At 40.3% G+C, this 71707-nt stretch overlaps 2 protein-coding genes and 1 long non-coding RNA gene across 3 annotated transcripts; 2 read left to right on the top strand and 1 right to left on the bottom strand.

The window, feature by feature from the left end:
* Positions 1–13959: 13959 nt before the first annotated feature.
* LOC120718200 lies at positions 13960–15323 on the top strand. Its single transcript, XR_005692409.1, has 3 exons — positions 13960–14276; positions 14524–14730; positions 14860–15323. It is a non-coding gene; the product is annotated as an uncharacterized LOC120718200 (long non-coding RNA).
* A 10967-nt stretch (positions 15324–26290) lies between these two features.
* Positions 26291–42741, bottom strand: LOC120718190 (polymeric immunoglobulin receptor-like). The gene is made up of 5 exons (XM_040006614.1): positions 42610–42741; positions 41360–41674; positions 33397–33614; positions 28799–28895; positions 26291–28302 (listed from the first exon to the last, which is right to left on the bottom strand). Exons 1-5 carry the CDS (start codon positions 42689–42691, stop codon positions 28184–28186), a joined length of 831 nt encoding a protein of 276 aa, XP_039862548.1. The 5' UTR covers positions 42692–42741; the 3' UTR covers positions 26291–28183.
* A 23741-nt stretch (positions 42742–66482) lies between these two features.
* On the top strand, positions 66483–70018 carry LOC120718186 (fibrous sheath CABYR-binding protein-like). The gene is made up of 2 exons (XM_040006609.1): positions 66483–66832; positions 67874–70018. The coding sequence occupies exon 2, from the start codon at positions 67958–67960 to the stop codon at positions 70016–70018; it is 2061 nt and encodes a 686-aa protein (XP_039862543.1). The 5' UTR covers positions 66483–66832; positions 67874–67957.
* Positions 70019–71707: the final 1689 nt, after the last annotated feature.

Here is a 71707-nt window from a genome sequence, read left to right as displayed (position 1 = left end):
AAAAGTTTGATTTATGGTGATCCACACCTCTGAATGAAAACATTCATTCAAAACAAAGCAACTAAGAGGGAAATAGACATAAAGCAAGGAATGGAGCAACACTGTACAGAGAGGGTGGTAATACACTTCCTAGTACTGCACGCATAATGTTGCACATTTTCACAAATCTGTTTCAGTGAGTATATTGCACATTAGTCGGTGATTTAATCCCATTGTACATTCGAGGTGAGATGAGGTATCGATGTGTTATTTTAAGTGTTCAGTATTTTTTGTTTTGTTTTCCAACAGTCTGACTGTGGTGTGTTCAGTGTTGTGTGAGTATTTCAGTGTTTGTGTTTTGCCATCAGTCTGACAGTTGTGGGGAAGAAGCTGTTAGAAAACCTTGTTCTGTGTGTGATGATACTGTCCTCTCTGTTGTGTCTCAGATTGTACAGTACAGTTTTTGTGTCTGAGCAGAGGGTGAGCTGGATGGTGTGAGTCCCTGATAATTCTCTCTGATCTTTTTCAGCAGTGTTGTCTGTACGGAAAGTCGATGGAAGGAAGTTTTGTTCCTATGATCCTCTCTGCAGACTTTATGACTCTTTGCGGAGCTTTCCTCTCTGCCCGTGTGGTGTTTCCGTACCAGACAGTGATGCCTGCAGTGAAGAACCTCTCTATTAGTCCTCTGTAGGCCTGCGTGAGAGGGCAATGGTTCATGCCGGCTTTCCTGAGTAGCTGAATGTCCAGTATTAATTCTTTGGCCTTGTCTGTGTTGAGGATGAGGTTGTTTTCTTTGCCATAGAAAAGAACATTGTCTACCAGAGCCCTGTACCCAGATTTGGTACAGCTGAGAAGGCATTTTTGATGATGCTGTAACAGTGATCCAGTGTTTTATTTCCCCTGGTGGGGAAGGTTACAAACTGATGCAGTTTGGGTTTTTATTTTCGTGCTCGCTGATCATGTCGTGCAGCTTTTTCAGTGCGGCCTCCTCATTAGCGGATGGGGGTAATGTACACGGCACTCACAATGATGCACTGCAGTTCTCTGGGCAAATAAAAAGGCCTTAACCTCAGATTCAGAAATTCCACATTTTTAGGACAGGATTTGCTGGACGAGGGCGGCCGTTCCACCGCCATGGATCTTGCCGCTGTCCGTGGCGCTTCAATTCGCTCTGAAGACCGTGTAGCCCTCTGGTGTTATTGCCGTATCGGGTATCCTCTCCCCCAGCCAGGTTTCACAGGAACACAGTATGGACCACTCCTGAATTTCCAGAATGTCTTTTTCTGTGGAAATGCAAGCATGGAGTTCAGCCATTTTAAACTGAATGAAGGTGCTTTAAAAAAAAAAAAACATTTAAAAGCATCTCTAGAAACTCCACAAACCATCTTTTAACTAGGGTGACCATATTTTGATTTCCAAAAAAGAGGACACTTAGCTCAGTCATGAAGAACTTGTTTAAAGAAACATATTTAACATATTTAAACGATGCCTTCTCTGTGCGGTTAATGAATTGTGAAATAAAATATGTCATATAGGCTTTTACAAGTCAACAAGTGCAAAAAACAAACAAACTTCAAAACCTCTGGAATTAAATAATGGTACAGAAATAATGCTGCATCTGCATAAGAAAACTTACCAGTACTGGGACGGTATGAGGGCTGGACTGGGACAAAAAATTGACCGGGGCATTTTGACTAGAGACCGGCCCACCAGGTATTATAGGAAAAGCCATAAAGCCTTTGAATGAAAACAAATGCTGTTGTGACAGTGATGTACACTGTCTTGTTGGTATATGTATGATTTCTATACATTTTACATCAGATAAAAACTTTGGCTGTAAGATTCAGATAATTATTTATTAAAAGCTAGACATTTTAAATGCGAATAAGAAAGAAAAGTATTTCTTTGTGCCCCCCTTTTCCCCGTTAATGCCCTACCTGGCCCCCTGGCAAAACTTTGCTAGACCCGCCCCTGCACAGTTACCAGCTGTCAGCTACTTAGAAAAGGATCCTGGTGTTATTTGTCTCTCAGAAACAGTTCATAACTTCCCTTCAACTCATTCGTGTCACCTAAAAGGTAAACCTGTTTTTCCATCACCTGTTCAGCTCTGCTGATTCAGTAAGGACATCTCCTGGTTTCATCTTCATGTTTCCCTCTCGCCACATATCCAAACCGATATCATATCACTATCATAACATCATAGCACCCACCCAGCTGTATAGAAACTCCGTCATGCTCGCTAGTACGCAGTACCAGTTATTGTAACTGACTGTAGAAAGTCAGCACAAAGAAAATTAACTCCACCTAAATTTGGTTTATATCTGACCCAGACTGCAGGTCATAACTTCTTACCTGAAGTTCAGTTCACCTGACACTCGGACAGGTGTTGTGCCAAAAAGTGATTGTCTGCCAGAAACTGATTGCCGTCCGCGGGAGCGCGCGCAGCTGCTTAAAGCTGCAGCGCCCGGATTACTTGCGTTGCCAGCTACTTCCGTGCAACTGATATAACGTGGGGGAAAAAACCCCAAACACATTTATGCCTTTGTTATTAGGCAAAGGTATGCATTTATGGAGCTTTAACGTTTCTTGTAACCGAATTATGACGCTTAGTAGGTTGCTTTCAGTGTGTAGCGCAGTCACGAATGACTACACACATCACGATGGAATAATTAATGCCTACAGGTTTAGTATGTCTACTCTCGTTGTTCATATTTGTTATAAGACTGTCGAATAGCAGTTAAAACAATAAAGACCTATTGTGCCAGTATCACCATGACTCTTTCTTGTTTGTTCAGAATAACGACTGAGAACATGGCATTTTAGCGCTACCAAAAAGTGATTGTGGCCTATAACTTGTCACTGAAACAATATTTCGGCTTCAAACTTGTTGGATATATTCCAGAAGGGTTACATGTGATATATTATATCCCAAACACTCTCCAAGAACTGCTGAATAACTTGTACAGGAACAATAAAACTGATAATATGCCATTTTCAAGCTGCCAAAAAGTGATTGAGGACTATAACTTGTCACTGAAACAATATTTCTGCTTCAAACTTGGCGGATGTCAATTAGAAGGGTCATATGTCAAATATTACATCTCAAACAGTCCCTTAGAACTGCTGGATAACCTGTAAAGGAACATTAACATTGATAATATGCCATTTTCAGCCTGCCAAAAAGTGATTGTGGCCTATATCTTGTTAATGAAATACTATTTCTGCTTCAAACTTGCTGCATTTCATTCTGAAGGGTCCTATGGGACATATTATATCTCAAACAGTCCCTTAGAACTGCTGAATAACCATTAAGGGAACGATAAAACTGATAATATGCAATTTCCAACCTGCCAAAAAGTGCTTGCCACCTATATCTTGTCACTGAAACAATATTTCTGCTTCAAAATTGTTGGATATTCTCCAGAAGGGTTACATGTGACATATTATATCTCAAACGCTCTCCAAGAACTGCTGAATAACTTTTAAAAGAACATTAATACCGATAATATGTCATTTTCAACCTGTGCATAAAATGTCAAATTTCAAAAATGTTGTAATTCAAAAATAATACAAAAAAAGGATAATGGCCAAATGGAAACAGGTGGGAGGAGATCTGCTTAAACACATTAGGAACACCAAGTAATAGGAAAGACAAAACAAACGGTCATAAAAATGTCATTCCAATACAGCACTTATTAATTGAAACGAAAACCAAAAACAAATAACAATTACATCCATTAAGAAGAAACCACCAGTTAAGATAAACTAACAAATAGACCAGAAACAGGGGGTATAGCGGAAGCTCAACACCAGTAAACCATGGAACAACATATATATTAATTCTTTGCATACAGTAACTATGCTAACATGTTAGGAAACACAAAATAATTGAATCATCCACAAACAAATTGCAATCAAAGCTGAACTCTAATGTTGTGAACAACACAGAAACACACACAGCAACACGAACATAAATTAATGAATTAATAAACAAATAAACAACCAATAAATATTATAGGAGACGACGATACACAACAAGAAACATTTCAAAAACATTGAAACATTGACAGCGACCCTCTGACCAGCATGCTTCACAAACAAATGGGGTTTTTTTTGGTCTTGCGGGGCTTCTTGGCACAGCTCCTGTGGTACCACCATGGGTAAATCTTGCAGCCAGTATGAATTAGACAAAACAAAGTAACACGAGTAATTTTGTTAAAAGTTTGAAGCAGAAATATTGTGTCAGTGACAAGTTAATAGTCCACAATCACTTTTGGCAGCTTGAAAATGGCATATTATCATGTTATTGTTCTTGTAACAAGTTATTCGCAGTTCTAAAGGGACTGTTTGAGATATAATATTTGACATATGACCCATCTGAATGACATGCAGCAAGTTTGAAGCAGAAATAGGTATTTCAGTGACAGATATAGGCGGCAATCACTTTTGGCAGGCTGAAAAATGGCATATTATCAATGTTAATGTTACTTAAAAGTTATTCAGGCAGTTCTTGGAGAGTGTTTGGGATATAATATATCACATGTAACCCTTCTGGATGATATCCAAAAATTTTGAAGCAGAAATATTGTTTCAGTGACAAGATATAGTCCACAATCACTTTTTGGCAGGTTGAAAATGACATATTATCGGTATTAATGTTCTTTTAAAAGTTATTCAGCAGTTCTTGGAGAGCGTTTGAGATATAATATGTCACATGTAACCCTTCTGGAGAATATCCAACAATTTTGAAGCAGAAATATTGTTTCAGTGACAAGATATAGGTGGCAATCACTTTTTGGCAGGTTGGAAATTGCATATTATCAGTTTTATCGTTCCCTTAATGGTTATTCAGCAGTTCTAAGGGACTGTTTGAGATATAATATGTCCCATAGGACCCTTCAGAATGAAATGCAGCAAGTTTGAAGCAGAAATAGTATTTCATTAACAAGATATAGGCCACAATCACTTTTTGGCAGGCTGAAAATGGCATATTATCAATGTTAATGTTCCTTTACAGGTTATCCAGCAGTTCTAAGGGACTGTTTGAGATGTAATATTTGACATATGACCCTTCTAATTGACATCCGCCAAGTTTGAAGCAGAAATATTGTTTCAGTGACAAGTTATAGTCCTCAATCACTTTTTGGCAGCTTGAAAATGGCATATTATCAGTTTTATTGTTCCTGTACAAGTTATTCAGCAGTTCTTGGAGAGTGTTTGGGATATAATATATCACATGTAACCCTTCTGGAATATATCCAACAAGTTTGAAGCCGAAATATTGTTTCAGTGACAAGTTATAGGCCACAATCACTTTTTGGTAGCGCTAAAATGCCATGTTCTCAGTCGTTATTCTGAACAAACAAGAAAGAGTCATGGTGATACTGGCACAATAGGTCTTTATTGTTTTAACTGCTATTCGACAGTCTTATAACAAATATGAACAACGAGAGTAGACATACTAAACCTGTAGGCATTAATTATTCCATCGTGATGTGTGTAGTCATTCGTGACTGCGCTACACACTGAAAGCAACCTACTAAGCGTCATAATTCGGTTACAAGAAACGTTAAAGCTCCATAAATGCATACCTTTGCCTAATAACAAAGGCATAAATGTGTTTGGGGTTTTTTCCCCCACGTTATATCAGTTGCACGGAAGTAGCTGGCAACGCAAGTAATCCGGGCGCTGCAGCTTTAAGCAGCTGCGCGCGCTCCCGCGGACGGCAATCAGTTTCTGGCAGACAATCACTTTTTGGCACAACACCGGCGGCCGCCTCGGGTCTCTGCTCCTCCTGCCTCCCCTTTCACTCATCCACCTGCTGGCCTCTGTGGAAGCTCCGCCATAGCCACCACCAAATAACTTAGTTATTTTTACACATCGGCCAGCATCTAGCCAATCCACCACCTTTCATTGTTTATACCGTTACAACAACAACAACAACAAAACTATCGGCTGTAAAAATGAAAAATTACCATCGGCCCACCGGTGGCCAGTCCAGATATGGTCGGTATGAGGAAAATTATTTTTCAATTCGTCTGAAAAGATGCACTTGCGCTTTGGGATCTTTTAAACATCATTAGGCGTGTTGCTGCGCGCTGTCAGTCCCGTCTGTCAGCGCAGAACAAACGCTCACAACGCAAACATGGGTCCTCTGTCGGAATACAGAAAAACCTCATACACATGTATATGAAGTAAAGACTGGATTACATAGACACTCACTGACCTTCAGCCACACATGAAAGTCCTTTATGGGGGAGGTAAAGTTTAGGGTGACCAACCGTCCTCTTTTCCCCGGACATGTCCACTTTTCACGTTCTGTCCGGGGCGTCCGGGGGGATTTTCGAGATGGATTTTACATGTTACCAATATAAAATAAATAAATGAAGTAAAGAACTGAGGATTGGAGTGGATTATTTTTATTTACATTCACAGCACTGATTAAAGCAGATCAAATAAGTTTACTCATTTAAAGATAGAGAGAGCAAAGCTGTTTCTCAATGTGTCCACCAGGTGGAGACACAGCTCCACCTGGTGGTGTGTAGTCTGGCGCTCCAGCAGTTGGAGCTTTTAGTGTGAAAGGCAAAGACAGGCCTTTTGGCACATGTGCAGATGCAGTTCGCCTGGTGTGAGAGTGGAGCCAGCTGAGGTTAGAGAGCAAGGGAAGACGAAGAAACTGAGCCTGCTGGATGGACATGGAGCTTTTACACAGGTGTGACGTGCAGCAGGTCCTTAGGTGTTCACTCCCAGCCTTGCTCAGCCTGTCTGCTCAGGTCCAAAGAGAGGTTGGAGAGCTCTCAGAGTTACCTGTGACAGGTGAGCATGAAGCTCAGGGACACAGACAGGCTGACAGTAAGAACCAGCAGTTTCTCACATTTGTGCGTTTCACTTCTTAACACAGACTTTCAGTGACCCCACAGAGGAAGCTGCAAGTATGAGAATCCTTTCAAAGTAAAATATTTAACATATGGTCTGCTCACAGTTCAGACCTTTCAAAGTAAACCTACAAACACACCTCTGAGCTGTGATGAGAGTCTGACTCAGGTGTGCTGTAATCATCTGTGTGTCCACAGAGCTGCAGTCACCTGCCTCGTCTTCATCGTCTCACACACAGGTGAGTATCCATCTGTTCTTTCATCAAACAGGAAGACTTTAAATTCAACGCAGCTATGTAGAGTCCAGTAATCAGATTGCAGTTACTGATCAGACAGATGGGTAGGCTTTGTCTCTGTTGTGTTTTAAATGCAGTGCAGGTTTATCCACTCTGTTTTTCCACTCTCTCTTTTCTCCAGTGTGCTGATGTTTCTCCTGAAGCCTTCGTTACTCACTGTCTTTACTCGTCATTGGTTTTGGTGATGTTTGGTGATGTTGGTGCGTCTGTGTGATGTCACATGATACTAAAGCAGGAGAGGAGTTTAGTATCTTGGTTTAGAGAGGAACAGGAGATTAGTGGATGGATTAGCGTGGAGTCTGAAGTACTGGGTCATCGTGGTGAAGAGGGAGCTGTGGGTAAAAGCTAACCTAATCATTCAGAGGGTCTCAAGGTAGAGCTGCTGCTCCTCCACATCAAAGGGAGGCAGTTGACTTTGTTCAGGCATCCGACTGGATGCTGCTCTGACTCCTCCTAGACGAGATTTTTCAGGTATGTCCTCCTTTGCAAAGTCTGTAGTGCAGATCCAAGACACACTGGAGAGATTATGTCTCTCAGCTGATTTAAGTGTGATCTAAGCTGGTGTGGGAAATCTACGTTGTAACATACGAAACCCCTTTTAACGCTACACTGTAACCTTCCATGTCACTCATCCATTAATGGCTGTGTCGATCCCACGTGTAGTTACGTTTTTCTGAGATTACGTGTCAGGTAACCTCCCTCAGCATGGTCTCGATGCTTGCTGTTGTGTTTGTGTGTCTGTCAGTGAGCAGTGTGGTGCATGTGTGCACCCCAGTTGGAGGTGAAGTCCTGCTGCAGTGCGTCTGCCCCGAGCTGCGGCGCCTGCCTCACAAAGTCGGTGTTTTCTGGAGGGACAGAGAGGACCGGACTGTGCTGGACATCATCCTCAGCAGCCCTTATGTTCGCTTCCAGCATCACCTGTTCAGAGGGCGAGTGCAGAGCTTCCCTCTCACCTGTAACCAGGGAAACTTCTCCATCCTCCTGAAGCACCTGCAGCTGTCAGACAGCAGCAGCTACACCTGCTTCATCCCACAACTGAAGCTCAAGGAGACAATCCAGCTCACTGTGGCTGTATCCCAATTCAGGGTCTGCAGCCTTAAAGTATGCATTTCAAGGCCGATTACGTCACGGCGGCGCGCCGAAGGCTGTCCCAATTCAAAGGCTGCTCGAAATGCGCCCCTGAAATGCGTCCTTCATTTCCCTGAATTTTAAGGCTGTAGACTTCGTGGCCCAACATATCCCAGAATGCATAGCGCGGCGGCGGGTGTGGATAATTTTGCCGAAAAAAACAGCGGATGAGGGGCGCAGAAGAGTAAACTGTAAGTAAGTACTGAATATTATGTCACTTATTTATGTGCAAATGTTTAATGACGAAGAACATTAAAACATTACTGTTGGCCACATGTCGGCAAAGTTATGTGACATTAGTGACGTTTGTACTGACTTGGTTTTAAAGCCTTTACTTTAAAATATACTCCGTTCAATAGCTGACCTTAATCAGAGAATGATCAAAGCTCATGTAGAAAGAAACATACAAATGAACAAAAGATTTTCTCCTTCATTTCTGTCAAACAAAGCTGTATGAAACGTTTCCAGCTGTTAGTATCATGGTTGCTGGGCAACCTGGGCAGCGCAACGGAGGCTAGACCGTCCCATTTCACAAGCCTCGCACTTCCGGCCTTAGCGGTCTTTGAGTACGCGGCCCTTGAGGATCGTTGAGGCTGCGTACTTTAAGGCTGCAGACCCTGAATTGGGATACAGCCTGTGTCAGGTTAGCTCCTCCTCCTCTCTGAGCATGTTCGCTTTGTTGTCGTGTCCCTCTGAGCTCCTCTGCTCTTTGCTCCTGATGCAGATCACTGCGTGTCTGAAGCTCAGAGGACTCCTGGACCTTCATCTGCAGACTCCAGCTTCACGGCAGGTTACCTTCATCTCACCACCAGCCTCACGCTCCTCATCTTCCTCCTACTGAATCCTTGATAGGAGCGAGGCCTCGAACACAGACTGAGCTGGACTCTTTCTTTATTTAAAGACTAAATACTTTTATGGTGGCCCCTAGAGACAAAGCACACTTTCACTCCACATTAAATGTAATAAATAAATCATATAATTACATTTAATGTCGAGTGAAAGTGAAAGCTTTCTAAATTTTCGCTATCTAGAAAGCGAAAATTTCCGAAGAAATTTTAAGTGTGCCTATGCTACTGCCAGATCAGTTGTCCAAACACATCAGGATGTATGTATTTGGAGCAAAAAACTAACAGAAAAACTGAAACATATTTAGTAGAAATATGTACACATGAAAAATATCAATATTATTTCTTGGTTTTTCTCTTAAATAAATGGACTGGGGTGTAACAGCGACTTGCTTTGTTATGAAGGCCAAAGTGATGCTCAATGAGAACAGAAGAAGAAGACTCTAAAGACCACTGATCTGTTATTAATCTCTCACAGGTCAGAGTTGTTTCTTACAGGATCCAGCAGATGGCGCTAATCCTCCAGAACACCAATAAAAAAAGCATCTCTGTACATGTTTGTTGTGTTTGGTTTTTGATATGATCACATGATGGCACCACGAGGCTGAAAGCTTAAACTTCAGCTCAGTGTGATCTCTGGTGAGATTTCAACTGCATCACTTTTGTTTTTATAACGTAAAGAAATCAGATGTCTGAAAAATCACTGAGAAAGATTTTAATGACATATGTAAGTATTAAATTAAAGAAAAACAATTAACTTAAACTTTTGATTAAGACCTTCTGACACATTTAAATACTTTCACTCCCATTACAGTTAGTACCTGTAAAGTTTGGGTTATGTTCAAAAGACTTTAAATCATCCTAACGTGTGTTTTAAAGAAAAGCTCTAGTTGAATTTTAGAACTATTTGCTAACAACACAATGAAAGAAGTAAAGGTGAATGATTCATTGTTGAAAACAGAAAAAAATGAATACAAACAAAAGAGGGAGAGTTTTTTTCCCCTACATTTTCCACTTTTACAGAACACAAAAGCCAAATATTATTAGTACTAAGTAATAAACACTGTTTCTTGTTACTACTTTACAACTACATTCTAAAAATAAATATTAGGAAACTGTAAAAATTAAACAAGCTAATAAATAAACCATATAAAATACTGACAGATAAAATCTAAGGTATAAAAGTTGCGAGAACACACAAAGTGAAGTAAATCAGTGACAATGGAAGCAATACAACATTTGGATTAACTGATATGAGCAAAAAATGTCAAAATAGCTTCAAGTGTCTTGTTTTGGTTTGATAACAAAAAACCCTTAAAATCAGTCAAGTTTTCCCCTCTTATAAATTGGTTCAGCTCTTTGTGCCACCTTTAAAGTTTCACACACATCTGAGGTTTGCATATTTGAGCTCCCATAAAGACCGCTTAAATGTAAAATATGTAGGTGAACATAAAGTCCTACCGGAATTGGCCCAATGAGGGACAATAAAGGATGTTTCTATTTCTATTCTAAACCAAGTGAAGCTTAACGATTGTTTATAAGGTGCTCAGGCTGCCAGCCTTGAGGATATTTTCACATATTTGTTTTAGAAACAGCAGCAGTGGTGGTAAATATAACAAACGGCATATTTTAGGTGTCAACTGTCATTTTGTTAATAAAAGGTTATTTAAACAAGGCATGAAGACTATCCTTAAACAGAGAAGCACAACAATGAGTCCTCTTTGCCTACTTTAAAGAGCTGAAGAGCACAAACAGAGGGGCAGAGAGGAGAGAAAGGTGGTGTTTGGAGGTCGTCACTGCTGCACCACGAGTCGTAGGAGGCTCAGGATGTGGAGTCGTTATTTTAACAGCAGGTTTCACTGCAACACAAAAAAAACAATCATCAGTTTAATAAGAACTAAACATAAAGAAACACTAAATTGTTTGATTTTAAGGAAGGAAGCCTAAATCTGAAAATTATGGGCATTCATATAGGAATCTCTGAAACATTGCTGCTGCTGATGTAAAAAATAGAAACATTCAGCTACTTTGTTTCTGTACAGCTTGCAGATCACAGCAGATCACCCGCAGTGTGATCTCTGTCTGGTGCTAACACAGTCAAAAAAAACACATCCTTTGACCGTTAGTTCAGATGTTTCCTGTTTTTTCACTCTGCTTTTAACACTACTGCAGCTCTTTAGCTGAACCTCACACTCAAATACTGATCGACTGATGATCGGATCGATCAGAAACAAACAAAAACAAGCAAGAAAACATCTTTAAGCAGACTGAGTTTGATCACAAACTGAACAACAATCCTACAAAACACCCACACCTGCTAAAGGATCATTTGGTTCCACTCATGAAAATTTAATCTGTTAACGTTTGTCCGCCTTCCACATTTGCCTGCTGCTATGTCTTCAAATAGGATCTGATGTCTATTTTTTCTACATATGGTTACAAAAGAGCCAGAACAGTTTCTGTGGGATAGTCTTACATATGCTGCTGATTAACCCCTCCACTGTGCATTTAGTGGGAGGGGGAGTGGATTCATAAGGAGGCTTTTTGTGCAGCAGTCAGCTCTTTGTGAGCTTGAGGCTTCATCGGCACTTACTGTGAACAGTTTCTGCAGTAAATCAGACTTAAAAAGGGAACCTGTCCTGACTGTCTGACTGTTTGAACTTCATCCATCCATTTCTACTCACTAATCACTGCAGCTTATCCTTTTCTGCTGCTGCTGCTGCACAAACACTGAGGTGTTCCTAATGAAGTGCTCGTGCTGCTAAACTGACCTATGACCTTCAGAATCATCTTGGTCTGATAGTCCACTTTGGGGATGTTGCAATCGTACGGGCCGGCGTTGTCCGCCCTCAGGCCCTTTATGAGGATGGAGAGGTTTCCAGTCTTGTATTGGTCTGGGAAGCTGACCACACAACCTTTAAACTTTGGATCTATTTTATGCTCTTTGCTTTCGATGATGTCCAACACAACTTTGTCATTCTTGTCCCTCCAGAAGGCAGTGACCGGCTCGGACAGCTTTTCAGAGTAGATGCAGGGCAGCATCACCCCTGATGAAGCCGGTCCTCACAGACTGGCTGCTGGCTGCAGGACAACAGGACAGGTGAGTTACAGGTTACCTGTGCACAGCTTCACCACAGCTCTGTACTTTAGCTCACTGTGTGCAAAGTGAAGAACTCAGCAAACCCTCTTGAATTTCTCTAAACGTGCAGAGAGGCCAGTTTTATAGGGTTTGTAAACAGGAAGACATTCCTGATAAAACAATCTGGAAATCTCAATCTCGCACATTCTGTGCATTGAAAGCAGACAGGTGAGGTGGTTTTGTTAGATTTTGTTCTGGGCAAACCCAAATGGACGAGACCCTGGGGTAGACCCAGAACCTGCTGGGGAGATGATCTCATCTGTCCTGTAAACATCTCGAGGTCCACCAGGAAGAACTGGATAGTGTGGCTTTGGAGCAGTATTTATAAAATCTCTCTATCATCATTATCTATGTTACAAAAAAGGACAATAAGGAAAATCCAAAACTTTGGTTAGAGAGATCATAATGAATGATTCTTAAAAATAAAAAAACACTTAAATTCACTCACCAATTCATTTTTAACTCCAAAAATATGTATAAAGCAATAAACAGCCAACTTCCTGATAATATCCTAAAATTGGTTTTTAAAATAGACGGGGGACACAGTTTGATGGAGGCAGTTATATTTAAACCACCCCTGTGTCCACACTACACTACAAACTGTCTCTTAATGTGGAGTAATGACAGGAAGCAATGTAGAACCAAGAAATATGTTTGTCTGTAGCACCAACCGTCTACACTTCTAGTCTATTTCTGATGTAATGTCCTTAACCAGTGTGTCAGACGACCAACCACCAGCATGCACAAGCTCTTTAATCTAATTTACATTTTTAGTGCTAAAATATAATGATTGATGTTAATAATATAGCTTTTAAATGTATCATTTTACAAAAAACTGGGAAAAAATAACTACAGTAATATTATTTGATGCCACTGAGGGTTGAAATGCACACAGGATGCATCAAGGGAGCCGGTGTTCCCTACAGCTTCACTAACTGACTTGTCTATATGTTTATGGGATTTATGTTCATGTTGATTGTGTTGATTACAAAGATCTGCAGAAAGGCTCCAGTTATTCTTCACTCTGTACATTGCTGTACATGCCTTGTATACTTTCTTCAGCTGAACTGTGTACATTCAGGAAATATAACTATAACTACTGAATCATGCAGACCGCTCAAACAGTAACAACATTATCATCACTGAAATGGATACAAACTGAACCATTTCAGACCTCCTATCACAGCCACTCCAAATCCAGTGGCTGTGATTGGAGGTCTGAGCTCCACACTGAGATCCACACCTGGGATCAAGTCTCAGATAAAAGTCTCAGTAGTGGGAACTGAAAACAGGTCTGAGTAGGATGAATACAACGAAAGATCCTGCCTTCAAAAGTCCACCTTAAAAGCTCACAGACTCACTGAAATCTTTATTCTGTCCTCTAAAAAACTCAGAGCAGGACTTGAGGTCTCAGAATCTGCTCTGTGAGCAAAAGAGCGACTAGACCACGGAACTGAAGGTAAATAACATCATGGAGGAACTAGCAGCTACCCAACTAAAAAACAGCTCGAAATTCTCATGAGTTGTTGGAAAAGAAAATCGCCATCATAATGCGGCTACCCATCCGGCGCCAGCTGTGGGCTCAAGGCTGGAGCCGAACAATCAACTCCCTGATAACGACTGTGTTTAGACTGTTCCTTCCCATTCCATGCAAGGCCACCTGGGTTGGCTGGGGACTGTTTACTTAGCCTGGCAGGGCGAAGAAACGCTGTCTCAGCTGAACTATGGACACGCATACACATACACTTACACTGATAAGCACACACTCATCCCCCCTCCCTTTCCAACGCCTTCTATGCTTGTTTCCTGCGAGGGAACACGGCGGGTCTGTGTGCCGCACTTGAATGGTAGCGCTGTGCAGGGCGGCTGCTGTGTTCGCTTCGGATTACTCCTCACCCACCCCTGTGGCTTGTCATGTCTTCACAATGTTGTGCTGTGGACATTTATGTGCTTTTTTGTGCAGAGGAGTTTTTTTGTTTCCTGTTCTCATGCTGTCCTACTATGGAAGCATACCGTGAGTAGGGGTCTCTTTTTTTCCTCTTGTACTTTCCCCATTGTAGTGTACATTTCAATGTTTTTTTTTTCTCTAATGCTACCAATCTCCGACCTGTATCCCCATGTAATGTCTGTGCTATATGTGTAAGGTCGGGGGGGGGGTCCCATTTCACTGCAGGGCAACCTGCATGTGACGAATAAAGCTTTGATTGATTGATTGATTGATTGATTGATTGATCGATCGATTGATTGATCCCATCTCACAGCTGTCAGAGTCTCTGAGCTGGATGGACTCTGAGGTCCTCGTTTCTCCCCAATGAATCACAGTAAACAAATTTTAAAGCTTAGACTCACCCGAGCTGCACAGCAGACACAGCAACACCACCGAGCTGCAGAGAGTCGACCACTGAGAGACGCACATGAAGGTGATTACGTCCTGCTGCTGATGTCAGATGCAAATTTAACTGCCAAAGGTATGAAAACACCCCCCTTCATTGTTTATGTACTCTGACAACCTTGGCGTCAAAATGGAACTTTGTGGAACAGTAGAAGCTTCATCACTGATGAGGAAATTTTCCTTTTCCTTGTTCTTTCTGTCACAGCCGTCTATGATAGACTGAAGTAACACCCGAGTGCTCCGTGCTGGTGGTTGGAGTGAAAAACCAGTGGAAAGGAAGCAGAGATGTGATTGACTCAGAGACGGTGGTGTGATTTTTTTTTCTTTCCATGTTTTTTGTCAGGCGTGTTAGTGTGCAGGAAACCTTTAAACACGTCTGAGGCTTGCTGTGAATTTACGTCACTGTTTATATTGTTTTGTTTACCTGTGCTATTCTTCATAATGACATCATCAGACAGTTTATTATCATGTAAATTTCCTATGACTTGTACAGTTTAGGCAACATTGTGCTACTGTATAGTTACATTGTATGTGTCATTTAATCCACAGTTTTTGGACTTTTGTTTATTTAAATATTCTGCTTGATTGTTTGTCTGTCTAACATCCACAGTTTTCAATAGAATAGAATAGAATAGAATTCAACTTTATTGTCATTGCACATGCACAGGTACAGGGCAACGAAATGCAGTTTGCATCCATCCAGAAGTGCTTTAGTGATATAGATATATTACAATATATATTAGCAATAATATAGACATGTGAGTATATTACAGAAATGGGTCTATTATGGTATGTTATAATGTACACGGTATGAAGTATGTTGTGAATATTCTATAACTATAAGTATGTACAGGCTGTAGTGAGTACAAGCTATGTACAGGCTATGAACAGGATATAAATATGAAAAACTATACAGAATATGAAATAAATAACTTTACAGAATCTGAGATATACAGCTATACAGAAATGGGAACTATGCAAGTTGTAAACAGTTGTAGGATTAAAGATTATCGAATGTACAGAATGATTATTTACACAGAGCTATACAGTAGTGCAGTTAAGATAAGTGAGGGTGTAGATAGTTTCTACAGAGGCTATATAAAGTGCTAGTGGTTGTGAGTGGTGGTTCAGTCCATGTTATTATTGTGTGTTTGAGGGTACAGTTGTCCATTGTGGGTGTGTGTATGTTCAGTCCATGAGTTTAACGTGGGTCAGATGTCAGGAGGCAGAGTTCAGGAGTCTGACAGCTGTGGGGAAGAAGCTGTTCCGGTACCTGGTGGTCTTAGTCCGGAGGCTCCTGTGGCGCCTCCCAGAGGGCAGGAGGGTGAAGAGTCCATGTGATGGGTGACTGGGGTCTTTGATGATTTTCCCAGCCCTTTTCAGACACCGCTTCCTGTAGAGATATCGTATTGAAATATTGTGTGCTTATAGATACCAATAACAGCTTCAGCTGAGCTAATTCTGGTGAAAATCGGGTCAAAGTCACAGCAAATGTGAAAGTCAGTAAAACCCCTTTATCCACATTTTTTTAATAGATTGCCTTAAAACGTAACAACAATACACTAGGCTTGGGGAACATTAATAATCGTTTCACCCTGACCTGTATTGTTAGCGCCTAAGGTCAAAGTTCACCTTGAAAGGAACTTTCAAGAAAACATATTTAGTATAATATTAACAGGCATGGAAACAGCTGTACAACACACTTTTTATTTTTTCAATTAGACGACATCACAGTGACACCTTAACAGACTGATGTCATCATGTTGCCATAAAAAGATCATCAAAGTTTTATTAAAACCCTTGTCCTTTTACAGGGTTGTGCTCTGTGACTTCTCTTGCTTTTTTTCTTGAGTTCTTGCTGGTTTAGTGTTTGAGTCTTCCCTCAGTATTGCATTCATGTGTCTGTGTTTCCTCCTTTATCTCACTTCCTGTCTTATTTTTACAGTTAGTTGCTTTGCTATTAGTTTTGCTTCCCTCGTGTTGTCCTCTGTGATTTAGGTAAGCTGTGTCTTGTTTCCCTGTTTGCCCTTCTATGTGTATAAATTGTGGTTAACTTCCACTAGTCTTTTGTCTGTTCTGCTTGCCCCACTGTGTTTTCAGGCTTTGTTTCAGTTTCAGTACTTACTTACAGACTTAAGGATGGCTGTCTTTACTTTCTCCAGATTCTCAGTCTTTTCTTCACTTTGCAGAAGAGTGACAGTGGAAGACATTTTTTGATCTTTGCAACCAGAACAAAATGAAAGCTGGAAAAAAATTCTATTTTTTACAGTTCACACAAAAAGTAATCTATAAGTTTTTTTCATTGTCATGTGACTCAGCAAACAGCAGAGATCTACAAGGGAAATGCATAGCATGGAAACAGAAGCAAGCCGAAAATACTGTGTAAAGATAAATAAAGACAGAATGAGAGAACATCACACTCCTCAAACGCACTTTAAACACTGACAAACTATGAGCTGTGCTTGACATTTACAGCAGAAAACAGGAATTTAAAACATATTAAAATGAAACAGACTAAACCATAAATAACAACAGTATTTGGTCATCAACAAAACGGGTTCCTTCAGGCATTAAATAGCATGTTAGATGGTGTAGTACCTTTATATTTTTGTAAAATAAATAATTCCAGAAGTTCAGACAGCATCAGAGTTATGCAGGACTGGCTGTCATTATACAAAAACGAATGAACTAAAGTGTGTGAAGACATCTTCAATCTGAACAGAGCTGTGAGGACAAATACAGCTTTTCCCTCAAGCATCAACTCTGTGCACACACTTAAATCACAGATCACAGTGACTCCACTGCAACACACACAGTCAGGAGGATATTTTGCTGAGGAGACATTTTTATAAAGGTTTCAACAGGAAAGCAGAATAATAACCACAACCAGAGTCAGAGGAGTCGTTGCATTGACAGCTCCTGCAACATAAACAGGATCCGGATCAGTCAGGTTAATATGAGTGACTCTTAAAGATTCTGCTGTGCATGACATGAGGCACAGCTGTGTGAGGGAGCTACAAACCTGACACGATGAGGTGAACTAAGCCCACCATTGAGATGAAGCAGTCGTAGGAGCCACTCTCTGACAGCTGGATGTTCTTCAGAATTATGGAGAAGTTTCCATCTTTGTACTGATCAGGAAAACTCAGTATTCGACCTGTGAACATCTGGTCCTGATACTCAGCAGATGGCATGCCATCAATGATGTAAAACACAGGTTTGTCCTGTTTGTACCAGAAGAGAGGGGGAAGTTATTGGTGTAGACGCACGTCAGCAGGACATTTTCTCCCACCAAACCATGGACCGAACCACTCACTGTGACATATCAAACACAATAGTTGTACATACACTGACTTCACAGACAGTCCAGCAGTGATGTAGGTGAGCTGCCTATCAAGAAAGACTAAACTGTGAAGTCAGAAGTAAGAGGAGGGTTACAAACCAGGACCTCACCTAGATCTGATCTTGAGTCTAAGAAGCAGGTGCAGTTCACTAAAACAACACTGTGGAGAAAAACAAATGTACAATATAAATCGTCTGATAGGAAGGTCAAGCAATCATGCTTTCAACTGTAGCAAAAAGAACGTCCACAGAGCTCACAGTTTGAGTATAAGTGTAACAGTGTCACGGTTTGCGGGGCAAGCCATGTGTAAATTAAACAAATAAATAGTAGTGAATAAAATATTTTGATTCGCAAATCTCATTAACTCTTATTTTAATCACAATAGAATCCAGAAAATATATCAAAGGTTTAAACTGAGAAAATGAGCTTTAGCGTTTCTGGATAATGTTCACATACAGCTTCTTCTCTCCACGATGATGAGTTTTAATACTTTTGTGGAAGACCAGAGTAAGCTGTGTTCACAGACAGTGATTTCTGAAAGCGTTCCAATACTGATTTCCAACCATGTCATTTGGACAGTTTTCTTCAGATTCTCTGAATCTTTTGGTGATATTATGTACTGTGATAATAAATTTATACAAAATCCAATTTTTTCTATTAAATTTGATCCATGTAATTTTACATTCAGAAATCTTACGAAATTGTTCCACAATTTGTAGATGCAGTTTGTTGCAGATTAGTGAACGCCTGCAGAAGATGCTCGTTTATATCCCCAGTCACTACCTCCCAGATACTGTCACTTAAGACTAGAAAAAACACAGTAACTAGAGAAATACAGTAAGTAAGATAATGCTTTGGCTCCTTGCTGTAATTAATAATTAACACTATAAAAACAGTGACTCTTAGCTGTAATTGTGTCTGACAGTGGGTAATAAAGCAAATTCACTCTGGAATGAATTGTTATTGATAGTAATTGGTACATCATTGAATTTAATTTCATGGAAACTGACTTTCACCATAAAACAGACACAATGCAGAGCAGTCCCAAAAGATGGCACAATAACATCATAATCTTTTGTCACATTTATGTTTTCCAGGATAATATACAATAGAGCGTTGCAAGAAAATGCCACACCCATCCAATACCAGGCTAGTGGAAAATTACAGGACTGGAAACCAGACCCAGTGCCAAATAAGGGAAAGACAAGTCTATACCACGGCTCCTCCGCAACCTTTTAACTAATAATATTAATATTCGTGATGTGTTTTTACTGCTTTGGTGTTGTACCCTTTCTCTGTCTGGACCACTGGACACAGAAGTCCATGGTCCCGTGCAAAACTTGAAACTTCAATCTTTTAATAATTTTTGAAAACGTATACTTTGAGTTTGCTCATCTTGTCTCACAAAACAAAAGCTTTTTGTTACCAAAAGCTCTCAATAGAAATTCTTGTGAGTTATGATTCTTTTCCCCACACTGAGCCATTACAGCCAGTTTCATGGTTCACCCACCTGCTGAATCAGCTTTAACCCCTGACTGTACACATTTTCCTGTTTAGAGGCAAAGTCACCCTCTACAATGTAGCAACAGGAAATAGAAATCTATTTTTAATTTCCTTCTTTTTCTTTATATTCAAGCTGAATTCAATTAAAATAAACAAATTAGACTTAAGTTTGTATTCCCATCTTCAAATGTTATTTTATTATTATGTTAATACAGCACAAGCTTTGTACAAAATAGAAAAGTCCTCCAAAGAGATACTTTTTACTTTCTTACTTTGAGTACATTTCAGAGCCTGCAATTTTTTTACTTTTACTTGAGTAAAATCAGTCCATCAGCTTTTACTGGAGTATTTTTTAACAGTACTATCTGCACTTCTATAGATTAACTAAGTATACAATGTCTGTACTTTTGCCAATTCTGCATTTTATTCAAAGCAGCTTTATCTATAAGTTGTTTCAGAATTTTTAAAAATGCTCCTCAAGGGTTCGGGTTAATGGGTTAAAAGAGCTCAAATAGGTAAAAACTAAGAAACAGTGAGTAAGTGGCGGTCAATGTTGAATACAATAGCTAATGCTTCTGTCAGCTAAGGGCTTTTTCTTTTTTCTTTTTGATGAATCTTTTCATTGTTTTCTCACCTAACTCTCACAATCATTCTCATTCATCCATTCACAAACTCCAAACTTGTTAGTGCCTGTCATGCTTTTTTCTCTTTTTCTCTCTGCTTTGCTGGTGACTGTGACTATCCAAGTAAAACTTGAATACAGTTAATCTAAAATACACTTAGAAAGCATAGACATCTTACCAAGTTCACTGTCTTCCAGCACTCTCAATAATGCCTCACATAAAAAGAAAGATGGAATGGACTCAGTGCTGTTATCTCTAACAAGGAAGAGACCAATAGGATCATGGGGAAATAAAATGAACCATAAAATGTAAATGAAATGAAGAGGGACAGCCTACTATTCATGCTATAGCCATCACCTGGTGTTACAGCCGAACTGAGTGAACTGGTGAAATGAAATAAAGAACACCATTGTTGTTGTTTTTTGTAATTTTAGTTTCGTACATACTGCAGGTGTCTGGAAGTTTTGGTTGCGCTACCTAAGCATCTACCTAGCTAAAGCTAAGCAAACATAAAGGAAGTAACTTTTTTCAAGTAGCAGATAATTTGTAAAAGCAACGTTTCTATCAGTTCAAAAAAAACATCAGTGAACACACAAACTGTGTGTGTGCAGTTTGTCATATGTCAGATATTGGGTGTGTGCATGTGACATCATGTTTTTTCATATTGTTACACATGCAGCTAAACAAACTGAGGTGAACTAACTATGTTATTTAAAGCTTGCATGGAAATCCTCTGCAAGTTAGTGCAGGATAAACAGGTTAGTTTGTTAGTTAGTTTGCTGCAAAATCAGCCTCTACAATAAAGACAACAGAAAATATATATATATTTTTATTTTCCTTCTTTTTCTTCACATTCAAGCTGATTATAATCAGAATTAGAATTATTTAAAAAAAATTATACTAAAGTTTGTATTACCATCTACTGATATTATTGTATCATTATGTTAACATAGCACAAGGTTCAGTTAGCTTTGCACAAAAATAGATGCTCACTCAAAAGCAGAATTTGTCAGTGTGTTGTTCAGAGCCGTCACAATATCAGATTTTCACCATACAGTTGTCAAGTCTCTGTGCAACAGCAAAAAAACCCACCAAAACAATAGCCTGTCATTAACATGACATAATTTGTCTGAAATGTGTCAGCCATGATCATATGACATTAAAGTATCCAGATTACAAATGCAATGTCGATGACTTTTGGGGTGACTGTGGGTTTGTGCTCCACCCTACGGCTGTATGTTTCCCGATTTATGAAATCCTGGAAACACCCCTGCTTATACCTTCTTTTTTCTCCAATTTCCCTTTATCTTTTTGTGTTTTAATAATTGAATATGTTCATTTTGTGTGATAAATATTTTGTGTATGTGCATGCTTTCAGAGATATTGGGTTTCTGTTCACAGTCACTGCACTGATTGAAGGCAGAATAAATAACATGAAAACTTTCAACCTGGCAGCTGTGTAAGGTGAGCGATTCTCTAAAAGATACACGCAGACATCATCAAACTGGGGCTCTTGTAGAGATGTTACCCCAGAATTGATAGTTTCTCTTCATATCTTCATTTTTGCTCCATGGATAGATGATCCAATTTGTCTTGGCTTGAGGCAGGTGAACAAAAACAAAACTTTTGTCCAGCAGTACGACTGACTGTCCACTACTGGGAGTCTGATGTTTTGCTCACCAGGGTAGCAAGTCGGTCACATGACTGTATACTGTATGATGAGATAAGTTCATATTGCTTGAATGTGTTGTTACAGTAAACAAGAGCAGAATAAATGAAAACAAACTCAACAAAAATCTCTCAGCTTTGAAATGAAAATACACCAGAATGTATCAAAAATGAATCAGATGTGCAAATATCACATTATTATGAACAAGAGCAGCTTAAAGAACCCCCAGAAAACCCCGAAAGACATTTCAAAGAAATACATTTAAACTTCTTGAACATCACATTGTAATACCATGGCCCTTGTAACCCACTGTTTATTTCTGGCCACTAGCTCCCACAAGATTTGGGTTGGGTCCTGTAGGATGCCAGATGCCAATGCTGGGCTCTACCACAGACCTCCAGGTTTGTTTAACTCCTACTTCATATGCAAATTTCAGAGGTGAAATGAAACCCTGCCCTCCTACGTACACACTGGCAGTCTTTTCTTTCCATCTCAAAAAAATGATTAACGATTTTTTTTGCACTAGCAGCAGTAGTGAATGACAGTACCGATCAGTCTGTGTTGGAAACCGTGCTTCATTAAGAGTTAATGAGAAAAATCAGAAATGTGAGGTTTGTAGTGAGATGCAGGTGGCCCGGCATTGACTTGATGTCTCCAGATGAAGGTCCAGAAAAATTCGTCTCAGGTTTGGAGACACATTTATCTGCAATAAGATAAACCACATGAGGCAGTAGCTTTGATATCACTTCTTTTTCTTGCATCCTATGCATCTTCTAATGATATAATGTGGCATAGGATTCAGAATGAAAAGAAACTTCTGAATTATTAATCCAAGCAGTTTTTCACACTGGGAATATGCTTCTTTATTGACTGTAAGAACCAGATAAGTTTTGAGTGCTATAAGATTATATGCTGTTTGTGGGGAGTGTGATCGGTAGGAGTTCTAATTTAACTGTGTTGTTTGAGCACATTAACTAAACCACATGCCATAGATGGGATAATGTTGCTTACATCGCTTCACTGAAATTGGATATTCTCCAACTATAAGATCTCTGACGGTTGTTTGACATAATTTATTATGCCTGCCTGGATGTTTTGTTTGACCACAGTGATACGAGCACACTGAGCTGTGGGAGGAGTCTGAGTGCGACCAACCTGACACAGTGACCTCGATGACCTTGAAGTCCATCTGTGGGATGATGCACTTGTACAAATTGCTGTCTGATATCTGGATGCTCTTCAGGAGGACAGAGAAGTTTCCCTCTATTTACAGATGAGGAAAGCTCTGAACCTGCCCTCTGAAAGTCTGATGTTGAAAGCAAACATCTGTGTTGCCATCAGTGATGTCCAACAGGATTCTGCCTTCTCTGTCCTCCCAAAGAACCTCAAACCTCTGAGGTAAACGCTGCAGCTCGGAGCAGATGCAGGGCAGCAGGACGTCATGTCCAGCCGGAGCGCAGACATCCAGAATGCTCACTGACAGATACACAATGTGTGTAACAGGAATAGGACGATATATAAAAGCATGGCTCAGTGTGAGCTACACATGAGATAATGTTTAGCAAAGCCCCTCACAGATCCCAGTCTGATCTCTCTGTTCTGAAAACATCAAACACACTGATCACTGCAGACGTCTGCGGGGGATTTAAGAACACAGAGGAAGACTCACCTTTGTCAAAGCTGATGATGAAGATGGTGAAGAGGACAGCGGGGCTGTAAAGCAAAGATATAATGTGTCAACACACGACTGCAAATATATCTCAGTGAGAGCAGGTGAACTACAGGCCTCTCCCCAGTCTCTGAATACTGCAGTTTGGCTGAACAGGGCGCAGATACAGGCCACCTTAAACTCTCAGCAGACCACAGGTGAAGCAGCGTTTTAGCTGCAGACATTAAACTGGATATGTTTGAAAAGACCCGAGGAACTCACAGACAGCGCATACAAATAGAGAACAGGCTCCGGTGATTCTGCAACTTTGCAGTCACTGTGTTTTAGAATAGAATAGAATAGAATAGAATAGAATAGAATAGAATAGAATAGCCTTTATTGTCATTGTACAGAGTACAACGAAATTGGAGTGCCACTCCCTTGGTGCAAGTTTCAATAATAAATATAATGTAAAATATAAAAAGTACAAAAAAACAATCGTAAGTACTCAGACAATAGTATGTACAATATATACAGGATAGCAGCATTAATATAATGACAGTATGAATAGCAGCATAATATAATGACAGTGACGGTATGGAATAGGTTCAATTGTTTTTGTGCTTATTTACTACGGTGATAGCTCTGGGAAAGAAGCTATCCCTGAATCTGTTTGTCCTGGTTTTATGTGACCTGTACCGTCGGCCTGACGGTAATAGTTCAAACAGTTGATTGCTGGGGTGAGAGTGGTCCTTGATGATATTGCCAGCTCTGCTGAGGTACCGAGAGTTTGCAGTGACCTCCAGGCTGGGCAGAGAGCAGCCAGTGATCTTCTGGGCTGTGTTGATGACCCTCTGCAGTACTTTCCTGTCCGCAGCTGAGCACCCTGCATACCATGATGTTATGCCGTACATTAGGATGCTCTCTATGGTGGCTCTGTAAAATGTCACCAGCAGCCTCTCCTCCAGGTTGTTCCTCCTGAGCACTCTCAGAAACGCTGCTGGGCCTTTTTAACCACCGCCGTGGTATTTGCAGTCCAGCAGAGGTCATCAGAGATGTGCGTGCCCAGAAACCTCATGGAGTGTACCCTCTCCACACAGTTCCCGTGGATGTAGAGTGGGGCCTTTTCCATGCTCCCCTCCGACTGCAGCTAGCTACAAAGTGATCAATCCTAGCTATTCTGCCAGCCTTCCTGGTGCTGCCCACTGAACTCACTGCATTGCCTCTGCAGCAGAGCCGCAGACCACACCCTGCAGCACACCCAAGGATTTGTGTGGCAGTTTCACTTTTTTTGCCATGAACGAACACAAATTATATTCTGACATCTTGAGATCACAACTAATTCAAAACTCTGCCATTCATTTGTCCTATTGGAGCTTAGTAAGGCATCATATGCCCCGTCGGATACTAATATCACACAAAGTTGCTTGACTGGGCAAAAATGGGCAACTCTTATAACCTGGTAGGAAACACAAAGAATAATAAATTTCAAGTGTTGAGTTTACAACAAAAACCTCAATTGTGTCATTTATTACAGTAAATCACAACGAAAGAACATTTTAAAAAAAGGCATTTTAATAAGTTTCAACCAGAAGTGGCTGTGATGGAGCCAAGTGGTACAACTGGATGCATATAATTATTATATTTCTACATATACAATTATAGTATTGATATATTTAAGCAGCTGAAGTTGGAGCAAAAAGTTAAAAAAAATAAAAGCATGTGAACTAGACAGAAATGGTCATCATAGAGGGTTAAATCATATTTGATCAGAGACTGAAGCTTTGAGCAACACCTAGTGGCCGTATGACACCGCCGCTCCAATACAAGCTTCGTAATTAAAGGTCCATCGTCCATGAACCACTGCTTTAAATCGTCTTCAGTGCAGAAAAATGCATGTGACCAAGGGCGTCACATGATTGGATCAACACTATCAAATGGTCTGGACCATTTGATAGTGTTACGTAACGTGAGATGCGTGTGAATGTGTTTTTGAAAGCAGGAGAAAAGAAACTAAAAACTGTTTCCACAGGCACGCCTTCTTCCAATCACTGCTTTACACAAGTTTATAGATCCATCTTTGCAAAACTGTATTTATATCATTTGCATAAGCCCAAGTTACAGCCAGCACTTTGTTACAGAGACATTCTTCTGCTGTCTCCTATTTCACCACTAGATGTCGCTGAAACTGAGCTTTGAATGAATGAAGTGGTTCAATACTGGTGCATTTCTTCATTTGGGCATCACAAGTTACACCCAAAGCCATCAAGCTGCTGTTGAACTCCAAGTTTAAGGAACACGTATCCCCAACAATATGTCACTGCTGCACCACTAACTTATCCAAAGAGTGTCCATCAGTCTTGAACAAGCTCTGCTTCTGCCCTGTGCTCTGCTACTTGCACTATAGTCTCCAGCACATCAGTCCATCCACACAGAGCCACAGCCCTGAGCTTCGAATGTGGTGGAGGAAACCACGCAGAGAGCTGGCTCCAGGCTGGAAGACTGTGCTGAAACTAAAAGAGTGCTTGTGATCAAAATAAAGCCTTTTAGCACGCCAAGTGTACGCTGTGTGCATCCAGTCTCTTCACAGTGACAAAAGCATCATTTGCTGCTGGCTGACTGTCTACAGTCATAGACACAGTGACCTCAGTCCCTCCCCTCTGTACAATCTCCTTGTTGTGTTCCACTTAAAATGTGTAAACATTAACGCAAGCGGGCTTCAACTATTTCAGAGCTGCTGCTGTGATTTCAGTCAAATCGAATCTTTTGATGTTTGGTTTTAGTCTTTTTCATTATTAGTGCATTTATAGCAAATGCCAGAAGCCAGACTTAAGAAGCAGCATCAAGCTTGTGATAACAAATGTTTACCTAATTATAAAAAAACCAAGAGACCAAAGGTGTAATAACAGCTGTGTATTGTCTTTTATATCTGTAGAAAGTATTTAAACCCAGGGCTTTTCCGGTTCAGGAGAGACTGCTGGTCGTTTGTTCTGCGATGGCTGCTCTCGCCAAGCTTGGTTATGTTCTTTTATTTTTTTATTAAAGGATAATAGCTACTACTCACCGTTTGTCTGCAAACTTTATTAAATGAAAACTTCCACAACACTATAAAACAGCAGGGCTGGAATGCATTGTGCAGACATGATTTTTGCAGTCCGACTTCTGCATATTGTAGCGTCAACATGGAAGACATCCGCATCACATTGTTAAGGAGAGACGAGTGTAAGAGGAAGTGTATCAGAGCATCAGTCAGCTGCTTCAGGTCCAGCAGGAGGCGAGGAATCAGAGAAAAACTCAGAGTTTGTTGCAGAAGACCTGGCAGTGAGCAGGTGAGGTTCACAGAGTCTATTGCCATGGTAACTGACTCAGAGTTAAGTAAATTCTCATTCTGGAACAGAAAACCTCAGTGTCCCTGATCTCAGGATTAACAAAGTTGTTAACTACACCTGCTTCCAGCCCAGATTAACAGATTAAATGATTGGTTGACAAGCATCTTTTTTTTGTTGTTTTTCAAAGAAAGATAACTCCATCTCCACCTTCACAATGTAATTTCTAATAGTTAAAATCATCCTGGTCACAAAAGATAAATTCAAACAAAAGAGGATCCAGTTATGTTCTCTGAGGGACACCTTGAGAAAAGTTTCTTACTACATGTTCCACTTTAACAGTACAGAAAAGCCAAATATTATTTGTTCTAACTGCCAAACAGTGCTCCTTAGTGTCTTGATGCATGCTCAATCGTTTATACTGCACTAAACTGCCCAGTATTTTTGTGCAACATTTGAATAACACAAAGTTAGTCTATTTAGTTTGGTTTTCAGGATGTTTCACAATAAAAAAAAAACATAATTTATTAAAACACACCAAATCCAATATGTGATTACAAATTATTACATCAGACATTTAAATGTACAGTCTTTACCTTTAAATCTAACCTCTCTTCTTTCTCTCCTGTCCTCTTTCTTATCTTATCTTATCTTATCTTATCTTATCTTATCTTTTTCCATCTCTGAGTGAAGTTAGCGCATTCTTTTTTCGCCCTGTGAAATACAGCAGCTGGACCTTTAGCTAACGACACACTGTGAGACAAATTGAAATCAAACAATTTGTGTGTTTGCTGATATTTGTTAATCTGATAGAGACACTGTAGAAATGTTAAATCGTGGAGAAACGTTACTCCCTTTATGATTATTCCTATTCTGTAGCATTAGCTAGATGCTGAGTACAACTTTGGGACACCTGCACTGTTTCCAGCCCACTTTAACCCCCGAGTATACAGCTATTGATGATACTGTTGAACAAAAGTAAGGAGTCTATTTTAAAAATGTGAGGAGTAGAAAGTACAAATATTTGTTTAAAAATGTAGGAAGTAAAAGTCAGAAGTTAGAAAAATAAATATTCCTGTAAAGTACAGATACCTAAAAACTCTACCTAAGTACAGTAACAAAGTAATTACGTCCCACCTCTGGTTGCTGGTACTGCTGTTCACGCACCGACAGCTAACGTGTTTGTTACTTTGACACATTTGCTGCATCTATTTTTAGTTTAGTTTTAGTCTACTTTTAGTCTCTTCTTCCACACTAAATTTTTCTAGCTGAGTGAGCGCACAGCGAAGTTAGGGAAGGGACCGGTTACATTAAAAGATGTGACTGAAAATGAACAAGTGGGCTGTTGTCCGTCCTTGTATTGTGGGTGCATAGCAGCACTTCAAGCCGGCCCGTTGGCCCACTGGGAAATGCCAGATTACCAGTCCAGCCCTGGCATTAACTTTAAAGAGCAGAAAAGCACAAACAGAGGAGCAGAGAGGAGAACCAGGTGGTGGCTGGAGGAGGTTACTGTTGCACCATGTGATGTGGGTTTCTCTGCAACACAAAATACAAAACATAATTTTAATAAGAGTTGACAGTATGAAAAAAACAAACCAAAAAAACATAAATTATTATTTTTTCTTTCAAGGAAGAAAGCCTGAACTTGTGATCCTCATTTAGACTGAAACCAGCTACAAGAAGCACATCCTCTTAGTGGTACAGTAAATTAACCATGCATTCTAGTGAGTCAGTAAGCTCTCGATGATCTGTTTCCTGTTTGATCCAATTGGTTTTTAACAATACTGCTGCTTCTAGAAATAAACCTGACACTGAAATACAGGAATATAATTTGTGAGTTGATCAGAAACAAGCAATAGATCATCTTTAAACACAAGGACCAATTATACAAAACACCCACAAGAAGTTCTGTCTGCTAAAGGATCATCTGATGCCACAGGTGTAAGCAGTCGTTCCGGTGTAGCACATTTAATCTATTGATGTTTGTCTGTATTCCACCTTCCTAATAAGGTGCTCGTGCTGCTGAACTGACCTGTGACATTCAGAGTCATCTTGGCCTGATAGTCCACTTTGGGGATGTCGCACTCGTATGGGCCGGCATCGTCCATCCTCAGATCCTTTATGAGGATAGCTACTTCCTGCTTCCTACATGACCAATAGGAGACCGCGATGCTGTGCCCTCTCACCTCTAGGTCAGAGGGCATTTGTTTGAAAGTTGTGTTTTGATCGTGTCCTGTGGATTTTTGAAATTTGGCCATCAATTTCTGGAGCAAAGACTACTTAAATTGTTGGAACTTTTGGTACAACCCTGTCTGGATTACGACTTTGATACAGGATATTGGACTGGACTAACGGAGTTAACGAGGTAATTGCAGGCTAGCCAACACGTTACCAGGCTAACAGCTGACTGAGGAATCAGCTGACTGAACCTGCTACCAGGGTAACCAGATAAAATGGGGCCGAAGAGGACACCGACAGCTGAGGAAGTCGAGGACATTAAAAAGTCCCTTGACTTCATAATGGAGGAAATTTCTACTATCAGGTTGCAGCAGAAAAATATCATTGAAATTGTGGAGGAGGTAAAGCTCCTCCGCATCCAAAATGCCGAAAAAGATAAAAAGATTGCATACCTGGAAAGTAAGGTCGCTGACCTGGAACAATACTCCAGGATAAACGACGTCATCATCACTGGGCTCCATATTAAACCCCGGTCATACGCTCAGGCGGTGACCGCTGACAGCAATGAGGAACCTGGAGAGCTTGACATTAGCTCCACGGAACAACAGGTGGCTGCTTTCCTGCGGTCCAAAGGGATTGCCCTGGACTGTAACTCTGTCGAAGCATGTCACCCTCTTCCCAGGAGGAATGGCAACATACCGGCTATTATATTAAGGTTTGTAAATCGAAAGCACAAGATTACGCTGCTGAAACAAGGAAGAAAATTAAAAGGATCTAATGTCTTTATCAATGAACATCTAACCAAACACAACGCTGAAATAGCCAAAAAAGCGCGACACCTTAAGAAGCTGGGAAAAATCCAAAGCACTTGGACGACGAACTGCAAAATATTCATTAAACTAAACGGATCACCAGAGGAAGCCAAAGTTCTGACCATTAAAAATATGGCGGATCTCGAAAAATATCAGTGAGCAACACGATCTGGACGGCAAACAAAGTAACAGACAACCACACACTCACTTATGACACAAACTGGAAGGAAGAACTCAGATACATCTGGAAGAATCAGCTGCATCAGTCAGACAGTTGCAGAATATGATCAATTGGAACTGAAAACATTTAACTATATGGATCACAATACACATGACTTGGAATATGAAATAGATCCAGACAACAACTTTTTCTCATCTAACAATAACAATTGCTGCTACTATACAAATAAAGACTACAATCAGAGGATTAAAACTGAGAATAAATTATCAATTATCCACTTTAACTGTAGAAGTCTCTATACAAATTTTAGTCATATCAAAGAATATCTTAACCAGTTTTCACATCCATTTAGTGTCATTGCCTTATCAGAAACTTGGATCAATATGGAAAAAAGAACAGACTTTGAACTGGAGGGTTATGAATTCACATTTATAACTAGGCGAAACAAAGGAGGAGGAAGAGTGGCCTTGTATATGGACAAATCCTTGAAATTTAATGTGGTGGAAAAGATAACGATGGTGATTGATAATGTACTAGAATGTATTACAGTTGAAATTTGTAAAGAAAAAAGTAAAAATGTAATCATTAGCTGTATATACAGAGCTCCAGGTAGTAGTATTGAGACATTTAAAGACTGGATAGAAGAAACATTTATTGAAATAGCTCACAAAAAAGTTTTCATTTGTGGGGACTTCAATATTGATTTGCTAAACCCAAATAAACATAAAACCACTGAGGAATTTATAAACACAATGCACTGTATGAACCTATTCCCTAAAATTACTAGACCTACCAGGATTACATCACATTGTGCAACTCTCATAGACAACATTTTTACAAATGACATTGAAAATAAGACTCTAAGTGGACTCCTGATTAACGACATAAGTGACCATCTTCCAATTTTTACAATCTATGATAGGAATTACAAGATCAATAAAATGGACAGTAAAAAAGAGTACAGACGAGTAAGAACAGAAGAAAGAATGAATGCATTTAAAAAAGATTTATTGAAGGAAAACTGGGGTGAAGTATATCAGGAACAGGACGTTAATAGTGCTTATAATAAATTCCTCAGAATATTTACATTACTGTACAATACCAACTGTCCAATAAAGCAATATAGTAGGAAACAGAAATATATGGACTGTCCATGGATAACAAAAGGTCTGCAAAATGCATGTACAAAGAAAAATGCTTTATACAGAGAGTTCTTAAGAACGAGAACTAAAGATGCCGAAATCAGATACAAAAGATATAAAAATAGGTTAACTAATATACTTAGATTTAGTAAAAAGGAATACTATAAGAAGCAATTGGATATAAATAGAAATAATAATAAAAGATTATGGGAAATCCTGAACAGTGTTATAAAATGTGGGACTGGACAAAAGAACTATCCCAAGTATTTCATTTGTAATGACCATGAAGAATACAATATGGATGTTGTGGCAAATAGTCTCAATGAATTCTTTGTAACTGCTGGACCAAATTTAGCAAGAACAATCACTGATCCTGGGAAAGCACAGGAAAAACCCGATACACTGATTGACAGAAATCCATATTCTATGTTTCTCACAGCCGTTGATGAAAATGAAGTTCTTGAAATTGTCAAAAAATGTAAAAATCACAAATCTTTGGATTGTAATGATATTGATATGATAGTGGTTAAAAGAGTCATTGAGGCTATTATGAAACCATTTACATACATCTGTAATTTATCATTTCAAACTGGTCGATTTCCAGACAGAATGAAAATAGCAAAAGTTATACCTCTATACAAATCTGGGAACAAACACCATTTCACAAACTACAGGCCTGTCTCTTTACTACCTCAATTCTCAAAAGTTCTTGAAAAACTGTTTAAAAACAGACTGGAAAAATTTATAGATAAACATAAACTACTCACTGAAAGTCAGTACGGATTCAGATCAAACAGATCAACATCATCGGCACTATTAGATTCAATAGAATACATCACAAATTCCATAGACAAAAAGCAATATGTGGCTGGGTTATTCATAGACTTGACAAAGGCATTTGACACTATAGATCATGATATATTAATAAGAAAACTGGAACGTTATGGTGTCAGAGGGGTAGTTTTAGATTGGGTCCGGAGTTATTTAAGTGACAGAAAGCAGTTTGTGAAAATAAATGGTGGTTGCTCCTTATGTATGGACATTGCTTGTGGTGTACCCCAAGGGTCAGTTTTGGGTCCAAAATTCTTCAACTTGTACATTAACGACATCTGTAAAGTGTCCAAAGTATTAAAAATGGTTCTCTTTGCTGACGATACAAACATTTTTTGCTCTGGTGATGATCTGCAGAATTTATTGGAGGATATGACTAATGAAATAAGTAAAGTGAAGTTCTGGCTTGATAAAAACAAATTATCATTAAATTTGAATAAATCTAAACTGATGTTATTTGGAAATAGTAGTTTAAATACAAATGCAAAGATTCAAATAAATGGTGTTGATATTGAAAGAGTCAGTGAAAATGAATTTCTGGGGGTAATAATAGATGAAAAACTTAACTGGAGAGCTCACGTAAGATATATTCATTCCAAAGTATCACGAAGCATTGCACTACTAAACAAGGCAAAACAGGTATTCGACAGAACATCACTTCATATTCTCTACTGTTCACTGGTTTCACCATACTTAAGCTATTGTGCAGAGGTCTGGGGCAATAACTATAAAACCACATTACATTCACTTTTTACTCTTCAAAAAAAAGCAATTCGAATCATCCACAATGCAGGTTATAGGGAACATACAAACTCACTATTTTTGCAGTCTGAAATATTGAAAATTGACGATATAGTGAAATTCCAAACAGCACAAATTCTATTCAAAGCAAAAAATAAAGAACTGCCAGGTAATATTCAGAGTATGTTTTTTTTGAAAGAAGGAAGTTATAATTTAAGGGGGTTTTGTAACTTCAAAACAATGAAGGTACGTACTACAAGAAAAGGCTTTTGTGTTTCTGTTCATGGAGTGAAACTATGGAACAAACTGAATATGGAATTAAAGCAATGTCCAAACATAAAACTGTTCAAAAAGAGTTATAAAAATATGATCTTCTCGATCTATAAAGAAAAGGAAAATATTTAAATTAAGTGAATGTCTCTATTTAAAAACAAACAAACAAACAAAAAATTCATGATGTGATATTATAGTATATAGTATATCAGAAATCTGTTCACTATTTTTATTACAAATTATATCAGTAAGGAAGCTGACTAAATATTCACTGATAATTTATGGCAAAGGGGTGGGATTAAATAAGTGTATACTTCTTCCCACTCCCTTTCAACATGTAAATTAATCAGAATGTTTTTTTGTATGTAATTTGTATAGTATTTTTTTTTCTCTCTTATTTCTTTTCTAAATGTACTTGTATATTGTTCACATGTTGAAATAAATTACCAATCAATACCAATCAAAAAAGGATGGAAAGGTTTCCGTTCTTGTAATAGTCTGGGAAGCTGAACACTCGACCTGTGAACTTTGCATCTATTTTATCCTCTCTGCTGTTGATGATGTCCAATACAACTTTGTCATCCTTGTCCCTCCAGAAGGCAGTGACCGGCTTGGACAGCTGGTTAGAGCAGATGCAAGGCAGGAGGACCTCATCCCCGATGAAGCCAGTCCTCACAGACTGGCTGCTGCCTGCAGGACAACAGGACAGGTGAGTAACAGGTTACCTGTGCACAGCTCCACCACAGTTCTTTGGTTTAGCACATTTGGTGACCTCAGCAACAAAGCAGAATCAACACTTACTGGATGCTCTTCTGCTGGAGGACAAAGTAAAAAACTCAGCAAAAACTCATGAATTTCTCCAAACATAGAGAGGCCTGTCACTTTTTACTATCATTAAAATCCTCCACATAATGATGAAAAGACTTGAGCTCCAATCCTGGATGCTGGCTTTTCCATTGCTGCTGCACTGCCTAATGAATACTCAGTGCTGTGATGAATCTGAATGGCTGTGAGTGAGTGACCTAAAAACATCAACACCTCATAGCAAAAGTCATTCACTCAAACAGAAGCAGTTCTTTACTGCTATCCCTGCTCAACTCTAAATCTTTGTTGTTGGACTTTAAATGGCCTCAAAGACTGCAGACTACGAACACATTTTTCAAACTTGAATCCAAGTCCTTCAAAGTTCCTCCTACGCTTTGATTTTCAGACTTGACTTCATTGTAACTGAAATCCATACAGATTCTTTCATTATATTCTTATTATAAACTGAATTATTTGTAAACAGTATAGATGAGGTACACTACATTCCCCAAAGTATTCAATTGTCTGCCTTGACATATGAAGTTGAGTGACAGCCCATTCCTAATCCATTTAACATTCTGTCATTGTCCTGGATCTGAGCGACCCAGGGTCCTTGAGCAGTTATGGACATGTGTATTTTTGGTGCTGCTGTCCCTCGTCTTCCTGGTTTGTGTCTGTGTGTGTGTGTCTGTGTGTACTGAGCACTGGTCTCCAGGAGTCTTCAGGCCTGGTGGGTGTGCCCTACCAGGTGGCTGGCCACACCTGAGGAAATGATCACACACACCTGCAGCTGATCAACCATCATCGAGGGAGCTATAAGGCAGTGTGGGTGAGAGCTCCTCGACGCTGGATCGTTGAGTGACTTCCTGGCAGTTTCTCAGCAAACGTGCGAAGTAAGTGCCAGTCTGCTGTTGTGTGAAGGTACTCATAGCCGCCTTTGTGTGTGTGTGTTTCCCAGGATGATTCGTGGAAACGAGGAAGCAGCTGACGCAGTGTACATAGGGAATGGGGACACGGAGCATGGGTGTAGGGAGAAGACATGGAACGGGAGTCGGGAACACACTGGGATTTTAATGTTGTGTATTAGTTACGTCACTGTAAATAAACGCACTGCTTGCGTTGAAGAGTTCTGCATTTTGGGTCCTACTTCCCCACACACCCACAGTTGGCCAGTGCTAACCGTGACACATTCAATTCAATGTTTTTTTTATATTGCACTAAATCAATACAACAGTTACCTTAAGGTGCTTAATATTGTAAAGCAAAGACACTGGAATGATACAGAGAAAAGCCCAACAATCAGACAACCCCCTATGAGCAACTACTTTGACAACAGTGGGAAGGAAAAACTCCCTTTTAACAGGAAGAAACTTTCAACAGAACCAGGCACAGGGAGAGACAGCCGTCAGCTGTGACTGGTTGGGGATGAGAGGAAGGAGACAGGACAAAAAGACCTGCTGTGGAAGAAAGACAAAGATGAACATTTCATAGAGCCGTAAGGACCCCACGGACCAATGGATGAAATCAAATGTAATGTCCTTTTCTGCTGGACAAAACAGATATAATGCACTCAGGCACACAAACATATACATCAGCGATTCTTGGCCACCTTGCAGCCTCTTTATTCTGTGCATCACAGTATCAACAGATGCCTTGATCAGCTCTGCTTTTCATTTACATGCAAGTACATACTCACAAAACTGGATCTAAACGCTCTGCTGCTCACAAAGGAAACAAAAACTAGTTCCTGTTTCTGAATTTAGAGAAATAAAAGTTTTTCACTCTCCGATCTCTGTTTCATACTGCTGTAGATGTGCGTTCATCCATATATCTTTTTCTGCTTATCCTGGGCTGGACCGTGGGCACAAAACCTTAAGCAGAGAACCCCAGACCTCCCTCTCCCCGGCCACCTCTTGCAGCTTGTCAGGGGGAACACCAAAGTGTTCCCAGGACATGCTGGAGAGATAATTTCTCCAGTGTGTCTTGGGTCTGCCCCGGGGCCTCCTATCAGATGCCCAAACCACCTCAACTTGCTCCATTCAGTGTGGAGATAGTTCATCCACTCCATGTTTAAAAGAGAGGCCAGCTACCCTTCAAAGAGTAAGCTCATTTTTGCCGCTTGTGTCCAGAATTTCGTTCTTTCAGCCAATAACCAAAGCTCATTAACATAGTTCAGGGTAGGGACGTAGGTTGAATTGAGTAAATTGAGTGCTTCGCTTTTATGCTAAGCTCTTCACCACAATGGAGTGGTACAGTGTCCGCATCACTGAACCTGCGCCAATCCGTCGTTGATCTCCAGCTCCCCCTCACTCATTTACAAAACCCAGAAATACTTAAACTCCTCCATGTGCAGGTTCTGATTCTCATTCCTGCTGTGTCACACTGCAAATCGCTCCCGACAATACCCTGAGTTGAAGTCCTGGTGCTGTACATGTTTTTGTTTTTTATGTATATATTAAAGAGAAATCACAATCAGACGAGGTGTTTACATTCAGAAAATAACTATAATGTGATCAGTGGAAACTACTGAATCATTAAGGCTGCTTTCTAATGCACAGTAATGGACCTATAGTTCCACACAGACGTTGTTTGTGCATGTTTCCCCTGTTTGCTCGGAAGAACCTGGCCTGATGCAATGACATCAGTCAAAGCATCAACAACATTATCATCACTGAAGTAAACTAAAATTAGAAAACCCTGTGTGGCAACTGAAGAGAAAAAACCCCCATCTAAACCCAAAGAAAAACAAGTTGAAACCCATAATTACAGCAGAGATTACAGGGCTGATCTTCACCCACAGATCCAGACCTCTAATTACAGCTGAGAGCGCTACAGTAGCATGTGGAGGTTTACTCGGCTGGTTTCAACAGGCATGCCTCAGATACCAGTGGTAGGAACTAAAACTGAGATAAAAAAAAAAAATCCTGCAGACAAATTGAAGTATTCTGTCCTCTAAATTAGGTACAACAAATAGAATAGAATAAAGCCCACCACCCTCACACCTGGTGATCTTTGCTCAACATTCTCCCCCCATGAATCACAGCACTTATATCAGAGAGTGTGTACTAATCTCACCTCACAGCTGTCAGAGTCTGTGAGCTGGAAGGACTCTGAGGTCGTTGTTTCTCCCGATGAATCACAGTAAACAGGTTTTAAAATATAGTCTCACCTGAGCTCAGACTGCACAGCAGACACAGCAGCATCACCGAGCTGCAGAGAGGCGAGCACCGACAGACACTTCTGAGGATGACCATACTTCTTGCTGCTGGTGTCACAACTGAGAGAAAAATGGATCCTCCCCGAGCTGAGCTGTGATACCCAGCAGGGCTGTCCTGCCTTACTTTACTTATTTATTTTGTTTATCTGTCTGGTCTCCGCCCATAACCACGGCTGCGTCTTAAAACCAATGCTTGGAGATGACAGAACTTCAGTTGTAAAAAATGCTAGCCAAGTGCCCATTGCTATTTAAAAAATGCAATCTTTCTCAGCAGCTTCTGGATTCTTATTCAATCTGAAGAAGTGCTAACTTTTTCACCCCGTAACACTCAGGGCTGGATCTACATGGGTGGCTTGGGGTGGCATGTGCCACCCTAAAATAATCTCTTGCCACCCTAGTTTTGTATATGACAATTTATTTATTAAAATAAGCCAGCATTAACAATGTCACCCTAGCTACAATTTATATTGAATATAAACTCTAAAACTGAATATATTGCATTGTGTTAAAATCCACAGTTAAAAATGATTCAGCCCATAGCGCAGACCGGCTTTATTTCCTGTTGTCAGCAGCAACCAATGCCTATGAGTGCCTGTGGTCTACAGCAATCTCCTGTGGACATTTTGAAAGTTACTCCGCGCTGGCCACCCGTCCTGATTTACTGGGACCAGAACTAAGGGTACAATGATCAGGTGATCTTTTTTATTGAATAAAAAAGATGTATAAATACATAAAATTACCGCTATACTACATTTTTATGTAATAATTAAACATCTCCATCATTAGCATGTATGCAGTGGCTCCTCCTTGTGGCAGAACAAAAGAAAACTGCACAGAAATGTTTAGTCTTATTTAGTTTTAGTCGGGTTTTTATTAAGAATGAGAGATGAACCTGCAATATCACACTTAGCGACACAACAAAGGTAAATTCTAAAAAACAACCACAGACGGAGGAAAACTAAAAAAAAACCTACACAGGCTACTTTTTCCTACATTTCCCACAATGCATCCAGATGTATGTATCAGGTATCAGTTCAATTCCTTGGATTTGTTAGTCTGCCTGTCAATAGATCCTGTTTCTAGGTTTCTCTTTTACTTTTACTGATTTCAGTTTGTGTGCTGGAGGAGGAAAATAGTGTAACTGTCTGCAGCGTAGAGATTAGAGATGGACCGATCCGATATTACGTATCGGTATCGGTCCGATACTGACCTAAATTACTGGATCGGATATCGGAGAAAAATAAAAAATGTAATCCGATCCATTAAATATCACGAAAGCACCTCACAAAACTTGCAACACGCCGTAACTCACCTCAGAACGTTAGCACGTCGGAGCAGTATGCATCACGTGATAGAGCGGCTGTGGCATGCGGGACCTGTCAGTGGTCTGGATAGCATTTGGAGCTTCGCTAGCAACCCGGCATTTCATCTCCGACAAAGTTATCCCCGAGAGAAGTAAAGCAAGTGTGTAAGTCCATCTCTGAATGTTTGTAAAGCATTCCTGCGTTAAGCTTAACAAGCGACTGCCTCTCGCTCTCCGGCTGCTACTTCAATCGTGAAACTGCTTAATGATCAGCTGATCGGCTTTTCTGTCGGGAATCCGTCTGTCTTGTTTGTTTTTGCCCCACTTTGCACCAGAAAGAGGAAACCAGCGGCTGAACAACAGCAGCACGTTTAAGCTTGATAAGCTGTTGTTAGAATTTATTTAATATTACTTTCTACTCGAGGATCTTTTTCTACGTAGCTGACGCTGGTAACTGTGCAGGGGCGGATCTAGCAAAGTTTAGCCAGGTGGGCCGATAGGGCATGAACAGGGAAAAGGGGGCACAAAGACATACTTTTCTTTCTTATTCTCATTTAAAATGTCGAGCTTTTAATAAATAATTATCTGACACCCAAAGTTTTAATTTGATGTAAAATGAATAGAAGTCAATTACTGTATATAGTGACTATTAAGTCTAATATATATACCCTAGTAAGCTATAGTACTTTTTACTTTGGGAAGGTACCATCTGTAATTTTGTTGAAGAAAGATGTTGAATCTATTTAATATTTCTTGAAAAATAATTGATTTCTGTGCATTTTTTTCACACTTCATCAAATTAAGGTTGATTACGTCGATTAAGCATCATGAGGTGTAGCGTGAGGGGTGGTTCCCTATTTTTTATTTATTTATTTTTGTTGTTGCTGGGAGTTGGAACCCTATTAGTTAGGTTGCTTAATATTTACGCTAAGTACTCTTTAAAATACCAGAATAGTGAGGATGGTGTAGGTTTAAGTTTATTAGATTGATCAGTATTGCTGAACTATGAAATTTTTTTTTGTATACAGGTATAACAGAATAGCTTTAGTGTAGTTGTTGTTTTAAACTTGAGTATGAACTTGCAGACTTGCAAAATGCAGCAAGATATTTTAAAAAACAGTTTTGTTGATTAAAAAACACTATATCGGATTCATATCGGTATCGGCAGATATCCAAATTTATGATATCGGTATCGGTATCGGACATAAAAAAGTGGTATCGTGCCATCTCTAGTAGAGATGGACATAAATTTTATTTTTATAAAAGGACGAGAACACGATGGTAAAGTGCAAACTCTGTTCAGAACAGAAACGACTGCTTTCTGATGCTAACACATGCTAACGCTAAGCTAGCTAAGAACCCAGAGTGTTGATAAAGCTTAATGAACGCTGACCCCAGTCCAGCAGCCAGACCCCGAACTTCGACAGGTAACAAACCTATGAGCGGTCTGGCTGCAGCGTCCATTTCAACCCGTTTGTGTTGATACAGTAAAATCATCGTGGCAATCGCATTAAAGTCTCTTTGTGTTGTTTTTCATCTTTGCTTTGTGCTGTTGGTTTTGTGTTTACCTCAATCATATATCAACTAAACAAAGTAACAAAGAAAACTTATAGAAATGAAACATTTTGCGAACAATCCGTTGCTCAGCATCAGACGAATGACGAGCAGAATTATTCTAGTGAACTAAAACTAAAAACAGGAGGTGGCAAAATTACAAACTTTCTTTACTTAAGTAGAAGTGCAAATGCCTGTGATAAAAAATACTCCAGTAAAAGTTAAAATACTGAAGAAACTTTTTTTACACAAGTAGACAAGTAACTGAAATGTACTCAAAGTAAGAAAGTATAAAGAATTGAATTGAAGAACAATTCTACTAAATTCTACTTCACTGTTGTACAAAGGTCACTCTATTAATATATTAACATAGCTACTAAAGTGCCGCTTAATGGTTGTTTATAAAGTGCTCAAACTGTGAGTGTTCAGGATATTTTGTACTTAGTTGAATCAGAAACAACAGTAGCAGGAAATATAAAACACAGCAGATCAGAGATATCAATTATTTATTAATAAAGGCAATTTAAACAAGACAATATTTTAAGGTGTAATTGAGCTAAACCCGACTTAAGTTTGAACCTGTGTTTACTGTAAAGAACAGAAGAGCACAAACAGAGCAGAGAGGAGAACCAGGAGGTGGTGGTTGGAGCATGTTACAGCTGCACCACTAATCGTAGCAAGGTCAGGATGTGGAGTTGTTATTTTAATAACACCAGGTTTTTCTGCAACACAAAAAAGTTCCAGTTTAATCAGAGCTGAACATGTAAAGAAACACTGAAACACCGAACTGGTGAAGATCATTTGGACTGAAACCTGCCAGAAGGAGCGTATTCTCTTATCTCCACAGTAGAATAACTGTTCATTATAGTCAGTGTTTGAGCTGTAGATGGGCTGTTTCCTGTTTGATCCACTCTGTTTTTAACACTACTGCTGCTTCTTGAAATATACCTGGCACTGAAATACTGAAATAAAAAATGTGGGCAGACAGGAAACAGGAAAAAACAAGGAAGAAAACATCTTTAAACTGAAGGAATTGAATCAAACTGGAGAAAAATCATACAAAACACCCACATGAAGTTCTGTCTGCTTCTGATGCCACGAGTGTAGCTAATTATTCCACTAAGGAATATTCAAGCCACTGATTTTGTCAGTATTCCATCTTTGCATCAAGACACCTATCAAAAAGGACCCAGTGTTTGCTTGTCCACATATGGCTAAAAAGAAGAGCCAGAATTATTTTATGAGACAGTTTAGAACAATTTGTTATGAATCCAAATAAAGATATGAGCTGGATTAAGGCTTAAAATTCATTTAAGGAAAAAAGCACAGCTCACAGAATATTGTTCTTTTTCTTGTGGTGCTGCTCTTGCTTCCAGATGCAAATTTCCACTGAATTAAAAAGTCATGTTAAATAAAAGGAGTTAAAATGGTAAGGAAGATGGTCGAAGTTCACAGGTTTCAGTGCAGTTTTCATCATCCACTTTTCAAAGACCCCTGAGCTGCTGCTGCACAAACACTGAGGTGTTCCTAATAAGGTGCTCGTGCTGCTGAACTGACCTGTGACTTTCAGAGTCATCTTGGCCTGATAGTCCACTTTGGGGATGTCGCAGTCATACGGGCCGGCGTCGTCCGCCCTCAGGCCCTTTATGAGGATGGAGAGGTTTCCAGTCTTGTAATGGTTTGGGAAGCTGAACACGCGACCTCTGAACTTTGGATCCATTTTATCCTCTTTGCCGTTGATGATGTCCAACACAATTTTGTCATCCTTGTCCCTCCAGAAGGCGGTGACCGGCTCAGACAGCTGTTCAGAGTAGACACAGGGCAGGAGGACCTCACCACCGATGAAGCCGGTCCTCACAGACTGGCTGCTGCCTGCAAGTTGACAGGATAGGTGAGTTACAGGTTACCTGTGCACAGCTTCACCACAGCTCTGTGCTTTAGCTCGCTGTGTGCAAAGTCTAGTAGAAAATGTGAATGTAGTATTACTACTGCGACCATCACTAAAACAAACCAGCTAACTAACTAATGTATCAAAAGTTATCCTTGAAATGCTTGGCTATAAAATGAATAGCTACAGGGAACATTATCCTCCATGGAGGGTACCACGAAGAGAAGAACCATCAGAGCTGCAGAAGGCTGTGATGAAGAAAGGGGTGTGTAACCCTGAAGGACCCGACACGGCTCAGAATGCTCACTTTCCGCTGCTTCATTTTATTCACAATGACTGAGTTTGTTTGCAATGACTGTGTTGTCAGTTTTTCGTTTCTGCTGCAGCCGTGCCACAGACCATTAACCTGTTTTTTTGTTTTTTTTTTAATCTATGTTTCATCCAGTCATAAAGACCCCATGGAGTCTCTGTTTTCTGCATAGTGGACAAAAGGGTTGAATATTTGGGCACAACAACATGCACGTAGGCGACTTTCAGTGACCATGCAGCCCATTTTATTGTGTGAGATAGATGGTATCCACAGTATCAGACTCCCTGCTCAGCTCTGCTCTTCGCTTATATGTAAATATATACTTAAAATTGTGGATTTAAATCATTTGCTTCCCACATAAGGAAGAAAAACTACAAAGATCCCTTCTCTGATTTCATGGCTCAAATGTTATTTTTCACTCTCTGGTCTCTGTTACATACTGCTGTACATGCATTCTGTACTGATACAGACTGCACTCTGTAAGTCTCAGATATCAGTGGTGCAAGCTAAAAGGACGACGCGCCCCACCGACACTCTGAACTCTTTATTGTCCTCTAAAAACAACACTTTCAGATTTCAGACGGGCTCTTCTTTAAACTCCTCTCTTACCTGAGCTCAGAATACATAGCAGACACAGCAACCCCACTGAGGTCCAGAGATACAAGCCATGAGGGTGAACAGGCCACGGCATGGACACGAGGATGAATACTTCCTGCTGCTGGTGTCTATTACAGTTATTTTTGGAGACACATACCAGTCAGCTTTACTAAGACTACGTGGTGGGATTTATCTGGGGTGAGAGTGTGCAGCTGTGACATGTGGAAGGCTCAGTTCTGTAACTCTTCATTTAGCCCTCGTCCTGCATGTTTCCAGCTGAGTCCCTTTCTGCTCCACCATCATATCAGTATTTTATTTATTTATTCCCCTTTTGTATTTCCTTTTCCTCACAGGAACTGGGGACCCACGAGCCAACTGGATTACAGCAGTTCATTCACTGTTGCTCTCCTGGATCCACTGTCTGCAAGCTTTTCACAGGTGGAGTGTCCTGGAAACAGGGTGAGGTGGAGGCAGATGATCTGCTGTGGTGACCCCTAAATTGAGCAGAAGAGTAGGAAGTCTCTTGGAAGTGAAGACCTCCTTGCACTCTACGAAGACCAACCTCCCGTTTGAAGCAATATTAGAAATCAGTGAAGAAGCTACTTTACCTCCCTCGCTAACACAACGCCCCATTACATTAACAAAGGATCACCTGCTTATTGATAACTGGTGGTTTGTTCACTAGTCTTCGATCAGCTCCAGCCTGGATTCATGGGAAAACAACATTTCCCATAATTCTCTGCACATTGTCAATAGAGCAGATTGGTCATTTTTGTGTTCTGATGATTTTATTCCTTCTTGGGACCTTTATGAAACCTTTGACTCTGTAGAACTTTAGATAACTTCATGTTTCGAACTCTGACACCAGGTGTTTGCTCATGATTGTTGGTGTTTCCTTTTTATTATTGAAGGGACTTTACCTTGCAGCATAAAGCTGGCTGTACCAGAGCTGCATTTCAGTTAGAAAAACAGTGAAATTGGTTCCCTGTTCATATTTTTACAAATAAATAATCATACAACCTTTGACTTGTTTTTTTATTAATAAAATGTTTTGATTATAGAATAATTTAGAAAAAAATAATTCTTCTGCCTGCAGTGGAAACTGTTTGAAAGTGAGGCCTCAGCAGTTTATTTTGAGTGAAACTCAGGTTTCAGGTTTCATGTGAAGCGTCCAAAGAAACAGATGAAGATTTCCTGTTTGTTTAAAACAGCGATTCCTCCGAACAGCTCTAACTTTAGCTCTTCTTCATCAGTCACACACAAATAATCTGTCACATTAACAGGAAAAATACTTCAACTTCAAAAACGTTTTAATCTGTTAATACTACACACACAGACATATATTTATCTCCAGGGAAATGCAGAAGCTGGATGTGTCACCAAGTGGAGACACACCTTCACTTCTCCAAACACATTTTTATCAAAGAGTTCAGTGTTTTTACAGCTCAGTCGAACTTTAAACACTAACAAAATGCAGTCTGTCCGAAGCAGAAAACAAGAATTTTCAACATACTAAAACTCAAACCAACTGAAGAATCAATAATGTATTTTTTAATGCAAACAAACTGACTTCCTTCACACCTTAAATAGCACACTAGACAATACAAACATTTCACAGTCAATATAATGTATTTAAAACAAGTATTTAAAACAAAACAATACATGCAGTGAGAGATTCAAATGTTTCTGTAAAGTGCAATATCTTTTTCACCGCTTTTCCAGCAATGATTGTAATAATCAGTGTGAAGAATTTGCTGAACTTTTGGTGTATGTTTCTTTCTTTCTTCTTTTTATTTTTTTTTCCTTTTGCACATTTTTTTAAAGAAATAATTATATAAATATATAAATGAATAAATAGTCAGTGCATCTTTTTTCACTTCAATGTAGCAGAAAAAACAAATCTGTACAAAATTTTCCATTAAAGCCAGCCAATCATCTGTGATGTCAGGAGCTCTCTGAACCAATCAACACCACTGAGTCTTAAATCTGCTGCAGCATCACAGCAGTTTGTAATTATCATTATTATTATTCTTGGTAACAGTACCATGTGGTGGCTCTGACACTTTAAAGGTTCATCAAGTTTTAAATGCTCGTGGCTCAAACTTAAAGACTTTGAAATTTTTGACTTTTTCTCCCAAATATACACAAAAGCAAAAAATTACCACCGCTGGTAGGAAGGTAAATTTAACAAACTTCACACACAGAGCTGCCACATCAGGGTGATTTTTTCCAAGCAATCTAAAGAGCTTCATCCTGAAAAATAAGTGACCAGTGTTAAACTTTCCTCACTTTCCTCCACAGTCTTTTATGACTGCAATGAAAACTGATCCAAGACGACAGATAAATGTGGATAATTTACTGTACAAGTAAGATGTACATAAGTTCCATCTTAGTGGCAAATGTTCATTACTGACAGCAAACATCAGCCAATAAGAGAAGCAAAATAAAAGAGGCTAACTCGGGCTTGATTTTGGTTCTGGGGGTTTGAGCCTATCAATAGAGTCAGGTTGAGAAGTGGGGTTGCCAGTCTGTGTCAGGGCTAGCATAAAGAGACAAGTAACCATTCACACTCATACAGCCAGTTTAAAGTAGCCAGTTAACCAAGCACACAGGTCTTTGGACTGTGGGAGGAAGCTGGAGTATCCAGAGAGAATCTACACAGACATGAGAAGAACACACAAACTCAGAAAGGCTTGAAGTCTGTGATTTATCATCCCTTCACAGTGTGGAATGTCAACGTGATTGTATATCATTTATGACTGAAGGTAAACCCAACTTGTGCCTACTTCAAAGAGCAGAACAGCACAAACAGAGGAGCAGAGAGGAGAGTCAGGAGGTGGATTGAGGAGGCAGTTACTGCTGCACCACGAGTTGAAACACTCACAGGGTCTCCAGTCTTGAACATTAATTTAACAGCAGGTTTCTCTGCAACACAAAACAAGCAAACATCAGTTTAATCAGAGCTGAAAGTTTTTATTTTTAAGGACAGACGCCTGAATGAACATAGCACAGATCATCATCATGAGTGTGAAGGTCAGTACAGTGAACTGAAACTGAGTCAGGTCAGAAAAAACTGAACTTTGGGACTAATAATATTTAAGCTGAAGGGAGCAAACTCAATCTGGAAATAATCAAATATATATATATATATATATATATATATAAAAAAACGAATTCAGAGCTTGTTTTTTTTCTTTTCGGACAGGATGCCCAGGACTATATGAAACAGCACTGAGAACAGAATTAGCTTACACTTACATATTTACATATATGCATATATCAAGCTACTTTTTGTACAATGCTCAGTCTTTTGCACTAAACCACTGTCATTGTTGCAGTGGTTTAGTATCAATGTTAGTTCCAATGTCTGTATCGTTCTGTTCTGTCTGGTGTTGCACTTTCTTTTGGGGTTTTTTTTTGCAATTTTTGCACACTTGCACTTCATGTAGTCCTGTGTTGATTGTCCTGTATGTGTGGCACCATGGTCTTGGAGGAACGCTGTATACTGCACCACTGCACATGGTTGAAATAACAATAAAGCCACTTGACTTGATATACTTTTGTCTACAAAGAGGGAAAACAGTCACAATCTGACTCAGCACAAGTTAGAGTAACTGTCTTTTCATATTTTTTCTTTTTTCTCATATCCTCTTAACCTTCCTTTTAATACATATGTAAAATACACCTTTGAGTCAAATGGAAAATGAACACAACGTGTGTAGAATACAAATCTTTGATGGTCTGTTACCAAGTTATATTTGGAGTGATTTCAGTGTCGAAAGGTTCCAGAAAATCAGGACAACTTTGATAAAGTTTAGTGATTTTTTTAAGGCTAACATGAACTGAACTAAATCAAACTGTTTCAGAGGATATTTCAAAGGCTTTTCAAAGACCCCTGAGCTGCTGCTGCACAAACACTGAGGTGTTCCTAATAAGGTGCTCGTGCTGCTGAACTGACCTGTGACTTTCAGAGTCATCTTGGCCTGATAGTCCACTTTGGGGATGTCGCAGTCATACGGGCCGGCGTCGTCCGCCCTCAGGCCCTTTATGAGGATGGAGAGGTTTCCAGTCTTGTAATGGTTTGGGAAGCTGAACACGCGACCTCTGAACTTTGGATCCATTTTATCCTCTTTGCCGTTGATGATGTCCAACACAATTTTGTCATCCTTGTCCCTCCAGAAGGCGGTGACCGGCTCAGACAGCTGTTCAGAGTAGACACAGGGCAGGAGGACCTCACCACCGATGAAGCCGGTCCTCACAGACTGGCTGCTGCCTGCAGGAGACAGGACAGGTTTGTGGTTTAGCTCGGTGTGTCCATAGTGAATAACCCAGTAAACCCAGTAACAGCCAGGCCTCAGGCTGTGTGTGGCAAGGGGAGATTAACCCTTTAAGACCTACCATAGAACCAAGTCCGCCAGAGCTTATATTATATTTTTACATGCTGTAGTGCCATTTTTGGGAGTATTTCAAGTTGCTATACATCAATACAACCATTATAGCCCAACATTTAATAATATGCATGCATTAAGCGCATAGTAATTACATAAATTGCAAAAAAAGTGCAATAAACTATAAAAAAATTGAAAATAGTTTTTGTTTTTCTAACATATATTTCTAGTTAGAGAAATTTAAGAGGCTTATCCCTCAAAACTGTAAATACAAAAAGGTTGCACAAAATAGTTTCCCCCCACAGGAAATTTATTTTGAGTGTCTTCATAGTTTTATTTTTGAAATACACCAATTTTTATATACTGCAGGAAAAACGAAAATAAATATTACAATGCAAATTTGCAAAAGAAAACAGCATATGCATCAAAACAAACTATTTCCAGCAGTCCAATTTGAGTTCTAAACATCCCAGAAATGACACAGAAAGTCATAAAGTCAAACATAACTTTTAAAAACACCAGTATAGAGATTGACAGACCACGTGACTTTCGCGCATTACATGCCAGGAACTCGTGGCAAAACAATCCAAGTACCGCATCAAATGCAAGCATTTGCAGCACCGCAAAACGTTCATTCTCCGGTTCCAATACCTTCTTGCTTTTTCTTTGCCCCCCCAAAAAAGCTATGTACAAAACGAAGGAGAACAATGCCGGTCCATACAAAGACAGACTTGATGAAAAGTCAAAGAAAAGATACGAGGAAAAAATCAAAGGAGTGAAAGGGTTAGACCCTTACGAGCACACAGAGTGGACAAAATACATTAGCGTGCTGCCCAACTTTCACCACGCTCATATTTATAATTATACGGTTCTTGGAGTGAGCGCATACACTCATGAAGTTTAGTAACTTCAGGTCACTGCAACAAGCCCAGGTACAGTTTACCGACGGATGGGTGCAGGACCTTGAAATGCACCGTGTAGAACGAAAGACCATTGTACGAACAAAGGTAAGTTTACCAGTCTCACAAATCGTCTTCATAAATACACATTCGTTAACCGTTTATTAATAGGACCTTTGAGCTCAACGGTAATTAATTAGTAGTGGAAATAATTTCCGGTACGCATTATAGAAAGGTAGCACTGACAATAATATTGTATGCTGTAATCCTACTGTGCAATTAGTGATACAAAAAAACTGTTTTATCCTGTGAATAAAAGTATATGTTTTTGTCAATGTACCATGGTAATAACAGAAGCGAAACACAATATTCTGTCAGGACAATTCACTATTTATCCACAATAAACAAAGGAGCATAGCGCGACAATTTCTGTTCAGCACCAGACTTGCTTGTAACCTATATCACCAAATATGTTAAGAAAAATGACGTATTAACTACAACAGAAGACTGACCTTCGTGTAAATGCTTGGAGCAGACTAACATGTGAGCTGGACTGTTCTGGGACGTTATATTTGGTCTTTAAATGGCTGCAATCCAGGCCATCCGTCGCCTCTTTGTTACTTCGGAAACATGACTTGAACAATTTCTCTTCAACGACGTAATCCGATAACAACTGATCTCTTTACCCGTCGGCTTCCCGTGGCTGTCATGCGACCGGCTATTACAGTTAATAATACAACAGCTTCTTGCCATCTTTTGTGTTTCTTTTTATTGCTGTGTAACTGATTTCAGTTGAAAGCCTGTGTGCGCTAGTACCCCTTGCCACGAGTTCCCAGAATCCTTTGCGGTTTTACCCCTGAATGACGTCACATTTTCAATCTCTATAGGCTTATGAGGTCCTGATGGTAAAAAACTACATTTCCGCGAAAGTGACATCACTTCCGGTTTCGGGCAGGTAATGGCGGACAGGCGATAGTTCGCGCTGACGTCTATTCCAACGTAAGAAGTGCAACAAACAGCTGATCGGATTGGCAAAGCCTGTTTCTGGAATATTATGTTTTTGTTGCTGCAAGCGCTTTTTATGCAGTTTTTGCAAAGCTATATGCTGAAGGAACCGTGACCAAGGACAAGCTGATGGCATAAGATGTAAGTACAACTCCTCCGGTTTCATATGCAAAAATAATTATTGCGCTAGCTTACATGGTTGCAGTTCTACAGGGATTTAAAAATAGCTACGCAAAATGGAGCGTGCCAGCTCCGACCAATTTTAAAGGGTTAAATGCTAATCTAGTGTACAAATGCACATTTCATTGCACAGAGAGTTGGAACTTTATCTGATTTTCTTGCATGTTCTTCCTAAATTTGAGTGGGTTTCAGTCCAAAGACCAGTGCATGCTGGGTTAATTGTTGATTCTGAATTACTTGTAGGTGTGAATTATTGTCTGTCTTTTCATGTTGGCCGTGCAATAAACTGGCAACCTGCCTTTTGCCCTACCACAACTGGCATAAGCTCCAGCCTAGATATGAAGGTAGGTTCTAAGTCATGCAGGTCATGGACATCTTAGGAGCCTGAAAAGAAGCCAACTGGACTTCTTCAGGTCTAAAACCAAATGGTCGAGAGTCTCAGCTTTTTAAACCCTAGTATTTAAAGAGTGACCTTTGGTGCCTTCCTTCTCAAGCTGTTAAGACAACCCAGGACCTTCTTGCTCTGAGGTGACAGTTCTGACCATGACTGTCCTCTTTTCTCACAGATGAATCGCAATAAACAGGTTCTTCATCTTACAGAGACTCACCTGGGCATAAAGTGCACAGCAGATACATCAAAACCACCAAGATGCAGAGAGCTGAACGCTGACAGGAGGACATCGGGATAAATGCGTCCTGACTGATTTACGCTTGGCCTGCAGGACTCACGGCTTATTCAAGTTCTGGAAAAAAAATGTAATAAAAAAAATTATTGGGTTAATGAAGGGCATTACACTTTTAAAGTGAAGGCTGGTTCTTCACCCTAACTGGCCTATATCCTTCAAGCTCGGGTCTACCAGATGTCTGGGAGCTTGAGGGTCCTGTGCAGTATCTTTGCTGTTTCTAGGACTTCTGGACAGAGAACTTGGATGTTGTTTCTGGGATCAGCTGGAGCCACTCGCCTAGATTGAGGGGTCACTGCGCCTGGTGCTCTGATTACCACTGGGACCACTGTTACCTTCACCCTCCACATCTTTTCAAGCTCTTCTCTGTGCCCTTGGTACTTGGTACATCTATCACTACAGCCATCTTCATCTGCTTTGCTTCTATACATCACTAAGCACGTGATTGGTGGGGGCCATCTTCCTGATGTACTTCTTTGTTGTTGTTGATCTGTGTGTTTTCATCCTGGACTGTGGTTCTGACACTCAATAGTCCTCGCCCTCCCTCCTTCTGCTTAGCGAGCCAGATCAGGTTGCTGATGTCAGTGGCTGCTGTCTCATCCTTTAGTCAGCTTTTTAATCCCAGCAAGTTATCTTATCACGGGCAGGGCGTAGGTGTTGATTGCCCAGATCTTGTTCTTTCCATTCTCCTCCTCAGGACTGGCCTTACCCTCAACGCCTCATTCAATCCTGGCATACAGATGGTCGAATGTATTACATTCAAACAGCCGAGTGATTTCTCAGTGATGCTAATCCTAAAGTATTTCTGAGCCTGCACCTGGTCCTCTTCCCTATTTAAATAAACTGAATTCAACATCTCCTCTCCATCATGCTAAAGGAGTCATTTAAAACCTTTTGACACTGCATTTCATCTTCTGTAGGTTCCGCATGTTGAATCACAGAAGCTCGTCTACTTGATAATGCTAGTAATTGCTGTCAGAGCAGTGAAAACTGAGCTAGTTTGTCAAGCTTTTTGTATAACACAAGAGGGAAAAGAGTTGTTGTTAGTATGAAACACATTGGTGTTTTACATTAGCAGACCTCGGGGACTGTGTTCAGACTTAGGGGGGTTTGTGTTCATGCTAATGTTTTTGTATAGGTTATGAATATGTTCTGATAAGTGTTGTAAAACTCTCATCAACGAAGATACTTATGCAAACTGAAACATAAATTTGTCAGGGCAAAGATAATAAAAGAACCCTCACAACAGTTCAACAGTTTAAAGGCTCACTGTAGGGGAAAAAAAAGAAACAATAAAACTATTCAGAGGAAAACAGCTCCAGCTATGATATTCTGGTTATTTATAATCATGTATTTAAATTATTACAATTCTTCCACTGAGTCTAACAGACTTAAATAACTTCATGCAACATACTGTAGTTTTTTGGTCAGTTTATTTGAATTGATATTGTTCAAATTTCATGTTAAATGACACGTCTTAGTTCAGGTTTATGTTGTTTTCTGACTGGTTGTTCTGCAGATAAACTGGATCAACATGAAATTTCTTTGTGTATAAAATCTTAAGGTCTGTATTTTATTCACAAACTAAAAATGATCCCAGAAGCTTCTTTTAAAACTGCTTTTTTCCTGTCCTGTCTGGCAGGTTTGCAATCAGAATTATGATCTGCAAGAACAGTGGTGTGAAAGACATTTAGCTTTTCCTATAAAGGCTTTATATGCTCCTCTTGTTCAGCTGTTTCTTTCATCTCTTTATTTATTCATTTAAATTACTTATTCCTTACGATTCCTGTTATTTAAGTTGTATACCACAGTATGACAAAGTGTAAGGCCAGGAGATAAGCCACAGGTGAGTTGCCCACAACCAAGTTTTAAATGTGACTGAAAACACTGACACATCTATAATGGCTGCTGATGTTACACAGAGTTAAAACACCAAAAACACAAAGAGTCTTTTCAAACTCACAAAAGTCTGTTGGGATAATCAGATGAACACTGACAAAATTCAAATACAGCACTGAGCTGCCAAAGCAGCTTTAGTACAGGGAGTGCAGAATTATTAGGCAAATGAGTATTTTGTCCACATCATCCTCTTCAGGCATGTTGTCTTACTCCAAGCTGTATAGGCTCGAAAGCCTACTACCAATTAAGCATATTAGGTGATGTGCATCTCTGTAATGAGAAGGGGTGTGGTTTAATGACATCAACACCCTATATCAGGTGTGCATAATTATTAGGCAACTTCCTTTCCTTTGGCAAAATGGGTCAAAAGAAGGACTTGACAGGCTCAGAAAAGTCAAAAATAGTGAGATATCTTGCAGAGGGATGCAGCAGTCTCAAAATTGCAAAGCTTCTGAAGCGTGATCATCTAACAATCAAGCGTTTCATTCAAAATAGTCAACAGGGTCGCAAGAAGTGTGTGGAAAAACCAAGGTGCAAAATAACTGCCCATGAACTGAGAAAAGTCAAGCGTGCAGCTGCCAAGATGCCACTTGCCACCAGTTTGGCCATATTTCAGAGCTGCAACATCACTGGAGTGCCCAAAAGCACAAGGTGTGCAATACTCAGAGACATGGCCAAGGTAAGAAAGGCTGAAAGACGACCACCACTGAACAAGACACACAAGCTGAAACGTCAAGACTGGGCCAAGAAATATCTCAAGACTGGTTTTTCTAAGGTTTTATGGACTGATGAAATGAGAGTGAGTCTTGATGGGCCAGATGGATGGGCCCGTGGCTGGATTGGTAAAGGGCAGAGAGCTCCAGTCCGACTAAGACGCCAGCAAGGTGGAGGTGGAGTACTGGTTTGGGCTGGTATCATCAAAGATGAGCTTGTGGGGCCTTTTCGGGTTGAGGATGGAGTCAAGCTCAACTCCCAGTCCTACTGCCAGTTTCTGGAAGACACCTTCTTCAAGCAGTGGTACAGGAAGAAGTCTGCATCCTTCAAGAAAAACATGATTTTCATGCAGGACAATGCTCCATCACACGCGTCCAAGTACTCCACAGCGTGGCTGGCAAGAAAGGGTATAAAAGAAGAAAAACTAATGACATGGCCACCTTGTTCACCTGATCTGAACCCCATTGAGAACCTGTGGTCCATCATCAAATGTGAGATTTACAAGGAGGGAAAACAGTACACCTCTCTGAACAGTGTCTGGGAGGCTGTGGTTGCTGCTGCACGCAATGTTGATGGTGAACAGATCAAAACATTAACAGAATCCATGGATGGCAGGCTTTTGAGTGTCCTTGCAAAGAAAGGTGGCTATATTGGTCGCTGATTTGTTTTTGTTTTGTTTTTAAATGTCAGAAATGTATATTTGTGAATGTGGAGATGTTATATTGGTTTCACTGGTGAAAATAAATAATTGAAATGGGTATATATTTGTTTTTTGTTAAGTTGCCTAATAATTATGCACAGTAATAGTCACCTGCACACACAGATATCCCCCTAAAATAGCTAAAACTAAAAACAAACTAAGAACTACTTCCAAAAACATTCAGCTTTGATATTAATGAGTTTTTTGGGTTCATTGAGAACATGGTTGTTGTTCAATAATAAAATTATTCCTCAAAAATACAACTTGCCTAATAATTCTGCACTCCCTGTATTGGGGTTATTTTCATATCACTAAGTCAAACAAGTAAAAAGCTTCTAGTGTGCTAGAAACTTTTCTTTTTATGTCGCTGATATACGGAGAACTGCCCCCTGAAGCCAGCAAATATTTCCATGTTGAATAACCGTCAGCTCAGCGATGGTTATGCTATGGCTATTTTCTGTGGATAATAAGAATAAAGCGATCATAGCACACTAACAGTAATGTACGAGATCAGATACACAAAAGAGCCCACTCTCAAAGGACTGGCTTTAGTTTTAAAGCATTAAAGTATCACAAAACATCATAGACATTCACAAAATGGTGCAGTGTAAGAACTCACCTGCTTTCTGCCTGCTGCTTAGTTTTCATCACCCATCTCCACCTTTGGACCCGTTTTTTTGTTTTTGTTGCGAACAGAGAACTTTATGACTCTAAGCGCCCATGACTAGTGATACCCCGCTAGAAGCTGACGCTCCGGTGCGTGTGTCAAAGCAACACGCTGCTTCAGAAACACTGTAGCTGTGTCCCAATCCAGCGACCGCACGGTTCGTAGTACGAACTGCGAGAAGTGCGGAAGTGAGCGGCTCGTGAAATGGGAAGGTCTGGCTTCGTCGCGCTGCCCAGATTGCCTAGCAACCATGACACTGACCGCGAGAAACGTTCATACGGCATTGTTTGACAGAAATGAAGGAGAAAATTTTTTTTGTTCGTTCATTTTTCTATGAGATCACTTTGATTTGATAAGTATCTGAGGCTGAGACCACGTGACTGTAAAAACATGATTGATGGGCTTAATTTCTGCACTGAACAGTCATTTTAAGATTAGTTAGTAAATAACAATTAGCTGATATTGGTCGTGAGACTACAGTCATCTCACTTTGGTAATGTAAATATAATATGGCCAATATTATAGTTATTATTAGATTATTACGGTATATTATATATAATATATTACAGCAGTGAGCTTGAACTCTGTCATTTACTGGGCTTCAGTTAAGATTCAAGTTGCATTTATTTAAATTTCCTATCACCTTAAATCTGCACTCAAAGACAAGTATCTTTTACAGTGTATGTTGGCATTACTAAATTGGGCTCAATGCTTACATTTATGTGTAAAAAGAAAATGTACGAGCTGTGATAACTGTTTCTGACAGAATGAAGAGTAGACCGATATATTAAATATTCCTTTGTTGTGTGGTATGTCTGTCGACCTTCTGCCAGGCAACACGGCAAGGGCGTAGATTTGGCTTAGGCATTGGTGGGGACAGCTGATTCAACCACCGAACCCTGCTCTGTTTCTTTTTTTTTTTTTCCCTTTTTGTCTTTGCTTCTTGATTAAAAAAAAGGAGAAACATACTTGCCTACATATGCTATTCTACATGCTTTTAAACCATTTAAAATTACAATTCATAGTTTTATATGTGAATTATATAATGTTAAATTACTATTAAACAAATGACTGACTAAGTATTTTAGGCTTTAGTTTACTTCAGCCATATTCCATATAAATCAGATATCATACAAAAATAAAAATAGCTTCAAATACAGTCATGACAATAAAAGAATATGACTTTAAGGACTTAACAGCATTACTTCAGTTATAGTACACCAACATCTCTGACACATTAGCACTAAGGGAACACTGAATGACTCCAGTAGAGAACGTAATTTAACTCTTTCTGCACCGCTGGGAGAATGAGACGATGACAGATCGTTTTTTTTTCTATCGGGTTTGTTTTTCTTTACTCGAAGAGATCAAAGTATTGGTGGAGACAATTCAATAATCGCTGGATATTAGTGGGGACATGTCCCTTCCGTCCATGCCAAATCTACGCCCATGCAACACGGCATCTGGCTCAGGTTTACCTGTGCCACTTCCACCTCCCCACACCCAAATCCTGATACTGAACCAGCCCTATTGATATCTGAAGAACAGCATGAGTTTTCTTATATAAAAAAATGTGTTTATTTTGTAATAATAATACATTTTCATTGTAACCCACATAGCTGGCTATACTTTGTTTGAAAATTGGTATCAGAAACATTACTTAAGTTATATTTGCCAATACTTAACATTATAAATACAAACATTTAACCAGTAAAAAATACCATTACCCCATTTTGTACATTACTTACATCCAAACAGTTATCATATATTTACTCTGTATTTCTATTTGGTGTCAGATACCTATGTAGCCCTGTCTGAAATTATTCAGGCTTACAGGGTAAAGAAAAAAAAGTCTACTGTTGAAAAAAATGGTTAAAATATAAATAGTTGATCAAAGGTTTAAAAAATCATATGCTTTGGTACAAATGTAATTTCATTTACAGTTAAGAGTCCAATAAATAAAAGGGTTTCATGATTTAGAGTTCATTTTCTATGCAGAATTAATATGTTGGGGTGTAACCTAAGTTTATTTACCCATCTAATGTCAGTTACCTCAATGTTGTACTGTCAGTGGTTGTTGTGCTGACGAGCCAGTCAATGTCACTCTTCTCTGCTATGGGGGCGGGACGAGTGGTAAGGTTTGTGTGAATCTGTGGGAGCGGACACAGAAGCTAAGTCCGAAGAGAGAGATGTCGTAAGGCAAACGTGGTGTGGATTTTGCATCTAAGTGTATCATTGAGGTCGACTACCCGTGGTCCTGATATTACTTATTTGTGATCTGCAAGAGGTAAATGAGACTGTGTGCCTTGACATTTGTACTGTAACTATTCGTTACAGTGATAAAATAGCGTGATATGTGATGCTAACTAGCGGCTTGCTAATTAGCGCAGCTTACCGCGTTATGTGCTGTGATGCCATGCTGTATGTTTAGCTCTGTGATTTTCAGTCAAAGCATGCTAATGCTAAAGCGTTATGTGATAGCACAAGTGTTTTAATTAATATGTTTAGAAGCCGATGGACGCTCTGAAAGGAGAGGGAGAGAGAGGTTTCTGCTCGGATGGACCCTGCTGTTTTCTCGCCCCTGACTGTCTTCACTACTGGTGAACTAACTGCCCGTTTCTGATTGCCCCACTAACAAACTCATTGGACTCGTGAGTACTAACTGGAACTAAAGTGCACGTATTTTGTTTATGGCTCAGTTTGAGTGAAGCGGCCATCAGTTTTAGGCCTCACCGCACCCGAACTTCGAACCAGGCCTGCAACAAGCACTGTGCTACAGGTGTAGTGTGGACAGGTTAAAGTGTGTGTGTGTGTGGGCCCACTGTTACAAATTTGGTTTTTGGTGTGTAGCTGTAATCTAAGTTATTATCAAAGGTTGAAATTCATCCCTTTTAAAGGTGTGAGCTGTTGTAACTGAAATAACAGTTGGCACATAAGAATAAGTTATTTTGTTTTGATAATCTTTTATTGAAAACCCATGTAGTCACTTTTACAGTAGTTTTGTTTGTTTCTTTGAATTCAATTCATTTTATAAAAGTAACTGTTTATTTTATTCATTTCTTTTTGTCTAAATAAATACCCGGTGAGGGATTAAATTCGTGTAAAATACAGTTGTGGTGGTCCTTATTATAGCAATTAGAGGGTATCAGGTATCATTATTAGTAGCACTATGAACCCAGGCCCAGTCTCATTGTACTATATACTCTAGCTTTACCATAGCTACGTGGGACCTGGGTTACACCTATGAGTGTAAAAATAAATAAATAAATAAATAAATCATCAAGTACGGTGAATCAAGTGATCATTATATTTGCACATATCTCATCAGTCTTGCACAAAATTAAAAAAACAATTTATCTAAGCAGAATGTTGATCCATACCTGCAAAGTGTTATATTTTTAGGTGTGTTAGTAATAACTTTATTTATAAAACGCTTTCAGACAAAGTGCTGTACAGCTATTTGAAAATAAAATAAAATAAAAATGGGGCACGAAAAGAAAAAGCATGTTCCCCAATAGTTCTTTTTCTTGCTCTAGGAACGTTTAAAAGGCCAGAATCCTGGGATTGGAGAGCACAGGATGGAACATAAAGGTGCAAAAGACCAGAGAGGTATGAAGTAGAGATGGACCAATCCGATATTACTTATCGGTATGGTCCGATACTGACGTAAATTACTGGCTCGGATATCGGAGAGAAATAAAAAATGTAATCCGATCCATTAAATATCAAAAAAAGCACCTCACAAAACTTGCAACACTGCTTAACTCGGCTCATAACCGTAGCATGTCAGAGCAGTATGCATCACCTGATAGAGCGGCTGCATGTATTTGTAGCCTCGCTACCAAACCGGCATTTCATCTCCGAGGAAGTGATCCTGGAGAGAAGTAAAGCAAGTGTGTAAGTTCATCTCTGAATGTTTGTAAAGCATTCCAACGTTAAGCTTAACAACCAATATATGGAGCAACTGCCTCTTCTCTCTCCCTCCCTCTCCTGCTGCTACTTCAATCATGAAACTGATCAATGATCAGCTGATCGGCTTTTCTGTCGCGAGTCCATCTCTCTTCTTTGTTTTTTTTTGCCCACGTTGCACCAGAAAGAGGAAACCAGCGTCTGAACAACAGCAGCACGTTTAAGCTTGATAAGCTGTTGTTAGAATTTATTTAATATTACTTCCCAGACCAGGATCCTTTTCTAGGTACGGCTGACGGCTGGTAGCTGTGCAGGGGCGGATCTAGCAAAGTTTAGCCAGGGGGGCCGATAGGGCATTAACAGGGAAAAGGGGGGCACAAAGACATACTTTTCTTTCTTATTCTAATTTAAAATACCTAGCTTTTAATGAATAATTATCTGAATCTTACACCCAAAGTTTTAATCTGATGTAAAATATATAGAAGTCCATTACTGTATATAGTAACTGTTACGTCTAATATACCCTAGTAAGCTATAGTACTTTTTCCTTTGGGAAGGTACCATCTGTGCAGTCTGCAGTTCTGTAGAAGAAAGATGTTGAATCTATTTAATTATTCTTGAAAAATAATTTATTTCTGTGCATTTTTTTTTTCACACTGCATCAAATTTAAGTTGATTACGTCAATTAAGCATCATAGGGTGGGGGTGGTTCCCTATTTTTTTTTTTTTTTTTTTTTTTTTTTTTTTTTTTTTATGCTGGGAGTTTGCAACCCTATTAGTTAGGTTGCTTAATGTTTCTGCTAAGTACTCTTTAAAATACCAGAATAGTAAGGATGGAGTAGGTTTAAGTTTATTAGATTGATCAGTATTGCTGAACTATGAAATATTTTGGGTGCAGTGTATTTTTTTTACATACAGGTATAACAGAATAGCTTTAGTGTTGTTGTTTATTTAAACTTGAGTATGAACTTATACAAAATGCAGCAAGATATTAAAAAAACAGTTTTATTGATTAAAAAAAACACTATATTGGATTCATATCGGTATCTGCAGTTATCCAAATTTATGATATCAGTATCGGACATAAAAAAGTGGTATTGTACCATCTCTAGTATGAAGGTGCCAAACCATTTAAAGCCTTGTAGGTGAGCAGCAGGACCTTAAAATGGTAGCCAATGAAGGGGTAATGTGCTCAAATTTTCCAGTTTTAGTTAAAATGCGAGCAGCTGGATTTTGCACCATCTGTAAACCTCTAAAACTTTTCTTTGGTAGCCCAGAAAGGAGAGCGTTACAATAATCGATACGTGAAGACACAAATGCGTGGAGAAGAACCTCTGCAGTGTTGCTTGATAAAACTTGTCTGATTTTGGCTGCGTTCCTTAAATGATAAAATGCGGTCTTTGTTGTTCTTTTACATGAGACTCGAAAGAGAGCACCATGTCGAACCACACACCCAGGTTTTTAACCTTGTCCCAGTAATTTATGACATAGTCATCAATTTTCAAGATGACATTTTGGACAAGTATTGAATTTTTTGTGGTCCAGTGACCATCAACTCTGTCTTATCAGTATTAAGAAGCAGGAAATTATCTGATAACCAGCCCCTAATTGCAGATAGACATGATTCTGATTTAGACACTTCAGCACAATTTCCAATGGTTAAAGGAACATAAAGCTGCAGGTCATCAGCGTAACAATGAAAAGTTACATTAAAAGAACGTAAAAGAACACCAAGAGGCAGCAGGTACTGTCACGGTTCTGGGTCGGTTCGACCCAGTAATTTGAGTTCTGATGTTTTGGTTTATTTTTTAATGATTGTTGTGTTTTCTATGGAGTGCCAGGACTGCCATAATGAATTAATTAAATACACCATTAAATAATTAATTAAATGTGGCAATAATTAATTAAAATTGGAATTAATTAATTAAATAAATAGTTATGACACATGTAATTAATTAATTATTGACACATTTAATTAATTATTGACACATTTAATTAATTATTTAATGATATATTTATTTATTTCATTTTGGCAGTCCTGGCGCCTGGCTCTCATCATGAAATAATTTTATCTGTTAGCCTCACCCATCAAACTCAGGGGGCGGGGTTAACGCTGATCGAGTCAAAACCATTGCTTTGGCCTGGTGGCCATTGTTTCTAGCACACAACAACCGGCATGTGGAAGCTAACAGAACTGAACTTTGAAAAACCCTGTTTGTGTGTCACCAAATACCGTTTTAAAATTTTTTTAGCCGAGAATGTAGTGGTTTAATCTTCATGTGTCTGGTCGGTTTGTCAAGATACAGCCTCTTTGCAAAAGTGCTTCGATGATTTCGGAGATGTCTGCCCAGTCTCACGGCAAAGCGTGGGATAGACCTGCTCGCCTCGCAAGCAATCCCACCGACAAAGCGCAGGCCCCGGTACACAGCTGTAGTAACCCCCGCTGACTTCTTTTACTGAGGTTATATTTATCGGTGTTTTATTTCCTGATGTTCTTATGTGTCCTACGTGTTTCAGTCGCCAATTCTGAATTATAACTAACATTAAAAACATGTTTAAGGAGGAGAGAGAGCAAATAAATCTGTTTAACATCTGATCTTTGGGTTTTTGTTCAGTAATCAGCGTGACCTGTGTATAAACGCATAAAAGAGATAACGTTGGTGTTTCTGTCATGTAGTAACTGCTGGCTTTAACTGTACAAAGGTTGTTCGACACTATGAAACACATACAGACTTCATGATGTTCGGCTAATATTTTTATAGTGAATATTAATCATGAGGGTAAACGGCCCTGTACACCACGGAGCGAGGTCAGCATATCCACGATATCCTCAGCTCCATGAGTTAACACAAAGTTTCCCAGCTGACTATCTAACTTCCAACTATTCCAGAGACGTGAAAATATACAGCATAAAGAAAAGTGTAAGAGACTCAGCAGCAGATTAGAATAACAGTTATACATTTATGTGTAAATGTGTCAATAATTAATTAAAATGTGAAATACATAAATAATTAATTTAATGTGTCAATAATTAATTAATTAAATGTGTCAATTAATTACAATGTGAAATACATAAATAATTAATTAAATGTGTCAATAATTAATTAATTACATGTGTCATAACTATTTATTTAATTAATTCCAATTTTAATTAATTATTGCCACATTTAATTAATTATTTAATGGTGTATTTAATTAATTCATTATGGCAGTCCTGGCACTCCATAGTTTTCGGGTGCTATTATTATTATTGTTATTAGAATTCTTTGTGTCTGTTCGCTCTTGTTTAAGGATTTGTTCTTCAGTCGTGTCTGCTTAGTATAGGTCTAGTTCCATGTGTCATTTTCTGTCTGTCTCTCAGTGTCGAGTCTGCGTCTTTGTGTGATGGTTTCTTGTTCCTGTTTGATTGTGAAGGTCTGCGTCTCATGTGAGTGTGTTCAGTTTTACCTCTCGTCTCGTTGATTACTCCCAGCTGTGTCCCCCACCTGTGTGTAATCTCCCTGTGTTTCTCTGTGTGTATTTAAGTTGTGTCTTCTGTCTTTGTAGTTGCTGGTCTGTCTGTGTATCTACCATGTTCCTTTCGTGTGTTCTCCCTGCTGTCACCGTCATATACCATCTTCCGTCTTCCTTCATGTTCAGGTTCGTGTTCTTGTTCAGGCTCAGTAGTTTAGTTGTCCCAGTATAGTTTAGTTTTCCGTTTGCCGTTTGTCCATTCTTATTTTTGTATTCAATAAACCACCTTCACTACTGCCTGCGATTGGATCCTCCTTTATTATTTCCACACGGCTCATCTCACTCGTCGTGACAGATACAGAGAAAACAGCAATGGGCCAAGTACAGAGCCCTGAGGCACCCCATGCCCCACTGCACAGGTCTCAGAGAGATAATTTTTAAAACTAATAATTAGAGCTGGGCGATATGAGATTTTTTCATATCACGATATGTTTATTTCATTTCAGGCGATAACGATATCTATCACGATATAAGCCAAATAACTATATTTGTAAGATTTAAATGTGCCGTTGCTCACAAGTAAAATGTGAAATAATCAGCAGCTTGTTTTTATTTAAATATTTATTTCCCATAATAAGTTCAACAGGGTAGATGTACTTAAGGAACACGAGACTTTTTCAGATAAATAAAGGCAAATATTGCAAACCACACAAAAGGCAGCCGCTAAAGCGTTTAAGTTTCAAAATAGAACAAACGAAACAGACTACTAAATTGTCAATTCCACTTAGAAACAAAATATTAATTCTAAAAATAAATCTTAGTTTGTTTTACAGAAGAACAGACAAAACTGACTAACTTTTGTCAATATCAAATAAACTGAGAACTAAAAGGAAATTCTCAATCTCTCCTTGTTGTATAGCTTAGCTTTTCAAACAGTTTTAACAGTTACTTTAGTCTGACAAAAGCCGAATGACGAATTAGCGCTTCCAGTCAGAGACTGAGGCTACGTCCACACGTACACGGGTATTTTTGAAAACGGAGATTTTCCGTTTTCGTTTTAAAAAATAATCCCGTCCACACATAAAGGCAGAAATGAAGGAAAACGCTGCTATGAACATGCCAAAGCAGCAGGTGGCGCTAGATTCCTAACCGTGCAGAAATGTTGGCCAATCAGAAGTCTAGAAGCCTCGGTGGGAAAAAGTAAACAAAGCTGGGGCATAGAAGCAGAACCGAGTCGTATGTGTGGAGGGACAGTAACTGTGTGTATATGTAAGCATTTAAACACTGCAGAGAGTAGAATTAACAGTAACAGTATTGTAGAAATTCATTTCACCGAAACAATAACGTGGCGCACAGTGTGACGCATGCACCAGTTTATTGTATTTCCAGACTTGCTTTCGGCACAATTTACAGTGCACGCTACTCTGTTTTTTGTCAGACTTGAAATAGCCGAAATACCTTCACACTTCGGAACTTTTATGGCTCTTCCGTTCGACAATGTCTCCGGCATTGGAACCATCATCTGTTTTCTCTTCGGTCACGCTCGGTTGATTTTTCTAGTCGGCACACTCATTTCCTCCATTACGCGCTGGCTCCATTACCCGCTGGCTGCTTCCCAAACAAACACACGTGCGGCTTGGCACTTGTGCTGTACCTAACAAGTCACGCGACGTGACGCTGCGGCTGTGATTGGTTCGGCTCTTAATTTGGATTGGCTGACTTTTTTTTTTTTTTTTTTTTTTTTTTTTAAGAGGACAAGAGCGGCGAGGTCTATCGCGATAGCTTAATTTCTCTATCGAGTAAAAGTTATATCGCGATACATATCATTATCGTTCTATCGCCCAGCTCTACTAACAATTTAAGATCTCCCAGACAAGTAAGATCTGAGTTATGATAAAACATTTCCTGTAACTCCAATAAAATGTTCAAGCCTATCCAATAAAATACAGTAATCCACAGTGTCAAACGCAGCACTTAGATCTGGTAGTACTAAAACTGAAGTGCGATCATTGTCTGCATTTACCAACAGATCGTTTGCCACTTTTATTAAAGCTGTTTCTGTGGAGTAATTGGGTCTAAAAACAGACTGAAATGGTTCTAACAGATTGTTTGTTGACAGATGCTCAGTGAACTGCTTAAAAACATCTTTTTCAAAGACCTTAGACAAAGAAGACAGATGTGAGGTGGATCTATAGTTTGAAACCGTGGCAACGTCCAGTCCAGGCTTTTTCAAGATTGGCACTACCACGCTGATTTAAAACATTCAGGGAAGACTCTGGTCGTCAATGAAGTTTTTAAAAGAAACAGAATGTAGGGTCCTAATACTGACCACAGTTCCTTTATAGCCCAGGCTGGTAGAGGATCCAAAGAACAGGTTGTAGAACGAGCTGCATATACAACCTTAGTTGATCCAGACACGGAAATAACCTTAAAGTCAGAGAACGGTTTGTCAGGACCAACAGGCAAAGCAGCTGAGTAGTCTGACGAACTGCTCGAGGACAAACTGCTTTAGGAGGGAGTAAAGTGATATTTTCTTTCAATCCCTGATGGCACCCATGTCTGAACCTGTCACCATTCCTGGATCTTCAGCTGGAGAAGCCAGGTTCACACCACAGCTGCCTTCACCTCACTATGAGACTCCTCCTCCTCATACATGGAAGCTGCAGAGGAAGCTCAGTTCAGCTCACTGGTTGATCAAAGCTTGATAAAGTTCAGAATCGCGTTTATTGGCCACCTATATGCGCAGAAAACAACACAATACCCCCCCAACACACACACACACACATATATATACATGTACAGATGCATACTGTCACGGTCCTGGGTCTCCTGACCCAGCGTTTTTAGTTCTTTGTGATTATTGTACTTGTGTGTGATTTATTCTATGGCTTCTAGTTTTGATCCCTTGCCCTTCATGTCTCTCTGTGTCCCCTCTGTTCTGTGTAATTGTGTGTCTTTGCATGTTTGAGTTTCTTGTTTTCTGTCACCCTGCATTGTGCATTATGTTCTCATGGTTGGTCTTTTGTTACTCCCTCTAGTCTAGTCTCTTGTGTTCCAAGCTGAGTATTTCCCTCTGTGTATTTTGGTTCTTAGACCTCTGCCTTATGGTTTATGTCTCTGTGTTTCTTAGTTGCTGTCCCCGCTGTGTCAAGTTCGCGTCTCTGTGTGAAACTTCCTGTTTTACTTTGATGGTCCGTGTCTTATGTGAATGCGTCCTGCTTTGCTTGTCTCGTCAGTCCTGATTTCTCCCAGCTGTGCCCTCCTTCTGTGTCTCATTCCCCTCGTTACTTCCCAGTGTATTTAAACCCTGTGTTTCTCTGAGTCAGTGTCGCGTTGTCCCTCATGCTGTGTGGATCTCCCTGTGTCTCTCTGTGGGTTTAGTTTGTGAGTTTCCAGTTTAGTTTGCTTTGTATGACTTTTTCCTGCCAGCGAATAAAGCTGAGTTCTTTTTGTTTAAACTTCGTGCCTGAGTGCCTGCCTTTTGGGTCCAACTCCTGCCTGCCGCACAGCGATTCATGACACATACAAATACATACACAAAGCTGTGTAAACCATCAGATCAGATTTAACCCCCAGATGAGATGCCTGCATTTACTGCTGCTTCCCTTCTGTTTCTCACTCTGCGTTTTGTTGTAATTCATGTACATACAGATGTTTTCTATGCAGAAATACAAACATGGTCAGTAAAGTATCTTTATATAACGATGATCACAGAGTGTCTCCACCTGTTGGCCAAAATAATAATTGAGGATAATGGTCTTTATCCTCAGCATTTACTTGTCTTTACTCTCATAATGGCCATTATCATTTTTATACTTCCCTTTAACTTTTTGTGAAACCATCATTTACTCAAAGATACAGTTTGTACTATTATATGACAGGTAGGGCATGCATCTCTTTGAAAACTTTGAAACTAGATTACAATTAATTTCTGCTTCAAATGTTCTGAAAAACATGGTAAATTAACGATTAATAAGCATTTGTGCAGTTGTGTATTGCATGCACTGATCAAATGTAACATTATGAACACTAATAAGTTATGTTTATAACAGTAAATATCTCTTCATCATGGCACCTGCTAGTGAAATATATTAGGGAGAAAGTGAACTTTTTTGTCTTCAATGTTTATGTGTTAGAAGCAGAAAAAGGGGGTTTTAAGTTTGACAAGTTTTTGCTCTGTGAGTTCACACTAGTAGGACATGACAAAATGCACCTTTGGACCAAACTATACTGGCATGAGTTATGGTGTAGTAATGGTGTGTTATATTTTTGACTTTCATAAACATATCATTCAACATCTCACTAATCTCTAAAAGCAGACTCTGTAAGATCTGTTGTTTAAACTGTTAAACTGTGGGAAACCATATATAATGTTAACTATATAAATTACATAATGCAGAATGCAAACAGAACTTGTAAATGCTGAATGTAAAAACTAAATAAGAACACATTCAAGCAGACTGATCCCAGTATAGCACAACGAGCACTACCAAACTGTTTCTACTAGCAAGTGGATGCTACCCACAACATTTAATGCAACAACACAGTTGCTGCAACAACTCCCATCAAGCCCAAGTGTACAGGTCTTCTAGATAAGATGAATGTGTGGCCAGGTCATACAATGGTTTCACCTGAAACCTCTGGTGGTAATGACACACACCTTTTTTTAAACTTTGGCTCATGTTATGAGTCACATGAATGATAGCGTGTCAATGATCCTCTTAAAAGCCAACTCCCACTAGGGCTTAAATACCTGGGACTGTCCACCATTTGGTTTTATAACTGAAGAAGACTCTTGGATGAGAGTTGAATCGTCTTCAAGAAACGTAGAGAAATCTAGTTGCTTGCTTTCCAGTCTCCTTCGAATGCATATTATGCGTGTTAAAGAAAACGAACAAGATAAACGTATGCATTAACTTTCTTTATTGCAGTAACACCTATAATGTATATTCATACATGCAGGTCTGTACTACAATAGTTTGTACAACATTCACAGCTAATTACATCTTTGTTCTCAAATGCACACGTTTTCAGATGGATCTATATTTAAAGAAATCTAACACTGATACAACATTTATGTGGACTGCTTTGTGTCAAAGAAGAGAAAACTGACTTGAAGTTCAATGTTGTGCGTGTGCGCACGCACGCACGCACATGCACAAACACATCCTCCAACCACACTGTCACGGACCCGGCTCTGGAGGACTCGGGGGTCCGTGAGCAGGATGGACCATTATTGTTATTAGTATTGTTATTAGTATTGTTGTTTGGGGATGTGTTTTTCTGCACTATGCTGTGTTTGGTGTTCCACTCGTATGTAGAGGCAGGGTGTGTACATGTGTGGCTGGAGGACAGCTACATGCAGGCCTGATGGGTGTGGCCCTGCAGGAGGACTGGCCACACCTGAAGTTCCTGCCACACACCTGTTGGTGATCAGGGCTCATCGGGGGAGCTACTTAAGAAAGTGTTGGAGCTCCCACCGGTGCAGGATCATTAAGCTAAGACTCCAAGTCAGTGTGTGTAGTAGTAGGAAGTGTGGATCGTGTGTGTGTGTGTGTGTGTGTGTGTGTGTGTGTGTGTGTGTGTGTGTGCGTGCGTGTGTGTGCGCTCAGTGTTTAACGGCTGCTTCTGTTATTGTCCTACAGGTGGAACGAGGGACTAGAAGGGCAGCATGCACAGGGTGTGCAGAAACACAACTGCCGGGAGCACGAGCACGGACGTCGGAGGGGAACACACACATGGGAGTAGGGATGGGTACCGGTGTCGGTTCTGACATAAACGGTAGTAACCAGACCGAAAAGCAGCGCACATTTCGGTGCTTTATTTCGGTGCTTTTTTTCCCCTGAGCTGTGATACACTTTAGATTCTAGCCAATCATTTTACGTTTCCGAGGATAGTAGGCGGGGCCAGGTACGTACGTTCTTTTAGAGCAGAGCTACAGATTAAAAATGCCCAAGGCAAAGCGGTCAAAAGTCTGGCTGTACTTCACAGCAAAATATGCAAACTCAGCAGCCTGCAACAAGTGCTTTAAGCTGATACTGTGATACTGTCAAAGGAGGTAACACCTCAAATCCGATGAAACACCTGGCGACGCATAGCGTTTTTTTTTAAAGCCGAGAAAAGCGCCGTATTTGATAGCTTGCTGCGAGACCTCACGCCGAGCACATCTACTGCGGGTGGGTTGCCTGTTATCGGACCCGGAGTTAGCAACATCCCCCAAAAACACAAAGAGTAGAGTCCTGGCCCCTAGCCCTGCCAGTGTAGCAGAAATGATGATGGATGATGACGGCAGCAGCAGCCGTTCTTCTCTGCGTGAATAGCTTAATGTTGTTCGTGTGTAATTTGCGTTGAGTAGGCTAACCACGTTATTAAATTAATGCATGTAAGGTGAACTAGCAAACACCGTCGTAGTTACATGCGGCTGTCTTCTTGTTTGATGGCAGATATTCCCTTCACCCTGGCCAAAAAGGCTAAAATGACCAAAGAAAAAGAGGAAAACAGTTAAACATGAGAGGTTTTTGGACAAAGTTTGTGTTTTTTCCATTGTTTAAGCACTGCTTCCAGCAAAGAGTGATACCATATATGCCCCATAGCTGCAGAAAAGGCTAACATTGTTATCTTTTTACAAAAAAACAGCTGAATATGAGAGGTTTTTGGACCAATTTTGTGTTCTCCATTCTTTAAGCACCGGTTTGAGCACCGTTTAAGCACCGGCACAGTTTCAAAAGTACCGGTTTGGCACCGGTATCGGATAAAACCTAAACGATACCCATCCCTACATGGGAGTCTAGGGAGCAAAGGGGATTTATTGTGCATCTGTTACCTTCACTGTAAATAAAGTGCACTGTTTGCATCGCAGAACCATGCGTTTTGGGTCCTCATTCCCCCATATCCCCACAGTCTGCCAGCCAGACCGTGACAGAATGATCCCGCCAACCACCATGGACCCAGCAAACTCAGGAGTTGCCACGGAGGAGAGATCGCTCGCGCAGTTATGGGATTACTGCCGGAGCGTAATCCAGGCTGTAGACCCACACAAGAGACTTATACAGGTAGTGTTCTTTGACAATTATCTCTCATCCACTACCTTAACCATGAACTTTTTGGACATTAACAACCTTAAGCCATTGGTCACTAGTTTACGGGAGAGCTCTAGTTTTGAATTATTCGGCTTGGGCAGTCCGAGCAAGGAAGGTTCAGCTGCTGTCCTGGAAGCCCTAGTCGCTTGGTTTTTCGCGCATCGGCGGAGGACTTTCCCGTCGATGCTTGTGGCACAATTGTTTGATCCTCCACTACAGAAGGGATGTCGCACTCGCCATCATCACCCCATTACACCTCAACCCACTCCTGCGGTTTCAGCCCGGTCAGCTGGCAACGGACCAACAGCACTCATTACCACAGTGAGTAAACCAGACTCATTTGTTTCTATTAATCCTGTCATTGAAAATCAAAACACAGATGAACAGCAGAGGACGGTTTCCATACACCCGGCCCCGCCTTCACGGAGAAGGCGTCCTCGCAAGCAGCGTTCAGCCTCGTCTACACTCACTCCTGTGCTGGTTGAAGACTCAGGACCAGCGGCTCTGGATGCCACAGTGAGTAAAATGGACTCTGCCGGTGTTGTAAATTCCCTCCCTGTGAACATGGAAATAGAGACGGCAATTAACAATGGAAAAACTGTAGAAGGTGTAACTGAACCCCCAGTGGAGACCTTTGGCCCACTGACAGACAAATGTGGTCTGAGTGCTAATTCTGGGGCAGAATTTTGCATAGACAGCCCTGAAGTCGTTAGCTCAGAGTCGGTGGGGTCAGAAACTGTTTGCATTATCTCCAAAGACTCTGAAAATGTTCACTTTGAGACTGTGAGCCTGGAGCTAGGGAGCTCAGAGCATGCAGACCCAGATGACGTTTTGGCCCAGTCTGGCCACATGGAGATGGAGGTTCTCCCCAGGGCTTCCCCAGAGGCCGAACTGGAGGCCTCAGCTGCCTCTGGACCCCAGGTATTTGTTGAGCCAGCTGTATCATTTTCATCCTCTCCACCCTTCATGATAGCCATATCACCCTCACTTCAATTAGCTGCCCAGCTAGTCACTCAGTCGTCATCTGTTCCGCCTTCCACGTCCAATGCTCTACCACCACATCCACCGCCTGCTGCTGCCGTGTCGCCATCGTCACCGCCAGGTGAGCAGCTCAGCGAGCGGGGGGAGCCCGCGCCGCAGCCGGAGGAGCAGCTCAGCGAGCGGGGGGAGCCCGCGCCGGGGAGCCCGCGCCGCAGCCGGAGGAGCAGCTCAGCGAGCGGGGGGAGCCCGCGCCGGGGAGCCCGCGCCGGGGAGCCCGCGCCGCAGCCGGAGGAGCAGCTCAGCGAGCGGGAGGAGCCCGCACCGCCAGCTGCGGAGTCCTGCGAGCCGGAGCAGGAGCTCAGAGAGCGGGAGGTGCCCGAACGGCCGGCTGAGGAGCCCTGCGAGCCGGAGCAGGAGCCCGGAGAGTGGGAGGAGGAGCTCAGCGAGCTGGAGCGGCTCAGCGAGCAGCTCGGCATGCCGGTGGAGCCAGCGCCGCTGCCGGAGGAGCTCGGCGAGCCGGTGGAGCCAGCGCCGCTGCCGGAGGAGCGGCCACTATCGAGAGAGGGGCTCGGCAGGCCGGAGGGACCCGCTCGGCCAGAGCCGGAGGTCGGCGCGCAGGATGCATCTCCACGCCGTCCACGTCCAGTGCGCCCACCACGCCGTCCACGTCCAGCACGTCGGGGATCTTGGGCCTTTCAACTCTGCCGCCCGCCGGAGCTGCAACGCCGGCGCCACCCAGTCCGTGGCAGGCCACCAGAGATGCAGCACCGCCGCCACTGGATCAGTGGCAGGCCCCCAGAACTGTTTCGTTGCTGCTACTGGACCTGTGGCCGCCCGCCGGAGATCCTGCGCTTCCACCAATAGACTAGAGGTAGGCCACCTGAACTGTTTTCAGTCTCTACCGACCCACAGCAGGTCTCGCCTGTTTTGCCGCCCACCGGGTCGGCCGCCAGAACTATGTTTGCTGCCGTTAGGGCGGGGGTGGGACTAATGAACTGAGTTTTTTCGTTTTTGTTGTTTAGTGATGTTGTCGGAGAGGTTTTGGCTACGCAGCTACACGTAAACGGCGTTTTGAATCACCGAAAACTGAGATTTTTTAAAACTCCTTTTTTGCGTTTACGTGTGGACGAGGAATACAGAGTTCGTCACACAACGTCACAGGTATGTGCCTTTTTTCACATCACGCTGTGCGCCACGTTATTGTTTACATGAGATGAATTGCAAATAGAGACAAAATACTGTTACTGTTAATCTGACTGTCCTCAGGTTTTACATGCTTCATATACACATGCAGTTACTGTCCCTCCATTTAGAAAGGCAGAGGCGTCACGGTGTGATTATTTTACGTGTAGTTGTTTTTTTTCCTGTGTAATAATAAACATTGCTATCAATACATTTTTCAAAAAATGCGTCTGTGTGCAAAATGGGTTTAAAAACATAAACAACTGTGGGATACTGTTTGTCTGTGATTTGAACCGAGGAACAAATCGTGGCAGGATCAGCCTGATATTATTTGTATCCCACTGTAACTTTACTGTATAAAGAGCTAACATCTCCAAAATGTCAGGAGTGGTTAGTCATTACAACAAGTGTTTGTGAACTAAAAATCAAGAATGTGGGATACTGTTTGTCCGTGATTTGAACAGCCCAGCATGTGCTCCCGACGAAGGGAAAAGCAATTCTGCAGGGGAAAGACCTACCTCGGCACTTGTGCAGGTGAAACCAAAGGGCAGATATGCTTCACCATATTTTCTAGTCTTTGGCTTAGAATGAAGTTGGTTTGGAAACATATTCAGCGATGCTTCATCTCCTACTATGCATTTGTCTGGGCGCCCCGTGCTAGCAGTGTCCAAGCGTTTTGGTTTTTTCCCCCCCTTTTCATACCCGCCCCCCCTGCAATGGCTCTGCGCCCCTCCTAGGGGCCGGGCCCCACACTTTGGGAAGCTCTGCCCTAAAAGACTGACAGCTGTAATTGCAGCAAAAGGTGGTTCTACAAAGTATTGATTCACGGGGCTGAATAATTACACACAACCCACTTTTCAGTTATGTATTTGTAAAAAATGTTATGAATCATGTATGATTTTCGTTCCACTTCTCACGTGTACACCACTTTGTATTGGTCTTTCACGTGGAATTCCAATAAAATTGATTCATGTTTGTGGCTGTAATGTGACAAAATGTGGAAAAGTTCACTGTATTGTGGCTTGTTTTGGTCTGGTTTGTGCATACACTTACATGAAAAAGTCTGTATTTTACTAATGGACTAAGTGACCTCAGGTTTCTTATTCAAAGCATTAAAATGGATCAGCTCTGTGGCTCTAAAATCAGAGAAATATGATGATCAAGTGTCTAAAAACATATTGAAGTGCCTCGGAAAGTGCAGCTTTGTGATAAGAAGCCACTCTGTGCTTTCAAGGCTTTTTATTGTAAATCATACTGTAGTTTTGAGGAATGTCAACTTCATGATATCTGAAATAACTTTGTGCTTCAGCCTGTTTAACAGGGCTGCTGATGTCTGACAGAGTTAAAACATGTTAACGCACAAAGAGTCTG

This window comes from Simochromis diagramma, unplaced genomic scaffold (assembly GCF_900408965.1).
Source record: "Simochromis diagramma unplaced genomic scaffold, fSimDia1.1 OVJJ01000518.1, whole genome shotgun sequence".
Lineage (NCBI taxonomy): Eukaryota > Metazoa > Chordata > Actinopteri > Cichliformes > Cichlidae > Simochromis > Simochromis diagramma.
Note: the sequence above shows the minus strand (reverse complement) of the source record. Positions and strands in the feature narration are given on the sequence as shown.

Excerpts from the sequence above, each read along its gene's own strand:
- LOC120718190 (XM_040006614.1), bottom strand. The coding sequence starts at position 42,691 with ATGCCGTGGCCTGTTCACCCTCATGGCTTGTATCTCTGGACCTCAGTG. Across the intron at positions 41,675-42,609 it reads GCTATGTATTCTGAGCTCAG|GCAGCAGCCAGTCTGTGAGG; the intron begins GTAAGAGAGGAG and ends GTCAACTTGCAG. Across the intron at positions 28,303-28,798 it reads GATGACTCTGAATGTCACAG|AGAAACCCACATCACATGGT; the intron begins GTCAGTTCAGCA and ends TTTGTGTTGCAG.
- LOC120718186 (XM_040006609.1), top strand. The coding sequence starts at position 67,958 with ATGCGTTTTGGGTCCTCATTCCCCCATATCCCCACAGTCTGCCAGCCA.